Source organism: Salminus brasiliensis, chromosome 18, assembly GCF_030463535.1.
Source record: "Salminus brasiliensis chromosome 18, fSalBra1.hap2, whole genome shotgun sequence".
NCBI classification, from domain to species: domain Eukaryota; kingdom Metazoa; phylum Chordata; class Actinopteri; order Characiformes; family Bryconidae; genus Salminus; species Salminus brasiliensis.
The window spans coordinates 34,396,626-34,468,714 of record NC_132895.1 but is presented as its reverse complement, the minus strand read 5'-3'; positions in this window follow the sequence as shown (position 1 = coordinate 34,468,714).

Genomic DNA, 72,089 nt, shown 5'->3' with positions numbered 1-72,089 from the left:
CTCAGTAAACCACATATGACCCTCAGCCCTACGCATGCTGGGCAGATAACAAGGTTTGGTTCATTTGGGAAAGCCCCAAGACTCTCTTTCTGTCAGATGAAAAAGAAGAAGTCATGCCATACAGAAAGTCTCTCTTCTGAATCTCCCCTGCCTAAAGAATAAATCAAATTGATCCAACCCAGACTGATATCAAATGAGCTTCAGAGCTCTGACTATTTTAGAGCAAGGTTTAACTCTGATGGTTGGTTATTACTATGGGGACAGATAGTCATCGTCAAATTACATTCGATCTGTCAGTGAGATGGTACTTACAAGTGGGGATACTTGGGATGGTAGATGGAACACGACTTGACCAGATGTGAAGTTGCTGTGGTAGAAAACAGAGAAAAAGTTACATAAATCAAGTAGAATAAGAAGAAGGTAGGTTAATGGCATGTTTTACGAGCCATTTTCGCTCTGGTTGGTCATCGCATTTTGCTAGGTTTCTTAATAATGGATATTGCGTTTAAATTACATTCGATCTGTCAGTAAGGTCGTATTTACAAGTACTTGGGATTGTAGATGCAACGGGACTTGACAAGATGTGAAGTGTAACTGTGGTATAAAAATAAAAAAAATGTACATAAATGAAGGACAATGAGGCGGAAACTCCGCGAAATGCTTGTGAAATTTAAATAGTTAAAAGGGAGCTGGAGGAGAAGGACAAGAAATAATTAACAAAGCAACACCCAAAACCAAGCTACTAAAATAGTTACAGTTTCAGATGTGGTGTAAAACACATTGTAATATGAAAACCGTGATCATAATAACAATAACTGGCACAAAAATGGCATATTTAACACACTGTTTTTGCTGCGTTTGGTCATCGTACTTCGATAGGCTTCTTAATAATGGATATTTCGGTATTTACGAAGTTTAAATTACATTCGTTCTGTCAGTGAGGTCGAATTTACAAGTGGGGATACTTGAGATTGTAGATGGAACACGACTTGACCAGACGTTAATTGTAACAGTGGTATAAAAATAAGAAAATATAAATAAATCAAGCAGAATAAGGCGGAAAGTCAGCAATAAGGTAGTGAAGTGTAAATAGTTCAAAGGCAGCTGGAGGAGAAGGACAAGACATATTTAACAAAGCAACACCCAAAACCAAGCTACTGAAATAGTTACAGTTTTAGATGTGGTGTAAAACAGAATGTAATAGGAAAAACTTAACCATAATAATATTGGCACACAAATTGCCTCTTTAACATGCTTTTGTCACTCCGTTTGGTCATCGTACATTTGATAGGCATCGTAATAATGGATATTTTGGTATTTAGGAAGTTAAAATTACATTCGATTTGTCAGTGAGGTCGAATTTACAAGTGGGGATACTTGCGATTGTAGATGTAACAAGACTTGACTAGATGTGAAGTGTAACTGTGGTATAAAAATGAAAAATATATACATACATCAAGCAGAATGAGGCGGGATTTCAGCAAGAAGGAAGTGAAGTCTAAATAGTTGAAAGGGACCTGGAGGAGAAAGACAAGGAGTAATTAACAAAACACCACCTAATACCAAGCTACTGGAATAGTTACAGTTTCAGATGTGTTGTAAAACACATTGTAATTTGAAAAAATAATCAGAATAATAATAATTGGCACAAAAAGTGGGACTTTTACATACTTTTTCGCTCCGTTTTGTCACAGTACTTTGATAGGCTTCCTAATAATGGATAAGTGGGTATTTAGGAAGTTTAAATTACATTCGATCTGTCAGGGAGATCGAATTTACAAGTGGGGATACTTGGGATTGCAGATGGAACACGACTTGACCATATGTGAAGTGTAACGGTGGTATAAAAAATGATAAAATATAATAAATCAAGCAAAATGAGGCGGGAACTCAGCGAGAAGGCAAAGAAGTGTAAATAGTTAAAAGGGACCTGGAGAATAAAAACAAGGAATAATTAACAAAACAGAACTTAACAAAATACTGGAACAGATACAGTTTCATATTTGGTGTAAGACACATTGTAATATGCAAAAAAAATCAAAATAATAATAATTGGGGGAAAAATGGCGTCTTTTATACGCTTTTGTCGCTCCGTTTGGTCATCGTACTTTGATAGGCTTCTTAATAATGGATAAGTCGGTATTTAGAAAGTTTAAATTACATTCGATCTGTCAGGGAGGTCGAACTTACAAGTGGGGATACTTGGGATTGTAGATGGAACACAACTTGACCAGATATGAAGTGTAACTGTGGTATAAACATGAGAAAATATAATAAATCAAGCAGAATGAGGCGGGAACTCAGCGAGAACTTAATGAAGTGTAAATAGTTAAAAGGGAACTAGAGTAGAAAGACAAGGAGTAATTAACAAACCACCACCTAATACCAAGCTACTGGAATAGTTACAGTTTCAGATGTGGTGGAAAATACATTCGAATATTAATATAAAATATTTAGAATAATAATTGGGACACAAATGGAGTCTTTTATACGCTTTTGTCGCTCCGTTTGGTCATCGTACGTTGATAGGGTTCTTAATAATGGATATTTCGGTATTTACGAAGTTTAACTTACATTCGATCTGTCAGGAAGGTTATATGTACAAGTGGGGATACTTGGGAATGTAGATGTAACTCAAATTGACCAGATGTGAAGTGTAACTATGATATGAAAATGATAAAATAAATCAAGCATAATGAGGCCGGAACTCAGCGAGAAGGTAGTTAAGTGTAAATAGTTAAAAGGGACCTGGAGAAAAAAGACAAGGAGTAATATGTCATGCTGGCTAGGCGAGACAAGGGAACACTCGCAGGGACAGAGCAATGCAGAGAAACAGTCTTTAATGACAAAACCAAAATGAACAAACACAAACAAAACGAGGCAGCAAAGTACAGGGTCCAATAAACAGAAACAGAAAACAAACAGGTGACAACTGAAACGGGGATAAACCTGGAAAACCACCTGAGTCTGGAAAGCAGTCCGGGAGCAAAGCGAAAGGGGACAAATCAAACGGGGGGAGGAAGGCTAGAACGCAACAGAACCAACGAAACTAACAACCAAAAACCTCACCCCAAAACCGCGCTCGTCAGGCGCCGATGAACTTACTCGACTCAGGTGCAAGGGAACCGGACGCCAAATCACCCTGGCAACCAACCGGTGAACCAGACAGCGAACTCCTGAACGTGAAACCGCTCCGATAGAGCATATACTACTTGAACTTGTAGACCTCCCTAGAAGTCTCCAGAACCTGAAGCCAACCTTACAGCTTGGCATCACAAGAGTAATTCTTGGCGCCGAGGCATCTGCGTTTGCTCCCTTTGTACCCCAGCACACAGGTGAAACAAATCAGACGTAAACAGAAAACATGGCGCCTTACTGCGACCGCTGTCAACATAAAAGTCCTTAGTGAGAAAACCAACGGGAGGAACAGAAAGTACGTGAACACTGAAATTAACCCAACATTGACTGAAAAGTTCCGAGGAGCCTGTGGACCGCGGCCCGGAGCCGCCCCTGGGGGGGGGGGGCGCGGCGCCGCAGGGCTGACATAATAAACAAAAAACACAACCTAAAACCAAGCTACTGGAATAGTTACAGTTTCAGATGTGGTGGGAAACACATTCGAATATTAATAAAAAATAATTAGAATAATAATTGGGACACAAATTGAGTCCTTTACACGCTTTTGTCGCTCCGATTGGTCATCGTACTTTGATAGGCTTCTTAATAATGGATATTTCGGAATTTAGGAAGTTTAATTTACATTCGATCTGTCAGGAAGGTCATATTTACAAGTGGGGATACTTGGGAATGTAGATGGAAAAAGACATGACCAGATGTGAAGTGCAACTGTAGTATAAAAATGAAAAAACTATACATACATCAAGCAGAATGAGGCGGGATTTCAGCAAGAAGGTATTGAAGTGTAAATAGTTGAAAGGGACCTGGAGCAGAAAGACAAGGAGGAATTTACAAGACACAACCTTAAACCAAGCTACTGGAATATTTACAGTTTCAGATGTGGTGGAAAACACATTCGAATATTAATAAAAAATAATAATAATAATAATTGGTACAAAAATGGCGTCTTTTATATGATTTTGTCGCTCCGTTTGGTCATCGTACGTTGATAGGCTTCTTAATAATGGATATTTCGGTATTTACGAAGTTTAATTTACATTCGATCTGTCAGGAAGGTCATTTTTACAAGTGGGGATACTTGGGAATGTAGATGGAACAAGACTTGACCAGATGTGAAGTGTAACTGTGGAATAAAAATGAGATAATATAATAAATCAAGCAGAATGAAGCGAGAACTAAGCGAGAAGGTAGTGAAGTGTAAATAGTTAAAAGGGACCTGGAGAAGAGAGACAAGTAGTACTAAACAAACACAACCTAAAACCAAGCTACTGGAATAGTAACAGTTTCAGATGTGGTGGAAAACACATTCGAATATTAATAAAAAAATAATTCGAATAATAATTTGGAAAAAAACAGCGTCTTTTAATAGCATTTGTCGCTCCGTTTGGTCATCCTACTTTGATAGGCTTCTAAATAGTGGATGTTTCGGTATTTAGGAAGTTTAAATGACATTCGATCTATGAGGGAGGTCGAATTTACAAGTGGGATAACTTGCGATTGTAGATGGAACACGACCTGAACAGATGTGAAGTGTAACTGTGGTATAAAAATGATAAAATATAATAAATCAAGCAGTATGAGGCGGGAACTAAGCGAGAAGGTAGTGAAGTGAAAATAGTTAAATGGGAGCTGGAGAAGAAAAACAAGGAATATTTAACAAAACACCACACAATACCAAGCTACTGGAATAGTTACAGTTTCATATTTGGTGTAAAACACATTGTATTATGCAAAAATAATCATAATAATAATAATAATTGGGGAAAAAAATAGCGTCTTTTGTTAGCTTTTGTCGCTCCGTTTGGTCATCGTACTTTGATAGGCTTCTTAATAATGGATATTTCGGTATTTAGGAAGTTTAAATTACATTCGATCAATGAGGGAGGTCGAATTTACAAGTGGGATAACTTGCGATTGTAGATGGAACACGACCTGACCAGATGTGAAGTGTAACTGTGGTATAAAAATGATAAAATATAATAAATCAAGCAGTATGAGGCGGGAACTAAGCGAGAAGGTAGTGAAGTGAAAATAGTTAAATGGGAGATGGAGAAGAAAAACAAGGAATATTTAACAAAACACCACCTAATACCAAGCTACTGGAATAGTTACAGTTTCATATTTGGTGTAAAACGCATTGTAATATGCAAGAATAATCATAATAATACTAATAATTGGGACAAAAAGTGCGTCTTTTATACGCTTTTGGCGCTCCGTTTAGTCATCGTACATTGATAAGCTTGTTAATAATGGATATTTCGGTATTAACGAAGTTTAATTTACATTCGATCTGTCAGGAGGGTCATATTTACAAGTGGGGATACTTGGGAATGTAGATGTAACACGACTTGACCAGATGTGAAGTGTAACTGTGGTATAAAAATGATAAAATATAATAAATCAAGCAGAATGAGGAGGGAACTCAGCGAGAAGGTATTGAAATGTAAATATTTTAAAGGGACCTGGAGCAGAAAGACAAGGAGGAATTAACAAAACAGAACATAAAACCAAGCTTCTGGTATAGTTAAAGTTTCAGATGTGGTGTAAAACACATTGGAATATTAATTTTAAAAAATAATTAGAATAATAATTGGGACAAAAATGACGTCTTTCACACGTTTTTGTCGCTCCGTTTGGTCATCGTACTTTGATAGGCTTCTCAATAATGGATATTTCGGTATTTAGGAAATTTAATTTACATTCGATCTGTCAGGAGGGTCATATTTAGAAGTGGGGATACTGGGGAATGTAGATGGAACACGACTTGACCAGTTGTGAAGTGTAACTGTGGTATAAAAATGAAAAAAATATACATACATCAAGCAGAATGAGGTGGGATTTCAGCAAGAAGGTATTGAAGTGAAAATAGTTAAAAGGGAACTGGAGGAGAAAAACAAGGAATAATTAACAAAACACCACCTAATACCAAGCCACTGGCACAGAAACAGTTTCATATGTGTTGTAAAAAACATTGTAATATGAAAAAATAATAGTTATGATAATTGGCACAAAAAGTGCATCTTTTACATGCTTTTTCGCTCCGTTTGGTCATCGTACTTTGATAGGCTTCTTAATAATGAATAAGTCGGTATTTAGGAAGTTTAAAATACATTCGATCTGTCAGGGAGATCGAATTTATAAGTGGGGATACTTGGGATGGTAGATGGAACACAACTTGACCAGATGTGAAGTGTAACTGTGGTATAAACATGAGAAAATATAATAAATCAAGCAGAATGAGGCGGGAACTCAGCGAGAAGGTAATGAAGTGTAAATAGTTAAAAGGGACCTGGAGCAGAAAGACAAGGAGGAATTTACAAAACACAACCTAGAACCAAGCTACTGAAATAGTTACAGTTTCAGATGTGTTGGAAAACACATTCGAATATTAATTAAAAAATAATAAGAATAATAATTGGGACAAAAATGGCGTCTTTTATGCGATTTCGTCGCTCCGCTTGTTGATCGTACTTTGATAGGCTTCTTAATAATGGATATTTCGGTATTTAGGAAGTTTAATTTATATTCGATCTGTCAGGGAGGTCGAATTTACAAGTCGGGATACTTGGGATAGTAGATGGAACACGACATGACCAGATGTGAAGTGTAACTGTGGTATAAAAATGATCAAATATGATAAATCAAGCAGAATGAGGCGGGATTTCATCAAGTAGGTAGTGAAGTGTAAATTGTTAAAAGGGAATTGGAGAACAAATACAAGGAATAATTAACAAAACACCACCTAATACCAAGCTACTGGAATATTTACATTTTCATATGTGGTGTAAAACATTGTAAAATGAAAAAAATAATCATAATAATAATATTAATAATTGGCACAAAAAGTGCATCTTTTACATGCTTTTTCGCTCCGTTTGGTCATCGCACTTTGATAGGCTTCTTAATAATGGATTTGTCTTATTTAGGAAATTTAAATTACATTCGATCTGTCAGGGAGGTCGAATTTACAAGTGGGGATACTTGGGATAGTAGATGGAACACAACTTGACCAGTCGTGAAGTGTAACTGTGGTAGAAAAATGATAAAATATAAGAAATCAAGCAGAATGAGGCGGAAAATCAGCAAGAAGATAAATAAGTGTAAATAGTTAAAAGGGAGCTGGAGGATAAAAACAAGGAATAATTAAAAAAACACCACCTAATAACAAGCTACTGGAATAGTTACAGTTTCAGATGTGTTGGAAAACACATTGTAATGTGAAAAAAAAATTAGAATAATAATAATAATAACAATAATAATAATAATAATAACAACAATAATAATAATTGGCACAAAAAACGTGCGTCTTTTATATGCTTTTCGCTCCGTTTGGTCATCGTACTTTGATAGGCTTTTTAATAATGGATAAGTCGGTATTTAGCAAGTTTAATTTACATTCGATCTGTCACGAAGGTCATATTTACAAGTGGGGATAATTGGGAATGTAGATGGAACAAGACTTGACCAGATGTGAAGTGTAACGGTGGAATAAAAATGAAAAAAAATATATACATACATCAAGCAGAATGAGGCGGGATATCAGAAAGAAGGTATTGAAGTGTAAATAGTTGAAAGGGACCTGGAGGAGAAAGACAAGGAGCAATTAACAAAACACAACCTAAAACAAGCTACTGGAATAGTTACAGTTTCAGATGTGGTGGAAAACACATTCGAATATTAATAAAAAATAATTATAATAATAATAATTGGGACAAAAATGTCGTCTGTTCTTCGCTTTTTTCGCTCCGTTTTTTCATCGTACTTTGATAAGCTTCCTAATAATGAATTTGTCGTTATTTAGGATGTTTAAATTACATTCGATCTGTGAGGGAGGTCGAATTTACAAGTGGGGATACTTGGGAATGTACATGGAACTCAACTTGACCAGATGTGAAGTGTAACTGTGGTATAAAAATAATAAAATAAATCAAGCAGAATGAGGCGGGAACTCAGCGAGAAGGAAATGAAGTGTAAATAGGTAAAAGGGACCTGGAGAAGAAAGATACGGAGTAATTAACAAAACACAACCTAAAACCAAGCTACTGGAATAGTTACAGTTTCAGATGTGGTGGAAAACACATTCGAATATTACTAAAATATAATTAGAATAATTTGATAGGCTTCCTATAAATGGATAAGTCGGTATTTAGGAAGTTCAAATCACACTCGATCTGTCAGGGAGGTCGAATTTACAAGTGGGACAACTTGCGATTTTAGATGGAACACGACTTGACCAGATGTGAAGTGTAACTGTGGTATAAAAATGATAAAACATAATAAATCAAGCAGAATGAGGCGGGAACTCGCCGAGAAGGTAAAGAAGTGTAAATAGTTAAAAGGGACCTGGAGAATTAAAACAAGGAATAATTAACAAAACACAACCCAATAGCAAGCTACTGGAATAGTTACTGTTTCATATGTGGTGTAAAACACATTGTAATATGAAAATAATAATAATAATAATAATAATAATTGCCACAAAAAGTGCGTCTTTTACATGCTTTTGTCGCTCCGTTTGGTCATCGGACTTTAATAGGCTTCCTAATAATGGATTTGTCTTCATTTAGAAAGTTTAAATTACATTCGATCTGTCAGGGAGGTCGAACTTACAAGTGGGGATACTTGGGATTGTAGATGGAACACAACTTGACCAGATATGAAGTGTAACTGTGGTATAAACATGAGAAAATATAATAAATCAAGCAGAATGAGGCGGGAACTCACCGAGAAGGAAGTGAAGTGTAAATAGTTAAATGCGACCATGAGTAGAAAGACAAGGAGTAATTAACAAACCACCACCTAATACCAAGCTATTGGAATAGTTACAGTTTCAGATGTGGTGGAAAATACATTCGAATATTAATATAAAATATTTATAATAATAGCTGGGACAAAAATGGCGTCTTTTATTTACGCTTTTCTCGCTCCGTTTGGTCATCGTATGTTGATAGGCTTCTTAATAATGGATATTTCGGTATTTAGGAAGTTTAAATTACATTCGATCTGTCAGGAAGGTCGAATTTACAAGTGGGGATACTTGGGATTGCAGATGGAACACGACTTGACCAGATGTGAAGTGTAACGGTGGTATAAAAATGATAATATATAATAAATCAAGCAGATTGAGGCGGGAACTCAGCGAGAATTTAATGAAGTGTAAATAGTTAAAAGGGAGCTGGAGCAGAAAGACAAGGAGTAATTTACAAAAACAAACCTAAAACCAAGCTACTGGAAAAGTTACAGTTTCAGATGTGGTGGAAAACACATTCGAATATTAATTAAAAAATAATAAGAATAATAATTGGGACAAAAATGGCGTCTTTTATGCGATTTCGTCGCTCCGCTTGTTGATCGTACTTTGATAGGCTTCTTAATAATGGATATTTCGGTATTTAGGAAGTTTAATTTATATTCGATCTGTCAGGGAGGTCGAATTTACAAGTCGGGATACTTGGGATAGTAGATGGAACAAGACATGACCAGATGTGAAGTGTAACTGTGGAATAAAAATGAGAAAATATAATAAATCAAGCAGAATGAAGCGAGAACTAAGCGAGAAGGTAGTGAAGTGTAAATAGTTAAAAGGGACCTGAAGGAGAGAGACAAGTAGTACTAAACAAACACAACCTAAAACCAAGCTACTGGAATAGTAACAGTTTCAGATGTGGTGGAAAACACATTCGAATATTAATAAAAAAATAATTCGAATAATAATTTGGAAAAAAACAGCGTCTTTTATTAGCATTTGTCGCTCCGTTTGGTCATCCTACTTTGACAGGCTTCTAAATAGTGGATGTTTCGGTATTTAGGAAGTTTAAATTACATTCGATCTATGAGGGAGGTCGAATTTACAAGTGGGATAACTTGCGATTGTAGATGGAACACGACCTGACCAGATGTGAAGTGTAACTGTGGTATAAAAATGATAAAATACAATAAATCAAGCAGTATGAGGCGGGAACTAAGCGAGAAGGTAGTGAAGTGAAAATAGTTAAATGGGAGCTGGAGAAGAAAAACAAGGAATATTTAACAAAACACCACACAATACCAAGCTACTGGAATAGTTACAGTTTCATATTTGGTGTAAAACACATTGTAATATGCAAAAATAATCATAATAATAATAATAATTGGGGGAAAAAATAGCGTCTTTTGTTAGCTTTTGTCGCTCCGTTTGGTCATCGTACTTTGATAGGCTTCTTAATAATGGATATTTCGGTATTTAGGAAGTTTAAATTACATTCGATCTATGAGGGAGGTCGAATTTACAAGTGGGATAACTTGCGATTGTAGATGGAACACGACCTGACCAGATGTGAAGTGTAACTGTGGTATAAAAATGATAAAATATAATAAATCAAGCAGTATGAGGCGGGAACTAAGCGAGAAGGTAGTGAAGTGAAAATAGTTAAATGGGAGATGGAGAAGAAAAACAAGGAATATTTAACAAAACACCACCTAATACCAAGCTACTGGAATAGTTACAGTTTCATATTTGGTGTAAAACGCATTGTAATATGCAAGAATAATCATAATAATACTAATAATTGGGACAAAAAGTGCGTCTTTTATACGCTTTTGGCGCTCCGTTTAGTCATCGTACATTGATAAGCTTGTTAATAATGGATATTTCGGTATTAACGAAGTTTAATTTACATTCGATCTGTCAGGAGGGTCATATTTACAAGTGGGGATACTTGGGAATGTAGATGTAACACGACTTGACCAGATGTGAAGTGTAACTGTGGTATAAAAATGATAAAATATAATAAATCAAGCAGAATGAGGAGGGAACTCAGCGAGAAGGTATTGAAATGTAAATAGTTAAAAGGGACCTGGAGCAGAAAGACAAGGAGGAATTTACAAAACACAACCTAGAACCAAGCTACTGAAATAGTTACAGTTTCAGATGTGTTGGAAAACACATTCGAATATTAATTAAAAAATAATAAGAATAATAATTGGGACAAAAATGGCGTCTTTTATGCGATTTCGTCGCTCCGCTTGTTGATCGTACTTTGATAGGCTTCTTAATAATGGATATTTCGGTATTTAGGAAGTTTAATTTATATTCGATCTGTCAGGGAGGTCGAATTTACAAGTCGGGATACTTGGGATAGTAGATGGAACACGACATGACCAGATGTGAAGTGTAACTGTGGTATAAAAATGATCAAATATGATAAATCAAGCAGAATGAGGCGGGATTTCATCAAGTAGGTAGTGAAGTGTAAATTGTTAAAAGGGAATTGGAGAACAAATACAAGGAATAATTAACAAAACACCACCTAATACCAAGCTACTGGAATATTTACATTTTCATATGTGGTGTAAAACATTGTAAAATGAAAAAAATAATCATAATAATAATATTAATAATTGGCACAAAAAGTGCATCTTTTACATGCTTTTTCGCTCCGTTTGGTCATCGCACTTTGATAGGCTTCTTAATAATGGATTTGTCTTATTTAGGAAATTTAAATTACATTCGATCTGTCAGGGAGGTCGAATTTACAAGTGGGGATACTTGGGATAGTAGATGGAACACAACTTGACCAGTCGTGAAGTGTAACTGTGGTAGAAAAATGATAAAATATAAGAAATCAAGCAGAATGAGGCGGAAAATCAGCAAGAAGATAAATAAGTGTAAATAGTTAAAAGGGAGCTGGAGGATAAAAACAAGGAATAATTAAAAAAACACCACCTAATAACAAGCTACTGGAATAGTTACAGTTTCAGATGTGTTGGAAAACACATTGTAATGTGAAAAAAAAATTAGAATAATAATAATAATAACAATAATAATAATAATAATAACAACAATAATAATAATTGGCACAAAAAACGTGCGTCTTTTATATGCTTTTCGCTCCGTTTGGTCATCGTACTTTGATAGGCTTTTTAATAATGGATAAGTCGGTATTTAGCAAGTTTAATTTACATTCGATCTGTCACGAAGGTCATATTTACAAGTGGGGATAATTGGGAATGTAGATGGAACAAGACTTGACCAGATGTGAAGTGTAACGGTGGAATAAAAATGAAAAAAAATATATACATACATCAAGCAGAATGAGGCGGGATATCAGAAAGAAGGTATTGAAGTGTAAATAGTTGAAAGGGACCTGGAGGAGAAAGACAAGGAGCAATTAACAAAACACAACCTAAAACAAGCTACTGGAATAGTTACAGTTTCAGATGTGGTGGAAAACACATTCGAATATTAATAAAAAATAATTATAATAATAATAATTGGGACAAAAATGTCGTCTGTTCTTCGCTTTTTTCGCTCCGTTTTTTCATCGTACTTTGATAAGCTTCCTAATAATGAATTTGTCGTTATTTAGGATGTTTAAATTACATTCGATCTGTGAGGGAGGTCGAATTTACAAGTGGGGATACTTGGGAATGTACATGGAACTCAACTTGACCAGATGTGAAGTGTAACTGTGGTATAAAAATAATAAAATAAATCAAGCAGAATGAGGCGGGAACTCAGCGAGAAGGAAATGAAGTGTAAATAGGTAAAAGGGACCTGGAGAAGAAAGATACGGAGTAATTAACAAAACACAACCTAAAACCAAGCTACTGGAATAGTTACAGTTTCAGATGTGGTGGAAAACACATTCGAATATTACTAAAATATAATTAGAATAATTTGATAGGCTTCCTATAAATGGATAAGTCGGTATTTAGGAAGTTCAAATCACACTCGATCTGTCAGGGAGGTCGAATTTACAAGTGGGACAACTTGCGATTTTAGATGGAACACGACTTGACCAGATGTGAAGTGTAACTGTGGTATAAAAATGATAAAACATAATAAATCAAGCAGAATGAGGCGGGAACTCGCCGAGAAGGTAAAGAAGTGTAAATAGTTAAAAGGGACCTGGAGAATTAAAACAAGGAATAATTAACAAAACACAACCCAATAGCAAGCTACTGGAATAGTTACTGTTTCATATGTGGTGTAAAACACATTGTAATATGAAAAAAAAAAAAATAATAATAATAATAATTGCCACAAAAAGTGCGTCTTTTACATGCTTTTGTCGCTCCGTTTGGTCATCGGACTTTAATAGGCTTCCTAATAATGGATTTGTCTTCATTTAGAAAGTTTAAATTACATTCGATCTGTCAGGGAGGTCGAACTTACAAGTGGGGATACTTGGGATTGTAGATGGAACACAACTTGACCAGATATGAAGTGTAACTGTGGTATAAACATGAGAAAATATAATAAATCAAGCAGAATGAGGCGGGAACTCACCGAGAAGGAAGTGAAGTGTAAATAGTTAAATGCGACCATGAGTAGAAAGACAAGGAGTAATTAACAAACCACCACCTAATACCAAGCTATTGGAATAGTTACAGTTTCAGATGTGGTGGAAAATACATTCGAATATTAATATAAAATATTTATAATAATAGCTGGGACAAAAATGGCGTCTTTTATTTACGCTTTTCTCGCTCCGTTTGGTCATCGTATGTTGATAGGCTTCTTAATAATGGATATTTCGGTATTTAGGAAGTTTAAATTACATTCGATCTGTCAGGAAGGTCGAATTTACAAGTGGGGATACTTGGGATTGCAGATGGAACACGACTTGACCAGATGTGAAGTGTAACGGTGGTATAAAAATGATAATATATAATAAATCAAGCAGATTGAGGCGGGAACTCAGCGAGAATTTAATGAAGTGTAAATAGTTAATAGGGAGCTGGAGCAGAAAGACAAGGAGTAATTTACAAAAACAAACCTAAAACCAAGCTACTGGAAAAGTTACAGTTTCAGATGTGGTGGAAAACACATTCGAATATTAATTAAAAAATAATAAGAATAATAATTGGGACAAAAATGGCGTCTTTTATGCGATTTCGTCGCTCCGCTTGTTGATCGTACTTTGATAGGCTTCTTAATAATGGATATTTCGGTATTTAGGAAGTTTAATTTATATTCGATCTGTCAGGGAGGTCGAATTTACAAGTCGGGATACTTGGGATAGTAGATGGAACAAGACATGACCAGATGTGAAGTGTAACTGTGGAATAAAAATGAGAAAATATAATAAATCAAGCAGAATGAAGCGAGAACTAAGCGAGAAGGTAGTGAAGTGTAAATAGTTAAAAGGGACCTGAAGGAGAGAGACAAGTAGTACTAAACAAACACAACCTAAAACCAAGCTACTGGAATAGTAACAGTTTCAGATGTGGTGGAAAACACATTCGAATATTAATAAAAAAATAATTCGAATAATAATTTGGAAAAAAACAGCGTCTTTTATTAGCATTTGTCGCTCCATTTGGTCATCCTACTTTGACAGGCTTCTAAATAGTGGATGTTTCGGTATTTAGGAAGTTTAAATTACATTCGATCTATGAGGGAGGTCGAATTTACAAGTGGGATAACTTGCGATTGTAGATGGAACACGACCTGACCAGATGTGAAGTGTAACTGTGGTATAAAAATGATAAAATACAATAAATCAAGCAGTATGAGGCGGGAACTAAGCGAGAAGGTAGTGAAGTGAAAATAGTTAAATGGGAGCTGGAGAAGAAAAACAAGGAATATTTAACAAAACACCACACAATACCAAGCTACTGGAATAGTTACAGTTTCATATTTGGTGTAAAACACATTGTAATATGCAAAAATAATCATAATAATAATAATAATTGGGGGAAAAAATAGCGTCTTTTGTTAGCTTTTGTCGCTCCGTTTGGTCATCGTACTTTGATAGGCTTCTTAATAATGGATATTTCGGTATTTAGGAAGTTTAAATTACATTCGATCTATGAGGGAGGTCGAATTTACAAGTGGGATAACTTGCGATTGTAGATGGAACACGACCTGACCAGATGTGAAGTGTAACTGTGGTATAAAAATGATAAAATATAATAAATCAAGCAGTATGAGGCGGGAACTAAGCGAGAAGGTAGTGAAGTGAAAATAGTTAAATGGGAGCTGGAGAAGAAAAACAAGGAATATTTAACAAACCACCACCTAATACCAAGCTACTGGAATAGTTACAGTTTCATATTTGGTGTAAAACACATTGTAATATGCAAAAATAATCATAATAATAATAATTGGGACAAAAAGTGCGTCTTTTATACGCTTTTGGCGCTCCGTTTAGTCATCGTACATTGATAAGCTTGTTAATAATGGATATTTCGGTATTAACGAAGTTTAATTTACATTCGATCTGTCAGGAGGGTCATATTTACAAGTGGGGATACTTGGGAATGTAGATGTAACACGACTTGACCAGATGTGAAGTGTAACTGTGGTATAAAAATGATAAAATATAATAAATCAAGCAGAATGAGGAGGGAACTCAGCGAGAAGGTATTGAAATGTAAATATTTTAAAGGGACCTGGAGCAGAAAGACAAGGAGGAATTAACAAAACAGAACATAAAACCAAGCTTCTGGTATAGTTAAAGTTTCAGATGTGGTGTAAAACACATTGGAATATTAATTAAAAAAAATAATTAGAATAATAATTGGGACAAAAATGACGCCTTTCACACGTTTTTGTCGCTCCGTTTGGTCATCGTACTTTGATAGGCTTCTCAATAATGGATATTTCGGTATTTAGGAAATTTAATTTACATTCGATCTGTCAGGAGGGTCATATTTAGAAGTGGGGATACTTGGGAATGTAGATGGAACACGACTTGACCAGTTGTGAAGTGTAACTGTGGTATAAAAATGAAAAAAATATACATACATCAAGCAGAATGAGGTGGGATTTCAGCAAGAAGGTATTGAAGTGAAAATAGTTAAAAGGGAACTGGAGGAGAAAAACAAGGAATAATTAACAAAACACCACCTAATACCAAGCCACTGGCACAGAAACAGTATCATATGTGTTGTAAAAAACATTGTAATATGAAAAAATAATAGTTATAATAATTGGCACAAAAAGTGCATCTTTTACATGCTTTTTCGCTCCGTTTGGTCGTCGTACTTTGATAGGCTTCTTAATAATGAATAAGTCGGTATTTAGGAAGTTTAATTTATATTCGATCTGTCAGGGAGGTCGAATTTACAAGTCGGGATACTTGGGATCGTAGATGGAACATGACATGACCAGATGTGAAGTGTAACTGTGGTATAAAAATGATCAAATATGATAAATCAAGCAGAATGAGGCGGGATTTCATCAAGAAGGTAGTGAAGTGTAAATTGTTAAAAGGGAATTGGAGAACAAATACAAGGAATAATTAACAAAACACCACCTAATACCAAGCTAATGAAATATTTACATTTTCATATGTGGTGTAAAACACATTGTAAAATGAAAAAAATAATCATAATAATAATATTAATAATTGGCACAAAAAGTGCGTCTTTTACATGCTTTTTCGCTCCGTTTGGTCATCGCACTTTGATAGGCTTCTTAATAATGGATAAGTCGATATTTAGGAAGTTTAAAATACATTCGATCTGTCAGGGAGATCGAATTTATAAGTGGGGATACTTGGGATGGTAGATGGAACACAACTTGACCAGATGTGAAGTGTAACTGTGGTATAAACATGAGAAAAATATACATACATCAAGCAGAATGAGGCGGGATTTCAGCGAGAAGGTAATGAAGTGTAAATAGTTAAAAGGGACCTGGAGCAGAAAGACAAGGAGGAATTTACAAAACACAACCTAGAACCAAGCTAATGAAATAGTTACAAGTTCAGATGTGTTGGAAAACACATTCGAATATTAATTAAAAAATAATAAGAATAATAATTGGGACAAAAATGGCGTCTTTTATGCGATTTCGTCGCTCCGCTTGTTGATCGTACTTTGATAGGCTTCTTAATAATGGATATTTCGGTATTTAGGAAGTTTAATTTATATTCGATCTGTCAGGGAGGTCGAATTTACAAGTCGGGATACTTGGGATAGTAGATGGAACACAACTTGACCAGTCGTGAAGTGTAACTGTGGTAGAAAAATGATAAAATATAAGAAATCAAGCAGAATGAGGCGGAAAATCAGCAAGAAGATAAATAAGTCTAAATAGTTAAAAGGGAGCTGGAGGATAAAAACAAGGAATAATTAAAAAAAACACCACCTAATACCAAGCTACTGGAATAGTTACAGTTTCAGATGTGTTGGAAAACACATTGTAATGTGAAAAAAATTAGAATAATAATAATAATAATAATAATAATAACAATAATAACAACAACAACAACAACAATAATAAAAACAATAACAATAATAATAATTGGCACAAAAAACGTGCGTCTTTTATATGCTTTTCGCTCCGTTTGGTCATCGTACTTTGATAGGCTTCTTAATAATGGATAAGTCGGTATTTAGCAAGTTTAATTTACATTCGATCTGTCACGAAGGTCATATTTACAAGTTGGGATAATTGGGAATGTAGATGGAACAAGACTTGACCAGATGTGAAGTGTAACGGGGGAATAAAAATGAGAAAATATAATAAATCAAGCAGAATGAGGCGGGAACTCAGAGAGAACTTAATGAAGTGTAAATAGTTAAAAGGGACCTTGAGCAGAAAGAGAAGGAGTAATTTACAAAAGATAACCTAAAACAAGCTACTGGAATAGATACAGTTTCAGATGTGGTGGAAAACACATTTGAATATTAATAAAAAATAATTCGAATAATAATTGGGACAAAAATGGCGTCTTTTATACGCTTTTGTCGCTCCGTTTGGTGATCGTACTTTGATAGGCTTCTTAATAATGGATATTTCGGTATTTACGAAGTTTAATTTACATTCGATCTGTCAGGAGGGTCATATTTACAAGTGGGGATACTTAAGAATGTAGATGGAACACGACTTGACCAGACGTGAAATGTAACTGTGGTATAAAAATGAAAAAAAATATATACATACATCAAGCAGAATGAGGCGGGATTTCAGAAAGAAGGTATTGAAGTGTAAATAGTTGAAAGGGACCTGGAGGTGAAAGACAAGGAGTAATTAACAAAACACAACCTAAAACAAGCTACTGGAATAGTTACAGTTTCAGATGTGGTGGAAAACACATTCGAATATTAATAAGAAATAATTATAATAATAATTGGGACAAAAATGTCGTCTTTTCTTCGCTTTTTTCGCTCCGTTTTTTCATCGTACTTTGATAAGCTTCCTAATAATGAATTTGTCGTTATTTAGGATGTTTAAATTACATTCGATCTGTGAGGGAGGTCGAATTTACAAGTGGGGATACTTGGGAATGTACATGGAACTCAACTTGACCAGATGTGAAGTGTAGCTGTGGTATAAAAATAATAAAATAAATCAAGCAGAATGAGGCGGGAGCTCAGCGAGAAGGAAATGAAGTGTAAATAGGTAAAAGGTACCTGGAGAAGAAAGATACGGAGTAATAAACAAAACACAACCTAAAACCAAGCTACTGGAATAGTTACAGTTTCAGATGTGGTGGAAAACACATTCGAATATTACTAAAATATAATTAGAATAATTTGATAGGCTTCCTATAAATGGATAAGTCGGTATTTAGGAAGTTCAAATCACACTCGATCTGTCAGGGAGGTCGAATTTACAAGTGGGACAACTTGCGATTTTAGATGGAACACGACTTGACCAGATGTGAAGTGTAACTGTGGTATAAAAATGATAAAATATAATAAATCAAGCAGAATGAGGCGGGAACTCACCGAGAAGGTAAAGAAGTGTAAATAGTTAAAAGGGACCTGGAGAATTAAAACTAGGAATAATTAACAAAACACAACCCAATACCAAGCTACTGGAATAGTTACTGTTTCATATGTGGTGTAAAACACATTGTAATATGAAAATAATAATAATAATAATAATAATAGCCACAAAAAGTGCGTCTTTTACATGCTTCTGTCGCTCCGTTTGGTCATCGGACTTTAATAGGCTTCCTAATAATGGATTTGTCTTCATTTAGAAAGTTTAAATTACATTCGATCTGTCAAGGAGGTCGAACTTACAAGTGGGGATACTTGGGATTGTAGATGGAACACAACTTGACCAGATATGAAGTGCGAGAACTTAATGAAGTGTAAATAGTTAAAAGGGAGCTGGAGCAGAAAAACAAGGAGTAATTTACAACAAACAAACCTAAAACCAAGCTACTGGAATAGTTACAGTTTCAGATGTGGTGGAAAACACATTCGAATATTAATAAAAAATAATTATAATAATAATAATAATAATTGGGACAAGAATGGCGTCTTTTATATGCTTTTGTCGCTCCGTTTGGTCATCGTACTTTGATAGGCTTCTTAATAATGGATATGTCGGTATTTACGAAGTTTAATTTACATTCGATCTGTCAGGAGGGTCGTATTTACAAGTGGGGATACTTGGGAATGTAGATGGAACACGACTTGACCAGATGTGAAGTGTAACTGTGGTATAAACATGAGAAAATATAATAAAATGAGGCGGGACCTCAGCAAGAAGGTAAAGAAGTGTAAATAGTTAAAAGGGAACTAGAGTAGAAAGACAAGGAGTAATTAACAAACCACCACGCAATACCAAGCTATTGGAATAGTTACAGTTTCATATTTGGTGTAAAACACATTGTAGTATGCAAAAGTAATCATAATAATAAAAATTGGGACAAAAATGGCGTCTTTTATACGCTTTTGTCGCTCCGATTGGTCATCGTACTTTGATAGGCTTCCTAATAATGAATTTGTCGTTAATAAGGAAGTTCAAATTACATTCGATCTTTCAGGGAGATCGAATTTACAAGTGGGGATACTTGGGATTGTAGATGGAACACTACTTGAGTGTAACTGTGGTATAAAAATGATAAAATATAATAAATCAAGCAGAATGAGGCGGGAACTCAGCGAGAAGGTATTGAAGTGTAAATAGTTAAAAGGGACCTGGAGAAAAAAAGACAAGGAGTACTAAACAAAACTCAACCTAAAACCAAGCTACTGGAATAGTTACAGTTTCAGATGTGGTGGAAAACACATTCGAATATTAATAAAAAATAATTATAATAATAATTGGGACAAAAATGGCGTCTTTCACACGTTTTTGTCGCTCCGCTTGGTCATCGTACCTTGATAGGCTTCTTAATAATGGATATTTCGGTATTTAAGAAGTTTAATTTATATTCGATCTGTCAGGGAGGTCGAATTTACAAGTGGGGATACTTGGGATTGTAGATGGAACACAACTTGACCAGATGTGAAGTGTAACTGTGGTATAAAAATGATAATATATAATAAATCAAGCAGATTGAGGCGGGAACTCAGCGAGAACTTAATGAAGTGTAAATAGTTAAAAGGGAGCTGGAGCAGAAAGACAAGGAGTAATTTACAAAAAACAAACCTAAAACCAAGCTACTGGAATAGTTACAGTTTCAGATGTGGTGGAAAACACATTCGAATATTAATAAAACATAATTATAATAATAATAATAATTGGGACAAGAATGGCGTCTTTTATACGCTTTTGTCGCTCCGTTTGGTCATCGTACTTTGATAGGCTTCTTAATAATGGATATGTCGGTATTTACGAAGTTTAATTTACATTCGATCTGTCAGGAGGGTCGTATTTACAAGTGGGGATACTTGGGAATGTAGATGGAACACGACTTGACCAGATGTGAAGTGTAACTGTGGTATAAACATGAGAAAATATAATAAATCAAGCAGAATGCGGCGGGACCTCAGCGAGAAGGTAAAGAAGTGTAAATAGTTAAAAGGGAACTAGAGTAGAAAGACAAGGAGTAATTAACAAACCACCACCCAATACCAAGCTACTGGAATAGTTACAGTTTCATATTTGGTGTAAAACACATTGTAATATGCAGAAGTAATCATAATAATAAAAATTGGGACAAAAATGGCGTCTTTTATACGCTTTTGTCGCTCCGATTGGTCATCGTACTTTGATAGGCTTCCTAATAATGAATTTGTCGTTAATAAGGAAGTTCAAATTACATTCGATCTTTCAGGGAGATCGAATTTACAAGTGGGGATACTTGGGATTGTAGATGGAACACTACTTGACCAGATATGAAGTGTAACTGTGGTATAAAAATGATAAAATATAATAAATCAAGCAGAATGAGGCGGGAACTCAGCGAGAAGGTATTGAAGAGTAAATAGTTAAAAGGGACCTGGAGAAAAAAAGACAAGGAGTACTAAACAAAACTCAACCTAAAACCAAGCTACTGGAATAGTTACAGTTTCAGATGTGGTGGAAAACACATTCGAATATTAATAAAAAATTATTATAATAATAATTGGGCCAAAAATGGCGTCTTTTATACGCTTTTGTCGCTCCGTTTAGTCATCGTACATTGATAAGCTTGTAAATAATAGATATTTCGGTATTAACGAAGTTTAATTTACATTCGATCTGTCAGGAGGGTCATATTTACAAGTGGGGATACTTGGGAATGTAGATGTAACACGACTTGACCAGATGTGAAGTGTAACTGTGGTATAAAAATGAAAAAAATATACATACATCAAGCAGAATGAGGTGGGATTTCAGCAAGAAGGTATTGAAGTGAAAATAGTTAAAAGGGAACTGGAGGAGAAAAACAAGGAATTATTAACAAAACACCACCTAATACCAAGCTACTGGCACAGAAACAGTTTCATATGTGTTGTAAAAAACATTGTAATATGAAAAAATAATAGTAATAATAATTGGCACAAAAAGTGCATCTTTTACATGCTTTTTCGCTCCGTTTGGTCATCGTACTTTGATAGGCTTCTTAATAATGGATAAGTCGGTATTTAGGAAGTTTAAATTACATTCGATCTGTCAGGGAGATCGAATTTATAAGTGGGGATACTTGGCATGGTAGATGGAACACAACTTGACCAGATGTGAAGTGTAACTGTGGTATAAACATGAGAAAATATAAAAAATCAAGCAGAATGAGGCGGGACCTCAACGAGAAGGCAATGAAGTGTCAATAGTTAAAAGTGACCTGGAGAAGAGGGACAATGAGTAATTAACAAAAACAACCTAAAACCAAGCTACTGGAATAGTTAAAGTTTCAGATGTGGTGGAAAACACATTCGAATATTAATAAAAAATAATAATAATAATTGGGACACAAATGGCGTCTTTTATACGCTTTTGTCGCTCCGTTTGGTCATCGTACTTTGATAGGCTTCCTAATAATGGATAAGTCGGTATTTAGGAAGTATAAATTACATTCGATCTGTCAGGGAGGTCGAATTTACAAGTGGGATAACTTGACATCGTAGATGGATCACAACTTGTCAAGATGTGAAGTGTAAGTGTAGTATAAAAATGAAAAAAATATACATACATCAAGCAGAATGAGGCGGGATTTCAGCAAGAAGCTATTAAAGTGTAAATACTTGAAAGCGACCTGGAGTAGAAAGACAAGGAGTAATTAACAAAACACAACCTAAAACCAAGCTACTGGCATAGTTACAGTTTCAGATGTGGTGGAAAACACATTAGAATATTAATAAAAAAATAATTATAATAATAATTGGGATAAAAAATGGCGTCTTTTATACGCTTTTGTCGCTGCGATTGGTCATCGTACTTTGATAGGCTTCTTAATAATGGATATTTCGATATTAACGAATTTAATTTACATTAGATCTGTCAGTATGGTCATATTTACAAGTGGAGATACTTGGGAATGTAGATGGAACACGACTTGACCAGATGTGAAGTGTAACTGTGGTATAAAAATGATAAAATATACATACATCAAGCAGAATGACCATTACAAACTGCATTCGATCAGCGAGTGAGGTCGTATGTACTAGTGGGAAACTCGAAATCTTTGATGTAATGTATAATTGTGGTATAAAAATATAAATATATATATATATATATATACACACACATATATCATGCAGAATTAGCGGTAAACTCAGAGAAGGCATCAAAGAATAACATATTAAAGAGTTAGCTAGAGGAGGTGGTCAAGATGTAAATAAATAACACCTAAAATTGAGCTATTGCAGTTGGTTCATTTCAACCTGTGTTCAAAAACACATTTTAATAATAATAAAAATAATCATAATAACTGAAGACAATCTCACCTTTTACACGCTGTTTCCGCTCCGTTGGGTCATGGGACATGGCTAGGATGTTTAAAAAGGGGATCGAATATGTCGTTTAAATCAATTGTAAATAATATTCGATCAACCAATAAGGTCCTAGTAACAAGTGGGAAACCCTGGATTAAAGGTGAAACACGACTTTACCAGATGTAATGTGTAATTGTGATATCAAAATGAGAAAATATGCATATATGAAGCAGAATGATGCGGGAACTCAGCGAGAATGAATAAAAGAATAATCAGGAAGCTGGAGGAGAAGTGTCATGCTGGCTAGGCTAGACAATGACGGGTGAACACTCGCAGGGACGTTGCGATGCAAGATTTATTCAAACAAAACAGGGGAAAACACAAGAGTGCAGCAATAACGCATGGGGTACTAAGCAGAACAAACGTGACAACGCAACATGGGCAAACTTGAAAGCCACCCGAGGCTGGTTGGTAGCTGGCGAGATAGGGAAGATAATGCTAGACCCAAACGTCACCGGCAGGGCCATTGAAACTAAAACGAGACACCGCGCTCGTCAGGCGCAACTAAACTTACTTGACTCGAACACTAGGGAATCGGTCGCCGAATCCTCCAGGCAACCAACCTGTCAACCAAAAAGCGAACTCCTCCTGAAGGTGAATCGGCTCTTACAGAGCGTACACTAGAGAACACCATAAACAGACCTAGAATCTCTGGAACAGCGAAGCCAACATACAGCTTGGCGTAGCAAGTACAATTCTCGGCAACGAGAACGTCCGTGTTAGCTCCCTTTAGAACCCAGCTCTCAAGTGACCTAACTCAAAACATGAAATGAACGTAAATGACACACTTGAACAAACATGGCGTTGTACATAAATGGCTGTGAACATAAAAGTCCTTGAACTTGAAGCCTGTGGAGCGCGGTTCGGGACCGCCCCCGGGGCGGGCACGTCGACGCGGACCTGACAAGAAGGACAAGATGTAAATAGAAAAAAAAACAGCTAAAATCGAACTGTTGGAGTACTAACAGTTTCACCTGTGGTCGAAAACAATTTCTAATAATAATAATAATAATAAAAATAAGAATTGTTAAATTACACTCCATCAGTCAGTGATGTCGTATTTACACGGGGATAACATCTATAAATTATAGATGAATCAAGGGTTTAGCAGGTGTGTCTTTCCGTTGTTCCGCAGAGCTCCTCTCGTTAAGGTTCGAACGTAATACAAATTGTCAAGTCAAGTCAAATTTATTTGTATAGCGCTTTTTACAACTGTTGTCGTCACAGCTTTACATAATTAGTACTTAATAAAGAACAGAGACAGAGAAGAAAGAAGGAATAACATGAAGCGTCAAAGACCCCCGTGAGCAAGCCAACGGCGACAGTGGCAAGGAAAAACTCCCTCAGAGCTGGAGGAAGAAACCTTGGGAGGAACCAAGACTCACAAGGGTGACCCATCCTCCTCTGGCCAGACTGTTTTAAACATTAATGATAAAAATTACCAAAGCAGATACAACAGAAAGTTAATAGTGGTGATATTAATAGTGTCAGACAGGCACGAGTCCATCTAGGTTTCAGCACGGCCACCAAACAGGCAGCAGCGGCTGGCGGGTGAGCCATGGGTGGTGGCGGGTTGAGGGTGGACCCGCTGGCCGGACTGATAGGTGGCAGCTGGTTAAATGCAGGTAGAGGGGACCTCAGCGGGCAATCTTCCTGCAGATCGGGCTGGGTGGCCATTTACTCGGGGAAGGTAAAGAGAGAGAAGTTAGTTCTAAGAGGAATTTTATCTAGTGCAGAGAATGTTGAGAATCAGCATCTGGGTATGTCTGATGACTCCGGCAGGTCTGATTATCACAGCATAATTAAAAGTAGAGAGCCAGAAGGTAACACGGACACGGGTGTACCCTGAGAACACCAGCATCTATCTGCTCCACCGTCAACAAACCTGAGTGATCGCGTGTAAGCAGCGAGACGACAGCTCCAGCATCTCAGTGTACTACAATTCCCTGGGTCCGCGAACCCCTGGACCTGCAGCCCTTATCTAAGAAACATTAATTACCAAAAGCTAAACTAAACATATAAGTTTTCAGCTTGGATTTAAAGATTGAGACTGTGTCTGAGTCCCGAACATTATCTGGAAGGTTATTCCAGAGCTGGGGGGCTTTATAGGAAAAGGCTCTTCCCCCTGCTGAGGTTTTCTGAATTTTGGGAACGCGTAAGAGGCCAGCACCCTGAGATCTAAGTAGTCTTGATGGTTCGTAATATACTATAAGATCCTGCAGGTACTCAGGAGCGAGGCCATGTAGGGCTTTATATGTTAATAAAAGAATTTTGTATTCAATACGGAATTTACCTGGGAGCCAATGAAGTGCTGATAGAACTGGACTGATATGGTCAAATTTTCTAGTTTTAGTAAGGACCCTGGCTGCAGCATTTTGCTTATATCTTGCCATATCTTACTTCTGCGTAGTTTGAAGATAAATCATTTATCTTTACAAATTGGAAGCGTCCAGTTAGATATGATTGGAACCATGATAGGGCTGTCCCTGTGATTCCAACCATTTTCTCTAATCTTTCTAGTAATATAGAATGATCTATTGTATCAAAGGCTGCACAAAGGTCTAGTAGGACTAATAAAGATACGTAGCCTTGATCAGAGGCAAGAAGGAGATCATTCGTAATCTTCACTAGGGCTGTCTCTGTGCTGTGATTGAGTCTAAATCCAGACTGGAATTTCTCATACATGTCATTTTTACTCAGGTATAAGCAGAGTTGTTGGGCCACAGCTTTTTCTAATATCTTAGATACGAAGGTTAAGTTTGAGATGGGTCTATAATTAGATAATACGCTAGGATCAAGATTTGGTTTCTTGATTAAAGGTTTTATAACTGCTATTTTAAGGGTTTGGGGTACATGCCCAAGGCTAAGGGATGAATTTACAATTGTTAAAAGAGGTCCGATTATAATTGGGAGAATTTCATTTAGCAATTTAGAGGGAATCGGGTCGAGTGTACATGTTGTACAATTAGCTGAGGATATAATTTTTTCTAGTTCAGGCTGTGGAAGTGGGTAGAAGGCTTCCAGCCTTTGTTCTACAACCAAGTTATGTTCTAAAGCAACTACATCAGGTGACGGCCATGTTTGATTTAATAAGCAGGGTTGGATTTGTTGTCTAATATTTTCTATTTTATTATTAAAATAGTCCATAAAAACATGACTGGTTAAAGATGTTGGGATCTGGGGATAAGTATCTGCCTGGCTTTTAGTAAGTTTAGAGATCTCATTAAAAAGAATTCTGGGATTGTTTTTCTCGATCAGCGAGGCCAGATACACTGAGCGAGCTTTAATGAGTGCCTTTCTATATTGACTAAGGCTGTCCTTCCACGCAGAGTGGAACACCTCTAGTTTGGTCGTCCGCCATTTACGCTCTAGTTTCCGCACTGTTTGTTTTAAGGTACGAGTTTGATCACTGTACCACGGTGCGAGCCTTTTTTGCCTCATCATTTTATTTTTGAACAGTGCTACTTTGTCTAAGGTTGATCGAAGGGTATTCTCTAGATCGTTTGTTAATTTAACTAGCTCAGTTTGGTCTGACGGAGTGTAAGCTAAGGTCGAAAGGGGTGGGAGATTTTTAGTAAACTGTACAGCTGTCATTGGTGTTATTGTGCGCTTTAGGCAGTGTTGGGGAGAAGAATTTACATTTTGCCTTAGATGTAGCTCAAAGGAGATTAGATAATGGTCTGAAATTACTGAGCTTTGAGGTAGAATATTTAGCTGATCAATGCTAACACCCAGGGTCAGGACTAAATCTAGGGTATGATTACAGTAATGTGTGGGTCCAGTTATGTTTTGTATAATGCCAACAGAATCTAAAGTTGATACAAACGCCTTTGTTAATGGATCGTCTGCTTTTTCAAAGTGAATATTAAAATCTCCTACTATTAACTTTGTTGCTGCACACTGCCAAGTCTGCAGAAAAATTACTGAATTCTTTTAAAAATTCAGAGTAGGGCCCTGGAGGCCTATAAATATTAATCAGTGAGAAAACATTTTTATTTGTGGCCGGATTTGATATATTAATGTAGATAAGCTCAAAAGAAGTGAAGGTGTTAGTGTTTTTGAATAATCTCTAGTGTATTGATAGAATATACATACTCCACCTCCTCTGCCTGATAATCTAGGGCTATGTACATATTTATAGCCTGCGGGGGTGGCTTCATTTAGAGCTATATATTGATCAGGTCTAATCCAGGCTTCGGTTAGGCAGAAAACATCTAGTTTCTGATCACATATCATTTCATTTACGATCACTGCTTTTGAGGATAGTGATCTAATGTTAAGTAGACCGAGCTTTAGGTCTGAGGTGCTGCTGTTATCGTTGAAATGAGAGATTTTAACACTGATTAAATGATTAAAACGAGCTGATCTAGATGTTCTCTGTTTGGCTTTAATTCGGGGCACAGACACAGTCTCAATACGGTGAAACCTGGGTGACGCCTCAAAGCAGCTCGCAGACGGTCGGTTTAGCCTGTCTGTCTGCGGCCTGGTCTCGGCTCTGGATTGTCAGCAGTCCTTTACACTCCTCTGCCGACTAACTAGCAGACTATGCGCTATGCTGCACGAAAGTAAGGCAGCACCCTCCCGCGTGGGGTGGACACCATCCCTACCTAAAAAACCAGGCTTGCCCTCAAACTTTAACCAATTATCTATGAAGCCCACATGATTTTCGGAACACCACTTGGACATCCAGCGGTTCAGCGCTGTGAGTCGGCTGTAGGACTCAGCACCGCGCCTCATTGGGATGGGACCAGAGCAAATTACGGCATCGGACATCGTCTGGGCCAGTTTAACCACCTCTTTAATATTATCCTTAGTTATTTCTGACTGCCGCAGACGAATATCATTGGCCCCTACATGAATCACTATCCTCGAATATCTCCTGTTTGCTAGCCGCTTAAGGTTGCCGCTAATGTCCGGCGCTCTGGCTCCCGGTAAACAGCTAACGGTCACTGCTGGAGCCCCTAAAGGACTAGTTATCTTCACGTGTCGAACAATAGAGTCTCCTATTACCAGAGTTCTCTAAACAGGCTCCTCAGCGGGTGTTTCGCTGAGCGGGGCAAACCTGTTTGACACGCGAATCGGGGGGAGAGCGTGGTGTTCCGGTGGGCTAGCTTCGGCCTTTGCGCTAGCATTAGCCTTAGCTAACCCTAACTCAGCAGCATCTGTCCTACCTCACCTGCTGCTTCTGACGTCTCCAACACCACACGCCATTGATTGTAAGCAGCGCCCCCTGGTAGAAGAGGACTAGGATAAGATTGGACTCTCTGGAGCAGAAAAACATGAACTTACTGGCACCATGCCCAATGTCCGGCATGAGTCACCTGGATATAGCCCCCCACCATTGAGCTGTGGAGCAGTGTAACTGTCTTCTCTAGAACTTTTGGCATGAGGTGGAGTGGTGCTCATCCAACATACTGACTTCACTAATGTTCGTCATTGAAGGTGTTGGATAGTTATTTGGCATCCTACAGCACGCCAATCTTTATGTGTTCTGTTCATAATGCTGCTTTTCAAGCAAAATTCTCCTCTTCCTCCAGTTACTGCAAGACCCTCAAACTGAGCATATTACACTACAGTACATCTGCTGTTCCACTGGATGTTCTAAGACAAAGTGTAAACAAAGATGGTCACCCCACTTTTTAATTGAAAAGAAGGTTAGCTGAGCAGACCCCAGTAAGTTTGACAATAAGTGACAGTAAGTGAACAGCATTGTCTCAGTTGTCAGTAATAAAGGGGGAATTGTGTCTAGAACTGCTGAAATGTTCTAGATAGATTCTAAAAAAAAAATTTCCCAGCCCAAAGATTGTGAGGAAATTTTGAGAGCTTCATTCTTTTCAGCAGCTTTCATGAGCTTTTTATATTAGTATATTTAATGAGCAAACAACCAATTGCAATTAATATGAGTCTTTAAAAGGCATGTGATGTGACCGGTGTTCTCCATCGCGGTGGATACAAGAAAAAGTGCAAAATCTGAGATTGTTCCACCATGATTGAGAAGACTGGAGCCGTAGACTAAGTCTCAGCATTGGAATGAAAAAAGGTGCTTAAAACTGAGGTTTTTTTCCTTCCACCTATAGCGTCTCTGGCTCTAGAAGCATTTTATTCTCCATTTGGCCTGGGGCACTCTCCGATCCACCGAGGACCAAGGAGCCCTTACCCAAAGTGGGCTAAGAACAAGATTGCATTGATTGGGCCAACCCAACTGCTCCGCTTTTCTGAGTAGAAGACAAAGGCAGGCCAACCCCAATCTTGAGTGGGACTTTAACACACTGACACTAAGTGGAGGTTAAGACAAACTGGGCCAACTCAAATGTATATTGTTCATAAGACTCCGAACGGTTACTATTTTAAATCAGGGTTTCACACTGATGGTTACTTTTGCTCTTTTTAACCTGATTGGGTGAGGTGGAAATATGATGGAATTTTTTTAAACATGGATATCTTCTATAAAACAAGAGCTATGGTGTTTATTAAGGAGCACTTAAGAGCTAATAAGCTTACTTGAGAGAAAAATAAGAACATGAACCTCTTCAAACTAGATTATGTTAAGGATATAAGCGTAAGACTAGTTTTCACAGTGATGGTTACTAAGATAAACAATCTGATGTCTGGAAGAACAGAAAAAAAACAAACAAACAAAAAAACTAACAAAAAAAAACATAATAATTATAATATAAAACATAAAACATAATAATGATCTCCAATGGAGATTGGAGTGTGAAGTGTGGCAATCCTGACTGCTTCCTCCCCATTTTATTTAGTCCTGTATGTGGAAAAAAGTTTACTAAAGTGGCCAGTAGGGGGAAGCACAAGGCTGTGTTTTTAAAAAAAAGTGGCCTATGAGGGAAAGCATTAGGAAGGGGTTGAGAAAGGGGTGTGTAAAAACTTTTCAACATATAGTGCAAATTTATCTTCAGCATGATTTCAGCAGTGTACGCTTTAATGTTTCCTGACTGCAAGCAATGTCCTTATTTATGATTCATTAATTAAAAGTTTTAACCAAACCATGAAAACTAAAGCTCTTCTACCTGCAGTGTTTCTCCACTCTGGATTCCAAACTCATTCAACACTAACACCTTCCAAACCTCATGCTAACCAGCAATCATGGAAATCCTGCTTTAGTCTTTAGACTTTAAACTCAGCGTTGTGTCTTGCAGCGAAAGGTGTTTAATTAGTGATGAACTTTTCCAACATGACACGCCTATTAATAGTGAGCCAATTCTTAGTTAATAGTTAATTCTTTTCTGCAGATTGTGTTTCTTCCTATTCGCTGATGCTGGAACATCAACATAACTCAGAGAATGACTTCAGCTCATTCATCTGCTGACTGACAGTAAGTGAACAGCAGCATTTCAGTAATCAAGTTGGTATTGTGTCTAGAACTAAAGAAAAGTCCTAGATAAATATATCCCAGCACAAAATCCATAAGGAGAGTGTCTGATGATCGACATCTTCATTCTTTCAAGCAGCTTTGATGATTCTAATACTGCAATTTTTTTTTTCTGGTAACCTGGTTGTCAGCTGGACATGGGCTCTGAGATCTTCATCTGCTCCAAACAGTCCAGTCTAGAAGATCAGCCCGAAGGATCATTTATCTGAGTTTCTGTCAGCCCACAGTGCTTTTGTGATTACTTCCCACAATGCAAAGCATTCACTACTTTATCCACATTCTCCCACCTTTTTGGAATATATTTTCCTGTTTAATGAGCAAGCAGCCAATCGGACATAGCAATTATGATGAGTCTTTGAAAGGTGCGTGATGTAAATGGTGTTCTCAATAGAGAAGACTGGAGCAGCAAACCAAGTCTTAGCATCAGAACAGAAAACCTGCTTAAAAAATTTGGAAAAAAGAGATTTTTTTTCTTTTATCTAAAGATCTGATAGAGCGGGGTTTGTGTTTGTCGCCCTTTCAGCCAGAGACCATGTAGTGCCCCTGACTCTAGAAGCATCTCATTCTTTCTCTCTGACCCACACAGGACCAGGAAAACCCTGCCCAAAATGGACAGAGAATGAGCTTGGAGTTTTTTTTTCTGGATCAGCCTAACTGCACCTCCCCTATGTGTGGGAGAAGAAAGAAAGCCTGAAAGATTGGGTGTGGTGGAAATATGCTAATTATCTGTCTTACCATCAACGTAAAGTCAGGTTAAGATTGAGGGGAAGGCGGTCAGCTCTGTTTGTCACTAAAGGGACAGATAGGCATCCTGTTCTACTCTGATAATTATCTCATTGTTTCATGTGTTTTAATCACAGCTAGCAATAACTAAAATGTGGGTCAGTTCTGTGTGTAAAGCCCAACCCACATCACACACCCAGAAACACATTCACAGGTTTGCTGCTTTCTGAAGTTATAAGTAGCTCAGTGCTTATCTTTCAGTTCATGGTAGATGCTTCTAATTCCTAGAAAATTATCATCAGTGTTAAGAATAGCAATCCTTATTTGATAGAAAAACAAGAACATACATTTAACTAGTCTAGACTTGATTACGTTAAGACTGTACATTGTGAGACTAGTTTTCACAATGACGGTAACTGAGATACACTGAGTCTGAGATATGGAATATCAGGAAAAAAAAACAACCCAGAATTTTTGGAATTGTACACTGCCGGACCCACACTAAAGATAAATTTGCACTATATGTTTTAAAGTTTGTGGACACCACTTCTCAATAGCTATTCCAATTAAGTAGCTTTGGGATAAGTTGTCTAACTGGAGACCCTATACATCTAATGCTAGCATTGTGGAATGGCATCAAAGGGTATAAAGCCCCCCAGCATTGAGCTGTGGAACAGTGGAATTGTGTTCTCTGGAATGATGGTTCTCCATCTAATACTTTTCGGAAGAGTTGGGGATTTGAGGATGATGAAGTGGGGTGGTAATCCAACATCCTGCACCAGAATCTAGCAAAAAGCCATCTTCCTTGGACAGTATAAACAGTTACTCCAACAAAGGCAGGATATGCTCTTTTTCAATATCCTTGATTGTAGAATAAATAATGAATGTGCAGGTGTCCAAATAATTTTTGTCCATATAGTGTAGCTCATTAGCATTATTGAAAGTATGTAACCATGTGGGAATATGGATCTACTGCACCAGAAGTTTATTCATGTCCATTATTCTTATGCTATACTTTATTATTTTTATTATAAATATGTGTGTGTGTGTGTGTGTGTGTGTGTGTGTGACATAAAACTGCTCATATGAGCAAACAACCAATCAAATTGCTCATATGATTCTCAGACGACTAATATTGTTACCTCAGACTAAGACAGGCTATCCTTAGCTGATATATTTGATCATGCTCTCCCATTCCTTATTCTAGAAGATCAGATTTTTCTGAGCAATTCATTTTCCGTTTGGCCTGGTGCCCTCAGTAAACCACATATGACCCTCAGCCCTACGCATGCTGGGCAGATAACAAGGTTTGGTTCATTTGGGAAAGCCCCAAGACTCTTTTTCTGTCAGATGAAAAAGAAGAAGTCATGCCGTACAGAAAGTCTCTCTTCTGAATCTCCCCTGCCTAAAGAATAAATCAAATTGATCCAACCCAGACTGAGATCATATGAGCTTCAGAGCTCTGACTATTTTAGAGCATGGTTTAACTCTGATGGTTGGTTGTTACTATGGGGACAGATAGTCATCGTCGAATTACATTCGATCTGTCAGTGAGATGGTACTTACAAGTGGGGATACTTGGGATGGTAGATGGAACACGACTTGACCAGATGTGAAGTTGCTGTGGTAGAAAACAGAGAAAAAGTTACATAAATCAAGCAGAATAAGAAGAAGGTAGGTTAATGGCATGTTTTACGAGCCATTTTCGCTCTGGTTGGTCATCGCATTTTGCTAGGCTTCTTAATAATGGATATTGCGTTTTTAGGAAGTTTAAATTACATTCGATCTGTCAGTAAGGTCGTATTTACAAGTACTTGGGATTGTAGATGCAACGGGACTTGACAAGATGTGAAGTGTAACTGTGGTATAAAAATAAAAAAAAAATGTACATAAATGAAGGACAATGAGGCGGAAACTCCGCGAAATGCTTGTGAAATTTAAATAGTTAAAAGGGAGCTGGAGGAGAAGGACAAGAAATAATTAACAAAGCAACACCCAAAACCAAGCTACTAAAATAGTTACAGTTTCAGATGTGGTGTAAAACACATTGTAATATGAAAACCGTAATCATAATAACAATAACTGGCACAAAAATGGCATATTTAACACGCTGTTTTTGCTGCATTTGGTCATCGTACTTCGATAGGCTTCTTAATAATGGATATTTCGGTATTTACGAAGTTTAAATTATATTCGTTCTGTCAGTGAGGTCGAATTTACAAGTGGGGATACTTGAGATTGTAGATGGAACACGACTTGACCAGACGTTAATTGTAACGGTGGTATAAAAATAAGAAAATACAAATAAATTAAGCAGAATAAGGCGGAAAGTCAACAATAAGGTAGTGAAGTGTAAATAGTTAAAAGGGAGCTGGAGGAGAAGGACAATGAATAATTAACTATTCCATTAGCTTGGTTTTATATGGTGTTTTGTTACAGTTTCAGATGTGGTGGAAAACACATTCATATATTATTAAAAAATAATTAGAATAATAACTGGGACAAAAATGGCGTCTTTTATACGCTTTTGTTGCTTCTTTTGGTCATCGTACTTTGATAGGCTTCTTAATAATGGATGTGTCGTTATTTAAGAAGTTTAAATTACATTCGATCTGTCAGGGAGGTCGAATTTACAAGTGGGGATACTTGGGATTGCAGATGGAACACGATTTAACCAGAAGTGATGTCTAACTGTGGTTTTAAAATGAGAAAATATTATGAATCAAGCAGAATGAGGCGGGAACTCAGCGAGAAGTTGGTTCAGTGAAAAAGTTCAAAGGCAGCTGGAGGAGAAGGACAAGACATATTTAACAAAGCAACACCCAAAACCAAGCTACTGAAACAGTTACAGTTTTAGATGTGGTGTAAAACAGAATGTAATAGGAAAAACTTAACCATAATAATATTGGCACACAAATTGCCTCTTTAACATGCTTTTGTCGCTCCGTTTGGTCATCGTACATTTGATAGGCATCGTAATAATGGATATTTTGGTATTTAGGAAGTTTAAATTACATTCGATTTGTCAGTGAGGTCGAATTTACAAGTGGGAATACTTGCGATTGTAGATGTAACAAGACTTGACTAGATGTGAAGTGTAACTGTGGTATAAAAATGAAAAATATATACATACATCAAGCAGAATGAGGCGGGATTTCAGCAAGAAGGAAGTGAAGTCTAAATAGTTGAAAGGTACCTGGAGGAGAAAGACAAGGAGTAATTAACAAAACACCACCTAATACCAAGCTACTGGAATAGTTACAGTTTCAGATGTGTTGTAAAACACATTGTAATTTGAAAAAATAATCAGAATAATAATAATTGGCACAAAAAGGTGGACTTTTACATACTTTTTCGCTCCGTTTTGTCACAGTACTTTGATAGGCTTCCTAATAATGGTTAAGTGGGTATTTAGGAAGTTTAAATTACATTCGATCTGTCAGGGAGATCGAATTTACAAGTGGGGATACTTGGGATTGCAGATGGAACACGACTTGACCATATGTGAAGTGTAACGGTGGTATAAAAATGATAAAATATAATAAATCAAGCAAAATGAGGCGGGAGGCAAAGAAGTGTAAATAGTTAAAAGGGACCTGGAGAATAAAAACAAGGAATAATTAACAAAACAGAACCTAATAAAATACTGGAACAGATACAGTTTCATATTTGGTGTAAGACACATTGTAATATGCAAAAAAAATCAAAATAATAATAATTGGGGGAAAAATGGCGTCTTTTATACGCTTTTGTTGCTCCGTTTGGTCATCGTACTTTGATAGGCTTCTTAATAATGGATTTGTCTTCATTTAGAAAGTTTAAATTACATTCGATCTGTCAGGGAGGTCGAACTTACAAGTGGGGATACTTGGGATTGTAGATGGAACACAACTTGACCAGATGTGAAGTGTAACTGTGGTATAAACATGAGAAAATATAATAAATCAAGCAGAATGAGGCGGGAACTCAGCGAGAAGGTAAAGAAGTGTAAATAGTTAAAAGGGAACTAGAGTAGAAAGACAAGGAGTAATTAACAAACCACCACCTAATACCAAGCTACTGGAATAGTTACAGTTTCAGATGTGGTGGAAAATACATTCGAATATTAATATAAAATATTTAGAATAATAATTGGGACACAAATGGAGTCTTTTATACGCTTTTGTCGCTCCGTTTGGTCATCGTACGTTGATAGGGTTCTTAATAATGGATATTTCGGTATTTACGAAGTTTAACTTACATTCGATCTGTCAGGAAGGTTATATGTACAAGTGGGGATACTTGGGAATGTAGATGTAACTCAAATTGACCAGATGTGAAGTGTAACTATGGTATAAAAATGATAAAATAAATCAAGCAGAATGAGGCGGGAGCTCAGCGAGAAGGTAGTGAAGTGAAAATAGTTAAATGGGAGCTGGAGAAGAAAAACAAGGAATATTTAACAAAACACCACCTAATACCAAGCTACTGGAATAGTTACAGTTTCATATTTGGTGTAAAACACATTGTAATATGCAAAAATAATCATAATAATAATAATTGGGACAAAAAGTGCGTCTTTTATACGCTTTTGGCGCTCCGTTTAGTCATCGTACATTGATAAGCTTGTTAATAATGGATATTTCGGTATTAACGAAGTTTAATTTACATTCGATCTGTCAGGAGGGTCATATTTACAAGTGGGGATACTTGGGAATGTAGATGTAACACGACTTGACCAGATGTGAAGTGTAACTGTGGTATAAAAATGATAAAATATAATAAATCAAGCAGAATGAGGAGGGAACTCAGCGAGAAGGTATTGAAATGTAAATATTTTAAAGGGACCTGGAGCAGAAAGACAAGGAGGAATTAACAAAACAGAACATAAAACCAAGCTTCTGGTATAGTTACAGTTTCAGATGTGGTGTAAAACACATTGGAATATTAATAAAAAAAAATAATTAGAATAATAATTGGGACAAAAATGACGTCTTTCACACGTTTTTGTCGCTCCGTTTGGTCATCGTACTTTGATAGGCTTCTCAATAATGGATATTTCGGTATTTAGGAAATTTAATTTACATTTGATCTGTCAGGAGGGTCATATTTAGAGGTGGGGATACTTGGGAATGTAGATGGAACAAAACTTGACCAGTTGTGAAGTGTAACTGTGGTATAAAAATGAAAAAAATATACATACATCAAGCAGAATGAGGTGGGATTTCAGCAAGAAGGTATTGAAGTGAAAATAGTTAAAAGGGAACTGGAGGAGAAAAACAAGGAATAATTAACAAAACACCATCTAATACCAAGCCACTGGCACAGAAACAGTTTCATATGTGTTGTAAAAAACATTGTAGTATGAAAAAATAATAGTTATAATAATTGGCACAAAAAGTGCATCTTTTACATGCTTTTTCGCTCCGTTTGGTCGTCGTACTTTGATAGGCTTCTTAATAATGAATAAGTCGGTATTTAGGAAGTTTAAAATACATTCGATCTGTCAGGGAGATCGAATTTATATGTGGGGATACTTGGGATGGTAGACGGAACACAACTTGACCAGATGTGAAGTGTAACTGTGGTATAAACATGAGAAAATATAATAAATCAAGCAGAATGAGGCGGGAACTCAGCGAGAAGGTAATGAAGTGTAAATAGTTAAAAGGGACCTGGAGCAGAAAGACAAGGAGGAATTTACAAAACACAACCTAGAACCAAGCTACTGGAATAGTTACAGTTTCAGATGTGTTGGAAAACACATTGTAATGTGAAAAAAAAATTAGAATAATAATAATAATAACAATAATAATAACAACAACAATAATAATAATTGGCACAAAAAACGTGCGTCTTTTATATGCTTTTCGCTCCGTTTGGTCATCGTACTTTGATAGGCTTCTTAATAATGGATAAGTCGGTATTTAGCAAGTTTAATTTACATTCGATCTGTCACGAAGGTCATATTTACAAGTGGGGATAATTGGGAATGTAGATGGAACAAGACTTGACCAGATGTGAAGTGTAACGGTGGAATAAAAATGAGAAAATATAATAAATCAAGCAGAATGAGGCGGGAACTCAGAGAGAAGGTAATGAAGTCTAAATAGTTAAAAGGGACCTGGAGCAGAAAGACAAGGAGTCATTTACAAAAGATAACCTAAAACAAGCTACTGGAATAGATACAGTTTCAGATGTGGTGGAAAACACATTCGAATATTAATAAAAAATAATTCGAATAATAATTGGGACAAAAATGGCGTCTTTTATACGCTTTTGTCGCTCCGTTTGGTGATCGTACTTTGATAGGCTTCTTAATAATGGATATTTCGGTATTTACGAAGTTTAATTTACATTCGATCTGTCAGGAGGGTCATATTTACAAGTGGGGATACTTAAGAATGTAGATGGAACACGACTTGACCAGACGTGAAAGGTAACTGTGGTATAAAAATGAAAAAAAATATATACATACATCAAGCAGAATGAGGCGGGATTTCAGAAAGAAGGTATTGAAGTGTAAATAGTTGAAAGGGACATGGAGGAGAAAGACAAGGAGTAATTAACAAAACACAACCTAAAACAAGCTACTGGAATAGTTACAGTTTCAGATGTGGTGGAAAACACATTCGAATATTAATAAAAAATAATTATAATAATAATTGGGACAAAAATGTCGTCTTTTCTTCGCTTTTTTCGCTCCGTTTTTTCATCGTACTTTGATAAGCTTCCTTATAATGGATAAGTCTATATTTAGGAAGTTCAAATTACACTCGATCTGTCAGGGAGGTCGAATTTACAAGTGGGACAACTTGCGATTTTAGATGGAACACGACTTGACCAGATGTGAAGTGTAACTGTGGTATAAAAATGATAAAATAAATCAAGCAGAATGAGGCGGGAACTCACCGAGAAGGAAGTGAAGTGTAAATAGTTAAATGCGACCATGAGTAGAAAGACAAGGAGTAATTAACAAACCACCACCTAATACCAAGCTACTGGAATAGTTACAGTTTCAGATGTGGTGGAAAACACATTCGAATATTAATAAAAAATATTTATAATAATAGCTGGGACAAAAATGGCGTCCTTTATTTACGCTTTTCTCGCTCCGTTTGGTCATCGTATGTTGATAGGCTTCTTAATAATGGATATGTCGGTATTTAGGAAGTTTAAATTACATTCGATCTGTCAGGAAGGTCGAATTTACAAGTGGGGATACTTGGGATTGCAGATGGAACACGACTTGACCAGATGTGAAGTGTAACGGTGGTATAAAAATGATAATATATAATAAATCAAGCAGATTGAGGCGGGAACTCAGCGAGAACTTAATGAAGTGTAAATAGTTAAAAGGGAGCTGGAGCAGAAAGACAAGGAGTAATTTACAAAAAACAAACCTAAAACCAAGCTACTGGAATAGTTACAGTTTCAGATGTGGTGGAAAACACATTCGAATATTAATAAAAAATAATAATAATAATAATAATAATAATAATAATTGGGACAAGAATGGCGTCTTTTATACGCTTTTGTCGCTCCGTTTGGTCATCGTACTTTGATAGGCTTCTTAATAATGGATATGTCGGTATTTACGAAGTTTAATTTACATTCGATCTGTCAGGAGGGTCGTATTTACAAGTGGGGATACTTGGGAATGTAGATGGAACACGACTTGACCAGATGTGAAGTGTAACTGTGGTATAAACATGATAAAATATAATAAATCAAGCAGAATGAGGCGGGACCTCAGCGAGAAGGTAAAGAAGTGTAAATAGTTAAAAGGGAACTAGAGTAGAAAGACAAGGAGTAATTAACAAACCACCACCCAATACCAAGCTACTGGAATAGTTACAGTTTCATATTTGGTGTAAAACACATTGTAATATGCAAAAGTAATCATAATAATAAAAATTGGGACAAAAATGGCGTCTTTTATATGCTTTTGTCGCTCCGTTTAGTCATCGTACATTGATAAGCTTGTAAATAATAGATATTTCGGTATTAACGAAGTTTAATTTACATTTGATCTGTCAGGAGGGTCATATTTACAAGTGGGGATACTTGGGAATGTAGATGTAACACGACTTGACCAGATGTGAAGTGTAACTGTGGTATAAAAATGAAAAAAATATACATACATCAAGCAGAATGAGGTGGGATTTCAGCAAGAAGGTATTGAAGTGAAAATAGTTAAAAGGGAACTGGAGGAGAAAAACAAGGAATAATTAACAAAACACCACCTAATACCAAGCTACTGGCACAGAAACAGTTTCATATATGTTGTATAAAACATTGTAATATGAAAAAATAATAGTAATAATAATTGGCACAAAAAGTGCATCTTTTACATGCTTTTTCGCTCCGTTTGGTCATTGTACTTTGATAGGCTTCTTAATAATGGATTAGTCGGTATTTAGGAAGTTTAAATTACATTCGATCTGTCAGGGAGATCGAATTTATAAGTGGGGATACTTGGGATGGTAGATGGAACACAACTTGACCAGATGTGAAGTGTAACTGTGGTATAAACATGAGAAAATATAAAAAATCAAGCAGAATGAGGCGGGACCTCAACGAGAAGGCAATGAAGTGTCAATAGTTAAAAGTGACCTGGAGAAGAAGGACAATGAGTAATTAACAAAAACAACCTAAAACCAAGCTACTGGAATAGTTAAAGTTTCAGATGTGGTGGAAAACACATTCGAATATTAATAAAAAATAATAATAATAATTGGGACACAAATGTCGTCTTTTATACGCTTTTGTTGCTCCGATTGGTCATCGTACTTTGATAGGCTTCCTAATAATGGATAAGTCGGTATTTAGGAAGTTTAAATTACATTCGATCTGTCAGGGAGGTCGAATTTACAAGTGGGATAACTTGACATCGTAGATGGATCACGACTTGTCCAGATGTGAAGTGTAAGTGTAGTATAAAAATGAAAAAAATATACATACATCAAGCAGAATGAGGCGGGATTTCAGCAAGAAGCTATTAAAGTGTAAATACTTGAAAGCGACCTGGAGTAGAAAGACAAGGAGTAATTAAAAAAACACAACCTAAAACCAAGCTCCTGGTATAGTTACAGTTTCAGATGTGGTGGAAAACACATTCGAATATTAATAAAAAATAATTATAATAATAATAATAATAATAATTGGGACAAGAATAGCGTCTTTTATACGCTTTTGTCGCTCCGTTTGGTCATCGTACTTTGATAGGCTTCTTAATAATGGATATGTCGGTATTTACGAAGTTTAATTTACATTCGATCTGTCAGGAGGGTCGTATTTACAAGTGGGGATACTTGGGAATGTAGATGGAACACGACTTGACCAGATGTGAAGTGTAACTGTGGTATAAACATGAGAAAATATAATAAATCAAGCAGATTGAGGCGGGAACTCAGCGAGAACTTAATGAAGTGTAAATAGTTAAAAGGGAACTAGAGTAGAAAGACAAGGAGTAATTAACAAACCACCACCCAATACCAAGCTACTGGAATAGTTACAGTTTCATATTTGGTGTAAAACACATTGTAATATGCAAAAGTAATCATAATAATAAAAATTGGGACAAAAATGGCGTCTTTTATACGCTTTTGTAGCTCCGATTGGTCATCGTACTTTGATAGGCTTCCTAATAATGAATTTGTCGTTAATAAGGAAGTTCAAATTACATTCGATCTTTCAGGGAGATCGAATTTACAAGTGGGGATACTTGGGATTGTAGATGGAACACTACTTGTGTGTAACTGTGGTATAAAAATGATAAAATATAATAAATCAAGCAGAATGAGGCAGGAACTCAGCGAGAAGGTATTGAAGTGTAAATAGTTAAAAGGGACCTGGAGAAAAAAAGACAAGGAGTACTAAACAAAACTCAACCTAAAACCAAGCTACTGGAATAGTTACAGTTTCAGATGTGGTGGAAAACACATTCGAATATTAATAAAAAATAATAATAATAATTGGGACACAAATGGCGTCTTTTATACGCTTTTGTCGCTCCGATTGGTCATCGTACTTTGATAGGCTTCCTAATAATGGATAAGTCGGTATTTAGGAAGTTTAAATTACATTCGATCTGTCAGGGAGGTCGAATTTACAAGTGGGATAACTTGACATCGTAGATGGATCACGACTTGTCCAGATGTGAAGTGTAAGTGTAGTATAAAAATGAAAAAAATATACATACATCAAGCAGAATGAGGCGGGATTTCAGCAAGAAGCTATTAAAGTGTAAATACTTGAAAGCGACCTGGAGTAGAAAGACAAGGAGTAATTAAAAAAACACAACCTAAAACCAAGCTCCTGGTATAGTTACAGTTTCAGATGTGGTGGAAAACACATTCGAATATTAATAAAAAATAATTATAATAATAATAATAATAATTGGGACAAGAATAGCGTCTTTTATACGCTTTTGTCGCTCCGTTTGGTCATCGTACTTTGACAGGCTTCTTAATAATGGATATTTCGGTATTTAGGAAGTTTAATTTATATTCGATCTGTCAGGGAGGTCGAATTTACAAGTGGGGATACTTGGGATTGTAGATGGAACACAACTTGACCAGATGTGAAGTGTAACTGTGGTATAAAAATGATAATATATAATAAATCAAGCAGATTGAGGCGGGAACTCAACGAGAACTTAATGAAGTGTAAATAGTTAAAAGGGAGCTGGAGCAGAAAGACAAGGAGTAATTTACAAAAAACAAACCTAAAACCAAGCTACTGGAATAGTTACAGTTTCAGATGTGGTGGAAAACACATTCGAATATTAATAAAAAATAATTATAATAATAATAATAATAATTGGGACAAGAATGGCGTCTTTTATACGCTTTTGTCGCTCCGTTTGGTCATCGATAGGCTTCTTAATAATGGATATGTCGGTATTTACGAAGTTTAATTTACATTCGATCTGTCAGGAGGGTCGTATTTACAAGTGGGGATACCTGGGAATGTAGATGGAACACGACTTGACCAGATGTGAAGTGTAACTGTGGTATAAACATGAGAAAATATAATAAATCAAGCAGAATGAGGCGGGACCTCAGCGAGAAGGTAAAGAAGTGTAAATAGTTAAAAGGGAACTAGAGTAGAAAGACAAGGAGTAATTAACAAACCACCACCCAATACCAAGCTACTGGAATAGTTACAGTTTCATATTTGGTGTAAAACACATTGTAATATGCAAAAGTAATCATAATAATAAAAATTGGGACAAAAATGGCGTCTTTTATACGCTTTTGTCGCTCCGATTGGTCATCGTACTTTGATAGGCTTCCTAATAATGAATTTGTCGTTAATAAGGAAGTTCAAATTACATTCGATCTTTCAGGGAGATCGAATTTACAAGTGGGGATACTTGGGATTGTAGATGGAACACTACTTGAGTGTAACTGTGGTATAAAAATGATAAAATATAATAAATCAAGCAGAATGAGGCGGGAACTCAGCGAGAAGGTATTGAAGTGTAAATAGTTAAAAGGGACCTGGAGAAAAAAAGACAAGGAGTACTAAACAAAACTCAACCTAAAACCAAGCTACTGGAATAGTTACAGTTTCAGATGTGGTGGAAAACACATTACAATATTAATAAAAAATAATTATAATAATAATTGGGACAAAAATGGCGTATTTCACACGTTTTTGTAGCTCCGCTTGGTCATCGTACTTTGATAGGCTTCTTAATAATGGATATTTCGGTATTTAGGAAGTTTAATTTATATTCGATCTGTCAGGGAGGTCGAATTTACAAGTGGGGATACTTGGGATTGTAGATGGAACACAACTTGACCAGATGTGAAGTGTAACTGTGGTATAAAAATGATAATATATAATAAATCAAGCAGATTGAGGCGGGAACTCAGCGAGAACTTAATGAAGTGTAAATAGTTAAAAGGGAGCTGGAACAGAAAGACAAGGAGTAATTTACAAAAAACAAACCTAAAACCAAGCTACTGGAATAGTTACAGTTTCAGATGTGGTGGAAAACACATTCGAATATTAATAAAAAATAATTATAATAATAATAATAATAATTGGGACAAGAATGGCGTCTTTTATACGCTTTTGTCGCTCCGTTTGGTCATCGTACTTTGATAGGCTTCTTAATAATGGATATGTCGGTATTTAGCAAGTTTAATTTACATTCGATCTGTCAGGAGGGTCGTATTTACAAGTGGGGATACTTGGGAATGTAGATGGAACACGACTTGACCAGATGTGAAGTGTAACTGTGGTATAAACATGAGAAAATATAATAAATCAAGCAGAATGAGGCGGGACCTCAGCGAGAAGGTAAAGAAGTGTAAATAGTTAAAAGGGAACTAGAGTAGAAAGACAAGGAGTAATTAACAAACCACCACCCAATACCAAGCTACTGGAATAGTTACAGTTTCATATTTGGTGTAAAACACATTGTAATATGCAAAAGTAATCATAATAATAAAAATTGGGACAAAAATGGCGTCTTTTATACGCTTTTGTCGCTCCGATTGGTCATCGTACTTTGATAGGCTTCCTAATAATGAATTTGTCGTTAATAAGGAAGTTCAAATTACATTCGATCTTTCAGGGAGATCGAATTTACAAGTGGGGATACTTGGGATTGTAGATGGAACACTACTTGAGTGTAACTGTGGTATAAAAATGATAAAATATAATAAATCAAGCAGAATGAGGCGGGAACTCAGCGAGAAGGTATTGAAGTGTAAATAGTTAAAAGGGACCTGGAGAAAAAAAGACAAGGAGTACTAAACAAAACTCAACCTAAAACCAAGCTACTGGAATAGTTACAGTTTCAGATGTGGTGGAAAACACATTACAATATTAATATAAAAAAAATATAATAATAATTGGGACAAAAATGGCGTATTTCACACGTTTTTGTAGCTCCGCTTGGTCATCGTACTTTGATAGGCTTCTTAATAATGGATATTTCGGTATTTAGGAAGTTTAATTTATATTCGATCTGTCAGGGAGGTCGAATTTACAAGTGGGGATACTTGGGATTGTAGATGGAACACAACTTGACCAGATGTGAAGTGTAACTGTGGTATAAAAATGATAATATATAATAAATCAAGCAGATTGAGGCGGGAACTCAGCGAGAACTTAATGAAATGTAAATAGTTAAAAGGGAGCTGGAGCAGAAAGACAAGGAGTAATTTACAAAAAACAAACCTAAAACCAAGCTACTGGAATAGTTACAGTTTCAGATGTGGTGGAAAACACATTCGAATATTAATAAAAAATAATTATAATAATAATAATAATAATTGGGACAAGAATGGCGTCTTTTATACGCTTTTGTCGCTCCGTTTGGTCATCGTACTTTTATAGGCTTCTTAATAATGGATATGTCGGTATTTACGAAGTTTAATTTACATTCGATCTGTCAGGAGGGTCGTGTTTACAAGTGGGGATACTTGGGAATGTAGATGGAACACGACTTGACCAGATGTGAAGTGTAACTGTGGTATAAACATGAGAAAATATAATAAATCAAGCAGAATGAGGCGGGAACTCAGAGAGAAGGTATTGAAGTGTAAATAGTTAAAAGGGAACTGGAGAAAAAAAGACAAGGAGTACTAAACAAAACTCAACCTAAAACCAAGCTACAGGAATAGTTACAGTTTCAGATGTGGTGGAAAACACATTCGAATATTAATAAAAAATAATTATAATAATAATTGGGACAAAAATGGCGTCTTTCACACGTTTTTGTCGCTCCGCTTTGTCATCGTACTTTGATAGGCTTCTTAATAATGGATATTTCGGTATTTAGGAAGTTTAATTTATATTCGATCTGTCAGGGAGGTCGAATTTACAAGTGGGGATACTTGGGATTGTAGATGGAACACAACTTGACCAGATGTGAAGTGTAACTGTGGTATAAAAATGATAATATATAATAAATCAAGCAGATTGAGGCGGGAACTCAGCGAGAACTTAATGAAGTGTAAATAGTTAAAAGGGAGCTGGAGCAGAAAGACAAGGAGTAATTAACAAAAACAACCTAAAACCACGCTACTGGAATAGTTAAAGTTTCAGATGTGGTGGAAAACACATTCGAATATTAATAAAAAATAATAATAATAATTGGGACACAAATGGCGTCTTTTATACGCTTTTTTCGCTCCGTTTGGTCATCGTACTTTGATAGGCTTCTTAATAATGGATATTTCGGTATTTAGGAAGTTTAATTTCCATTCGATCTGTCAGAAAGGTCATATTTACAGGTGGGGATACTTGGGAATGTAGATGGAACAAGACTTGATCAGATGTGAAGTGTAACTGTGGTATAAAAATGATAAAATACAATAAATCAATCAGAATGAGGCGGGAACTCAGCAAGAAGGTAGTGAAGTGTAAATAGTTGAAAGGGACCTGAAGGAGAGAGACAAGGAGTATTTAACAAAACACAACCTAAAACCAAGCTACAGGAATAGTTACAGTTTCAGATGTGGTGGAAAACACATTCGAATATTAATAAAAAATAATTATAATAATAATAATAATAATAATTGGGACAAGAATGGCGTCTTTTATACGCTTTTGTCGCTCCGTTTGGTCATCGTACTTTGATAGGCTTCCTAATAATGAATTTGTCGTTAATAAGGAAGTTCAAATTACATTCGATCTTTCAGGGAGATCGAATTTACAAGTAGGGATACTTGGGATTGTAGATGGAACACTACTTGACCAGATATGAAGTGTAACTGTGGTATAAAAATGATAAAATATAATAAATCAAGCAGAATGAGGCGGGAACTCAGCGAGAAGGTATTGAAGTGTAAATAGTTAAAAGGGACCTGGAGCAGAAAGACAAGGAGGAATTAACAAAACAGAACATAAAACCAAGCTTCTGGTATAGTTAAAGTTTCAGATGTGGTGTAAAACACATTGGAATATTAATTTAAAAAAATAATTAGAATAATAATTGGGACAAAAATGACGTCTTTCACACGTTTTTGTCGCTCCGTTTGGTCATCGTACTTTGATAGGCTTCTCAATAATGGATATTTCGGTATTTAGGAAATTTAATTTACATTCGATCTGTCAGGAGGGTCATATTTAGAAGTGGGGATACTTGGGAATGTAGATGGAACACGACTTGACCAGTTGTGAAGTGTAACTGTGGTATAAAAATGAAAAAAATATACATACATCAAGCAGAATGAGGTGGGATTTCAGCAAGAAGGTATTGAAGTGAAAATAGTTAAAAGGGAACTGGAGGAGAAAAACAAGGAATAATTAACAAAACACCACCTAATACCAAGCCACTGGCACAGAAACAGTTTCATATGTGTTGTAAAAAACATTGCAATATGAAAAAAATAATAGTTATAATAATTGGCAAAAAAAGTGCATCTTTTACATGCTTTTTCGCTCCGTTTGGTCATCGTACTTTGAAAGGCTTCTTAATAATGAATAAGTCGGTATTTAGGAAGTTTAATTTATATTCGATCTGTCAGGGAGGTCGACTTTACAAGTCGGGATACTTGGGATAGTAGATGGAACACGACATGACCAGATGTGAAGTGTAACTGTGGTATAAAAATGATCAAATATGATAAATCAAGCAGAATGAGGCGGGATTTCAGCAAGAAGGTAGTAAAGTGTAAATTGTTAAAAGGGAATTGGAGAACAAATACAAGGAATAATTAACAAAACACCACCTAATACCAAGCTACTGGAATATTTACATTTTCATATGTGGTGTAAAACACATTGTAAAATGAAAAAATAATCATAATAATAATTTTAATAATTGGCACAAAAAGTGCGTCTTTTACATGCTTTTTCGCTCCGTTTGGTCATTGCACTTTGATAGGCTTCTTAATAATGGATTTGTCTTATTTAGGAAATTTAAATTACATTCGATCTGTCAGGGAGGTCGAATTTACAAGTGGGGATACTTGGGATAGTAGATGGAACACAACTTGACCAGTCGTGAAGTGTAACTGTGGTAGAAAAATGATAAAATATAAGAAATCAAGCAGAATGAGGCGGAAAATCAGCAATAAGATAAATAAGTGTAAATAGTTAAAAGGGAGCTGGAGGATAAAAACAGGGAATAATTAAAAAAAACACCACCTAATAACAAGCTACTGGAATAGTTACAGTTTCAGATGTGTTGGAAAACACATTGTAATGTGAAAAAAAAATTAGAATAATAATAATAATAACAATAATAATAATAATAATTGGCACAAAAAACGTGCGTCTTTTATATGCTTTTCGCTCCGTTTGGTCATCGTACTTTGATAGGCTTCTTAATAATGGATAAGTCGGTATTTAGCAAGTTTAATTTACATTCGATCTGTCACGAAGGTCATAGTTACAAGTGGGGATAATTGGGAATGTAGATGGAACAAGACTTGACCAGATGTGAAGTGTAACGGTGGAATAAAAATGAGAAAATATAATAAATCAAGCAGAATGAGGCGGGAACTCAGAGAGAAGGTAATGAAGTCTAAATAGTTAAAAGGGACCTGGAGCAGAAAGACAAGGAGTAATTTACAAAAGATAACCTAAAACAAGCTACTGGAATAGATACAGTTTCAGATGTGGTGGAAAACACATTCGAATATTAATAAAAAATAATTCGAATAATAATTAAGACAAAAATGGCGTCTTTTATACGCTTTTGTCGCTCCGTTTGGTGATCGTACTTTGATAGGCTTCTTAATAATTGATTTTTCGGTATTTACGAAGTTTAATTTACATTCGATCTGTCAGGAGGGTCGTATTTACAAGTGAGGATACTTAAGAATGTAGATGGAACACTACTTGACCAGACGTGAAATGTAACTGTGGTATAAAAATGAAAAAAAATATATACATACATCAAGCAGAATGAGGCGGGATTTCAGAAAGAAGGTATTGAAGTGTAAATAGTTGAAAGGGACCTGGAGGAGAAAAACAAGGAATATTTAACAAAACACCACACAATACCAAGCTACTGGAATAGTTACAGTTTCATATTTGGTGTAAAACACATTGTAATATGCAAAAATAATCATAATAATAATAACAATTGGGGAAAAAAATAGCGTCTTTTGTTAGCTTTTGTCTCTCCGTTTGGTCATCGTACTTTGATAGGCTTCTTAATAATGGTTATTTCGGTATTTAGGAAGTTTAAATTACATTCGATCTATGAGGGAGGTCGAATTTACAAGTGGGATAACTTGAGATTGTAGATGGAACACGAACTGACCAGATGTGAAGTGTAACTGTGGTATAAAAATGATAAAATATAATAAATCAAGCAGAATGAGGAGGGAACTCAGCGAGAACTTAATGAAGTGTAAATAGTTGAAAGGGACCTTTTGTCTCTCCGTTTGGTCATCGTACTTTGATAGGCTTCTTAATAATGGATATTTCGGTATTTAGGAAGTTTAAATTACATTCGATCTATGAGGGAGGTCGAATTTACAAGTGGGATAACTTGCGATTGTAGATGGAACACGAACTGACCAGATGTGAAGTGTAACTGTGGTATAAAAATGATAAAATATAATAAATCAAGCAGAATGAGGAGGGAACTCAGCGAGAACTTAATGAAGTGTAAATAGTTGAAAGGGACCTGGAGGAGAAAAACAAGGAATATTTAACAAAACACCACCCAATACCAAGCTAATGGAATAGTTACAGTTTAATATTTGGTGTAAAACACATTGTAATATGCAAAAGTAATCATAATAATAAAAATTGGGACAAAAATGGCGTCTTTTATACGCTTTTGTCGCTCCGATTGGTCAACGTACTTTGATAAGCTTCCTAATAATGAATTTGTCGTTAATAAGGAAGTTCAAATTACATTCGATCTTTCAGGGAGATCGAATTTACAAGTGGGGATACTTGGGATTGTAGATGGAACACTACTTGACCAGATATGAAGTGTAACTGTGGTATAAAAATGATAAAATATAATAAATCAAGCAGAATGAGGCGGGAACTCAGCAAGAAGGTTTTGAAGTGTAAATAGTTAAATGGGACCTGGAGAAAAAAAGACAAGGAGTACTAAACAAAACTCAACCTAAAACTAAGCTACTGGAATAGTTACAGTTTCAGATGTGGTGGAAAACACATTCGAATATTAATAAAAAATATTTATAATAATAGCTGGGACAAAACTGGCGTCTTTTATATACGCTTTTCTCGCTCCGTTTGGTCATCGTATGTTGATATGCTTCTTAATAATGGATATTTCGGTATTTAGGAAGTTTAATTTACAATCGATCTGTCAGGAAGGTCATATTTACAAGTGGGAATACTTGGGAATGTAGATGTAACACGACTTGACCAGATGTGAAGTGTAACTGTGGTATAAAAATGATAAAATATAATAAATCAAGCAGAATGAGGCGGGAACTCAGCGAGAAGGTATTGAAATGTAAATATTTTAAAGGGACCTGTAGCAGAAAGACAAGGAGGAATTTACAAAACAGAACATAAAACCAAGCTACAGGAATAGTTACAGTTTCAGATGTGGTGTAAAACACATTGGAAAATTAATAAAAAAAAAATAATTAGAATAATAATTGGGACAAAAATGGCGTCTTTCACACGTTTTTGTCGCTCCGCTTGGTCATCTTACTTTGATAGGCTTCTTAATAATGGATGTTTCGGTATTTAGGAAATTTAATTTACATTCGATCTGTCAGGAGGGTCATATTTAGAAGTGGGGATACTTGGGAATGTAGATGGAACACGACTTGACCAGATGTGAAGTGTAACTGTGGAATAAAAATGAGAAAATATATACTAAATCAAGCAGAATGAAGCGAGAACTAAGCGAGAAGGTAGTGAAGTGTAAATAGTTAAAAGGGACCTGGAGGAGAGAGACAAGTAGTACTAAACAAACACAACCTAAAACCAAGCTACTGGAATAGTAACAGTTTCAGATATGGTGGAAAACACATTCGAATATTAATAAAAAAATAATTCGAATAATAATTTGGAAAAAACAGCGTCTTTTATTAGCATTTGTCGCTCCGCTTGGTCATCGTACTTTGATAGGCTTCTAAATAGTGGATGTTTCGGTATTTAGGAAGTTTAAATTACATTCGATCTATCAGGGAGGTCGAATTTACATGTGGGATAACTTGCGATTGTAGATGGAACACGACCTGACCAGATGTGAAGTGTAACTGTGGTATAAAAATGATAAAATATAATAAATCAAGCAGTATGAGGCGGGAACTAAGCAAGAAGGTAGTGAAGTGAAAATAGTTAAATGGGAGCTGGAGAAGAAAAACAAGGAATATTTAACAAAACACCACCTAATACCAAGCTACTGGAATAGTTACAGTTTCATATTTGGTATAAAACACATTGTAATATACAAAAATAATCATAATAATAATAATTGGGACAAAAAGTGCGTCTTTTACATGCTTTTTCGCTCCGTTTGGTCATCATACTTTGATAGGCTTCTTAATAATGGATAAGTCGGTATTTAGGAAGTGTAAATTACATTCGATCTGTCAGGGAGATCGAATTTACAAGTGGGGATACTTGGGATAGTAGATGGAACACAACTTGACCAGATGTGAAGTGTAACTTTGGTATAAAAATGATAAAATATGATAAATCAAGCAGAATGAGGCGGGATTTCAGCAAGAAGGTAGTGAAGTGTAAATAGTTGAAAGGGACCTGGAGGAGAGAGACAAGGAGTATTTAACAAAACACAACCTAAAACCAAGCTACAGGAATAGTTACAGTTTCAGATGTGGTGGAAAACACATTCGAATATTAATAAAAAATAATTATAATAATAATTGGGCCAACAATGGCGTCTTTTATACGCTTTTGTCGCTCTGTTTAGTCATCGTACATTGATAAGCTTGTAAATAATAGATATTTCGGTATTAACGAAGTTTAATTTACATTCGATCTGTCAGTAGGGTCATATTTACAAGTGGGGATACTTGGGAATGTAGATGTAACACGACTTGACCAGATGTGAAGTGTAACTGTGGTATAAAAATGATAAAATATAATAAATCAAGCAGAATGAGGCGGGAACTCAGCGAGAAGGTATTGAAATGTAAATATTTTAAAGGGACCTGTAGCAGAAAGACAAGGAGGAATTTACAAAACAGAACATAAAACCAAGCTACAGGAATAGTTACAGTTTCAGATGTGGTGTAAAACATATTGGAAAATTAATAAAAAAAAATAATTAGAATAATAATTGGGACAAAAATGGCGTCTTTTATACGCTTTTATCGCTCCGTTTGGTCATCGTACTTTGATAGGCTTCCTAATAATGGATTTGTCTTCATTTAGAAATTTTAAATTACATTCGATCTGTCAGGGAGGTAGAATTTACAAGTGGGGATACTTGGGATTGTAGATGGAGCACAACTTGACCAGATGTGAAGTGTAACTGTGGCATAAAAATGATAATATATAATAAATCAAGCAGATTGAGGCGGGAACTCAGCGAGAACTTAATGAAGTGTAAATAGTTAAAAGGGAGCTGGAGCAGAAAGACAAGGAGTAATTTACAAAAAACAAACGTAAAACCAAGCTACTGGAATAGTTACAGTTTCAGATGTGGTGTAAAAAACATTCGAATATTAATAAAAAAAAATAATAATAATAATAATTGGGACAAGAATGGCGTCTTTTATACGCTTTTGTCGCTCCGTTTGGTCATCGTACTTTGATAGGCTTCTTAATAATGGATATTTCGGTATTTACGAAGTTTAATTTACATTCGATCTGTCAGGAGGGTCGTATTTACAAGTGGGGATACTTGGGAATGTAGATGGAACAAGACTTGACCAGATGTGAAGTGTAACTGTGGAATAAAAATGAAAAAAATATACATACATCAAGCAGAATGAGGTGGGATTTCAGCAAGAAGGTATTGAAGTGAAAATAGTTAAAAGGGAACTGGAGGAGAAAAACAAGGAATATTTAACAAAACACCACCTAATACCAAGCTACTGGCACAGAAACAGTTTCATATGTGTTGTAAAAAACATTGTAATATGAAAAAAATAATAGTTATAATAATTGGCACAAAAAGTGCATCTTTTACATGCTTTTTCGCTCCGTTTGGTCGTCGTACTTTGATAGGCTTCTTAATAATGAATAAGTCGGTATTTAGGAAGTTTAAAATACATTCGATCTGTCAGGGAGATCGAATTTATAAGTGGGGATACTTGGGATGGTAGATGGAACACAACTTGACCAGATGTGAAGTGTAACTGTGGTATAAACATGAGAAAATATAATAAATCAAGCAGAATGAGGCGGGAACTCAGCGAGAAGGTAATGAAGTGTAAATAGTTAAAAGGGACCTGGAGCATAAAGACAAGGAGGAATTTACAAAACACAACCTAGAACCAAGCTACTGAAATAGTTACAGTTTCAGATGTGTTGGAAAACACATTCGAATATTAATTAAAAAATAATAAGAATAATAATTGGGACAAAAATGGCGTCTTTTATGCGATTTCGTCGCTCAGCTTGTTGATCGTACTTTGATAGGCTTCTTAATAATGGATATTTCGGTATTTAGGAAGTTTAATTTATATTCGATCTGTCAGGGAGGTCGAATTTACAAGTGGGGATACTTGGGACAGTAGATGGAACGCGACATGACCAGATATGAAGTGTAACTGTGGTATAAAAATGATAAAATATAAATAAATCAAGCAGAATGAGGCGGAAACTCAGTGAGAAGGTATTGAAGTGTAAATAGTTAAAAGGGAACTGGAGGAAAAAGAGAAGGAGTAATTAACAAAACACAAACTAAAGCCAAGCTACTGGAATAGTTAGAGTTTCAGATGTGGTGGAAAACACATTCGAATATTAATATAAAACTAATTAGAATAATAATTGGGACACAAATGGCGTCTTTTACACGCTTTTGTCGCTCCGTTTGGTCATCGTACTTTGATAGACTTCTTAATAATGGATATTTTGGTATTTAGGAAGTTTAATTTACATTCGATCTGTCACAAAGGTCATATTTACAAGTGGGGATACTTGGGAATGTAGATAGAACACGACTTTACCAGATGTGAAGTGTAACTGTGGTATAAAAATGAGAACATATGCATATATGAAGCAGAATGATGCGGGAACTCAGCGAGAAGGTAGAAATGAATAAAATAATAATCAGGAAGCTGGAAGAGAAGGACAAGTTGTTAAAAAAAAACAAACAGCCAAAACCGAACTGTTGGAGTACTTACAGTTTCACCTGTGGTCGAAAACACTTTCTAGTAATAATAATAATAATAATCATAATATTAACTGAAAACAATCACACCTTTCATACACTTTTCCATTCCATCGGGTCATGGCACGTTGCTTGGCAGTTCAAAGAAGGGAAATATACCTTTGTAAGAATTGTTAAATTACACTCCATCAGTCAGTGATGTCGTATTTACACGGGGATAACTCGGAATTCTAGATAAAACATGGGTTTAGCAGGTGTGTCTTTGCATCTCTTCTCGTTACGGTTCGTCGTTTTAAACATTGTAAACTGCTTTCGATCAGCGAGTGATATCGTATGTACTAGTGGGAAACTCGATATTCAAGATGTGATGTGTAATTGTGGTATAAAAATGAATATATACACATACATCATGCAGAATTAGCGGTAAACTCATAGCAGGCATCAAAGAATAACACATTAAAGAGGAAGCTGGAGGAGGAGGAGGTCAAGATGTAAATAAATAGCACTTAAAACTTAGCTATTGCAGTTGGTATCATTTCAACCTATGGTCGAAAACACATTTTAATAACAATAAAAATAATCATAATAATAATTGAAAACAATCTCACCTTTTACACGCTGTTTCGGCTCCGTTGGGTCATGGGACGTGGCTAGGATGTTTAAAAAGGGGAAATATGTATAAGGTCCTAGTCACAAGTGGGAAACCCTGGATTAAAGATTTAACACGACTCTACCAGATGTAATGCGTAATTGTGGTATAAAAAAGAGAAAATGTGCATATATGAAGCAGAATGATGCGGGAACTCAGCGAGAAGGTAGAAATGAATAAAATAATAATCAGGAATAATCAGGAAGCTGGAGGAGAAGGACAAGTTGAAAATAGAAAAAACAGCCAAAACCGAACAGTTGGAGTACTTACAGTTTCACCTGTGGTCGAAAACACTTTCTAATAATAATAATAATAATAATAATAATCATAATATTAACTAGCAACAAGCACACCTTTCATACACTTTTCCGCTCCATCGGGTCATGGCACGTTGCTTGGCAGTTCAAAGAAGGGAAATATACCTTTGTAAGAATTGTTAAATTACACTGATCAGTCAGCGATGTCGTATTTACACGGGGATAACTCGGAATTATAGATGAAACAAGGGTTTAGCAGGTGTGTCTTTGAGTCGTTACGTGAAACTCTTCTCGTTAAGGTTCGAACGTTATAAAAACTGAATCATTTCGTTTTAAACCATTGTAAACTGCATTCGATCTGTCAGTCATGTCGTATGTACTAGTGGGAAACTCGAAATTCTAGATGTGATGTGTGATTGTGGTATAAAAATGAATATATATATATACACACACACATCATGCAGAATTAGCGGTAAACTCAGAGAAGGAATCAAAGAATAACACATTAAAGAGAGAGCTGGAGGAGAAGGTCAAGATGTAAATAAATAACACCTAAAACTTAGCTATTGCAGTTGGTTCATTTCAAACTGTCGAAAACACACTTTAAAAATAATAAAAATAATCATAATAATAACTGAAAACAATCTCACCTTTTACACGCTGTTTCCGCTCCGTTGGGTCATGGGACGTGGCTAGGATGTTTAAAAAGGGGAAATATGTCGTTTAAAACAATTGTAAATAATATTCGATCAACCAATAAGGTCCTAGTTACAAGTGGGAAACCCTGGATTAAAGATGAAACACGACTTTACCAGATGTAATGTGTAATTGTGGTATAAAAATGAGAAAATATGTATATATGAAGCAGAATGATGCGGGAACTCAGTGAGAAGGTAGAAATGAATAAAAGACTAATCAGGAAGCTGGAGGAGAAGTGTCATGCTGGCTAGGCTAGACAATGACGGGTGAACACTCGCAGGGACGTTGCGATGCAAGAGTTTATTCAAACAAAACAGGGGAAAACACAAGAGTGCAGCAATAACGCATGGGGTACTGACTAAACAGAACAAACGTGACAACGCAACATGAGCAAACTTGAAAGCCACTCGAGGCTGGTTAGTAGCCAGGGAAGCCAGGCGAGATAGGGAAGATAATGCTAGACCGAAACGTCACCGGCAGGGCCAGTGAAACTAAAACGGGACACCGCGCTCGTCAGGCGCAACTAAACTTACTTGACTCGAACACTAGGGAATCGGTCGCCGAATCCTCCAGGCAACCAACCCGTCAACCAAGAAGCGAACTCCTGCTGAAGGTGAATCGGCTCTTACAGAGCGTACTCTAGAGAACACCATAAACAGACCTAGAATCTCTGGAACAGCGAAGCCAACATACAGCTTGGCGTAACAAGTACAATTCTCGGCAACGAGAATGTCCGTGTTAGCTCCCTTTAGAACCCAGCTCTCAAATGACCTAACTCAAAACATGCAATGAACGTAAATGACACACTTGAACAAACATGGCGTTGTACATAAATGGCTGTGAACATAAAAGTCCTTGAACTTGAAGCCTGTGGAGCGCGGGTCGGGCACGGCGACGCGGACCTGACAAGAAGGACAAGACGTAAAAAGAAAAAACAGCCAAAATCGAACTCGTTAAGTTTCGAACGTTATAATAACTGGATAATTTCGTTTGAAACCATTGTAAACTGCATTCGATCAGCGAGTGAGGTCGTATGTACTAGTGGGAAACTCGAAATTCTAGATGTGATGTGTAATTGTGGTATAAAAATGAATATATACACATACATCGTGCAGAATTAGCGGTAAAAAAAAATAGAGAAGGCATCAAAGAATAACACAATAAAGAGGCAGCTGGAGGAGGAGGTCAAGATGTAAATAAATAACACCTAAAACTTTGCTATTGCAGTTGGTTCATTTCAACCTGTGGTCGAAAACACATTTTATTCATAATAATAACTGAAAACAATCTCACCTTTTACACGCCGATTCCGCTGCGTTGGGTCATGGGACGTGGCTAGAATGTTTTAAAAAAGGAAATATGTCGTTTAAAACAATTGTAAATAATATTCGATCAACCAATAAGGTCCTGGTTACAAGTGGGAAACCCTGGATTAAAGATGAAACATGACTTTACCAGATGTAATGTGTAATTGTGGTATAAAAATGAGAAAATATGCATATATGAAGCAGAATGATGCGGGAACTCAGCGAGAAGGCAGAAATGAATCAAAGAATAATCAGGAAGCTGGAGGAGGAGGACAAGTTGTAAATAGAAAAAACAGCCAAAACCGAACTGTTGGAGTATTTACAGTTTCACCTGTGGTCGAAAACACTTTCTCTATATTTTTTTGTCGTATTTACAGGGGATAACTCGGAATTTTAGATGAATCAAGGGTTTAGCAGGTGTGTCTTTGCGTCGTTTTCGCAGAGCTCCTCTCGTTACGGTTCGAACGTAATAAAAACTGGATCATTTCGTTTTAAACCATTGTAAACTGATTTCGATCAGCGAGTGAGGTCGTATGTACTAGTGGGAAAATCGCAAATCTAGATGTGATGTGTAATTGTAGTATAAAAATGAATATATACATACATACATACATACATCATGCAGAATTAGCGGTAAACTCAGAGAAGGCATAAAAGAATAACACATTAAAGAGGCAGCTGGAGGAGAAGGTCAAGTTTTAAATAAATAACACCTTTTCTTAAGACTAATCAGGAAGCTGGAGGAGAAGGACACGAAATAGAAATGAATAATAATCAGGAAGCTGGAGGAGGACAAGGACAAGTTGTAAATAGAAAAAAACAGCCAAAACCAAACTGTTGGAGTACTTACAGTTTCACCTGTGGTCGAAAACACTTTCTAATAATAATAAAAATAATCATAATAGTAACTGGCAACAATCACACCTTTCATACACTTTTCCGCTCCATCGGGTCATGGCACGTTGCTTGGCAGTTCAAAGAAGGGAAATATACCTTTGTAAGAATTGTTAAATTACACTCCATCAGTCAGTGATGTCGTATTTACACGGGGATAACTCGGAATTCTAGATGAATCAAGGGTTTAGCAGGTGTGTCTTTGCGTCCTTTCGTGAAACTCCTCTCGTTAAGATTCGAACGTAATAACTGGATTATTTCGTTTGAAACCATTGTAAACTGCATTCGATCAGCGAGTGAGGTCGTATGTACTAGTGGGAAACTCGATATTCTAGATGTGATGTGTGATTGTGGTATTAAAATGAATATATATACACACACATCAGGCAGAATTAGCGGTAAACTCAGAGAAGGAATCAAAGAATAACACATTAAAGAGGGAGCTGGAGGAGAAGGTCAAGACGTAAATAACACCTAAAAGTTAGCTATTGCAGTTGGTTCATTTTAACCTATATGTCGAAAACACATTTTAATAAAAAATAATCATAATAACTGACACAACAAACTCACTTTTTACACGCTTTTTCCGCTTTCGTCATGACCCGGTGCGCTCTAGTCTAGTCTGGTGATGCACTGTAGCTCTGCTGCTGATGCACTGCTGCGGTGATGCCATGGTCAGGGCGGTACATTTAAAATCCTCACACAATATGATCGACGTCTTCATACAGACATGTCATTTCTCTCCATATGCATTACCGGCAAGTAAGTACTCTTGATAAATTATCCCTAAACAAAAATCCATCAACCCTAAATTGAAAGCTTAAACCTTTATCTCTCCCGACAGATAACCCAGAAGAAAGCTCAGCCATTCCTACCGAAAGCCCCGCAGGAGGCAAGATCACAGAAGTAGACATGTTTTAATTTTCCAGTAACAAAGTTCAATGAAAGTAGCAATCTTGGTGAAGGGACACTGTGTCCTTCGCCAGATTGCAGTTGAAGACAATAGCCTTTTCGGGAATGGGCACGTTTTGCAAAGGTATCATAAAATGTAGGGTTTGATACCAAGCCTCAGAATTCTTTAAAAAAAAATACATAAATCTCAGAAGACCTGTTAAATCAATAATGTCTCAATCACTAATTTCTAACTGGAGAAGGCTATGTCAATCATTTGAGTTCGGATGGATTTGGTAAATGGGAATTCTTTTTATTAGGACTTATTATAATGTAAATTTCTTTGAACAGATAATTTTGTGTTTTTAATGCTTAAGCTAAAGGTGAATTTTCAAAAAACTCACATACGTTGATTTTTTTTGTTTCCACAATAGTCATTAGTTAAGTGCCTCCATGTCACTGTTGGTCTCTGTTAATTGGCTAACCAGTTCTAGAGCTAGATATGTAGCTATGTATTTTCTTTGCTTCTCTTGTAGAGGTGTAAAACTCGAAATTCTATATATTTGGTGTTATCAATTAAAAGTAGTTTCAGTTCATACAGTTACTGTAGTGTTCTCGTGCAGTGTGTGGAAACTAACAAGCTAAGACTAAACAACAAGCTAAACCAAATCCAATGAAGACGTAGTAAGGTTGACCATTTACTGTCACACTTCCTCATTAGCATGCAGGTGAAAACTGTAAATAAACAATGCAAAACTTGTTCAGCATCCGAGTTCTTAATTATACATCGTGCTTAGTTGTAAACATTTGCTGTTCTGAACAGTAGGTAGAAGTTACCATGGCTGCTAATATATATTAGACGATACACAACTGAAAAAGTTTATTCTCTTTTCTGAACTTAACAAAAATCGTTTTAATATCACAACTGCTAATATATGAACTGTAATATGTTTTAATGCTAATGAATGTAAGATATTTGATCTTTGGTAGTTCCAGATACTAGGAGACCAGGAGTTCCAGAACATTCACTCATGTCTGCCTTGTTTTGTTTGGCCGCAGAACCCCTGGAGCCGCTTAAGTGCAAACCGGACGTGACGTTACCAAACATTAGGCACCTAAATTAATTTTACAAAAAAGCTTATTGAACTTAATATCTATTAACTTTTCTTTTTTACTTAAGACAAGAATAAGAAACAACCAATCTTTAAATACTAGAAATAAAAAAGAAAAGAAAAGATGCCTTACACATTCACGTTCACTAAAAGGGAGTTTAAAATATAGACTGAAAAGAAACTCTGATAGGATTTTGTGCAACATTATTTTATGGGACCGTATTGGCTCAAGTAACAGTTTTTTGGGCATGGAATTGCGGGTCAGAACTAATGTGGCAGCAGAGACGTGCAACCCGCAAAACAATCTCATCCTACACAAGGTATAATTGTGTGTTATACAATGCATGTCTTGAACAAGATTTTTCTGTTCTAGTTTTCACTGTGTCTGACAAAGAGAGAGAGAGAGAGAGAGAGAGAGAGAGAGAGAGAGATGGGGAGAGAGAGAGAGAGAGAGAGAGAGAGAGAGAGAGAGAGAGAGAGAGAGAGAGAGAGAAATAAAACTTCAGGACCTCAGTAGGACTAGTGGCCATTATTCTGTTGGACCAGTGTAGCTATAACCTGTTCTGCATTCAAATAAATGGGGTAATGCGTTTTGCTACATTATGTTGTACTCTCAAGTTGTTATACTAGACAAATTTACACAGAATATTAACTTCAGTTAAATCAACACAAGTATTAATTAAAAGTATTAAAAGTAAAGGCAACAAAGTACATTTCCTAACATGTTACATAAAGCTATTTGTGGGCAAACTGACTGAAATTCTAAGTCTACACAAATTAAAACCAGTAATTCCATACTACATATAGTGTTGAGTTTACTTACATTTGTGAGTTGTCTCAGTGTTTTCTAAGCTTGACTGAGTTGAAATGAAATATCCTAAGTCATAAGTGAAAGATCATTCCATGTTAAAAAAACATTTAGGTCACAGAACAGCCTGATTGAAAAATATTAATCAGATCAACATCATTTCTTTCATTAATTTATCCTAAATACTACTGTATAAAAGAGAGAGAGGGGGGGAGGGGGGAGAGAGAGGGGGAGAGAGAGAGGGGGGGGAGGGGGGGAGAGAGAGGGAGAGGGGGGAGGGGGAGAACGAGACAGAGAGAGAGACAGACAGACAGAGAGGGGGGAGAGAGAGAGAGAGAGAGAGACAGAGAGACAGAGAGGGGGAGAGAGAGAGAGAGAGAGAGAGAGAGAGAGAGAGAGAGAGAGAGACAGAGAGACAGAGAGGGAGAGACAGACAAACAGAGAGAGAGAGAGAGCCACACCCCTTTTCTTCTTCTGATGTTAAACTTCTTGGGCATTTCTGGTGGTGCTGTCACCTACTGGTGGGTAAGGGTACCTACACTGTAAAATGGTAAAGCCATTGGGTACACTCACAGCTGTCACAGCCTACTGGACTACTGGCTACTGCATTTGTGTTACACCAGCGCTCCTGTGTGGGTGCTCTGCTAAACTGCGGCTTAGGATCACCAGCCACTCCTTCCACATACTTACCACGCTGTTTCCGCTCCGATAGGTCATTATACGTGGCTAGGATGTTTAAAAAAGGGTAAATAAGACGTTTAATACAATTGTGAATAATATTCGATAAACCAATAAGGTCGTAGTTACAAGTGGGAAACCCTGGATTAAAGATGAAACACGACTTTACCAGATGTAATGTGTAATTGTGGTATAAAAATGAGAAAATACGCATATATGAAGCAGAATGATGCGGGAACTCAGCGAGAATGAATAAAAGAATAATCTGGAAGCAGGAGAAGAACAAGTTGTAAATAGAAAAAAAAAAACAGCCAAAACCTTACTGTTGGAGTACTTACAGTTTCACCTGTGGTCGAAAACACTTTCTAATAATAATAATAATAATAATAATCATAATATTAACCGGCAACAATCACACCTTTCATACACTTTTCCGCTCCATCGGGTCATGGCACGTTGCTTGGGAGCTCAAAGAAGGGAAATATACCTTTGTAAGAATTGTTAAATTACACTCCATCAGTCAGTGATGTCGTATTTACACGGGGATAACTCGGAATTATAGATGAATCAAGGGTTTAGCAGGTGTGTCTTTGCGTCGTTACGTGAAACTCCTCTCGTTAAGGTTCGAACGTAATAAAAACTGAATCATTTCAGAATCAGAATCAGAATCAGAATCTCTTTATTTCACCAAGTATGTTACCCATACAAGGAATTTGTCTTGGTGAGAGCAACACGCATGACAAGTAACAAAGAAACACAGAACACAGTCTTAAACTAAAGGAAAATGACACTAAACAATAAATAGGGTAGGGGATAAATTAAAAAAAGTAGAAAGTACTAAAGGTAATAAAGGTAATAAAGAGCTGAAAAATATATTTACAGAAAAGAAAAGGACATCTGTACAGGTGTGCAAATAGTCATAGTGCAAAATAGGCAGAGTGCAAATAACTGTTCAGTCCGGTTTGGTACAGTTCAGTTGTAAGTTTAGAGGTTTACAGTGGGAGGTGACCACTGTGATTGAGGAGCGCTACAGCTCTGGGGAAGAAGCTGTTAGCATGACGTGTTGTGCTGGTTTTGATGGACCGCAGTCTTCTACCCGAGGGGAGTGTCTGGAAGAGGAGGTGTCCAGGATGTGAGGGGTCAGATGTAATCTTGCCAGCCCGCTTCCTCATCCTGCTGGAGTAGATCTGCTGAAGTGATGGCAGGTTACATCCTATGATCCTCTCTGCTGTCCTGATGATGCGCTGGAGTTTGGTTCTTTCTTGTGAGGTGGAGGAACCAAACCAGATAGTTATGGAGGCTGTGATAATGGACTCGATGATCGCTGTGTAGAACTGGATCATCAGGGTCTGTGGCAGGTTGAATTTCTTGAGCTGTCTCAAGAAGTACATTCTTTGTTGAGCTTTCTTGATGATGGAGATGGTGTTTTTCTCCCATTTCAAGTCTCTGGAAATGGTGGTGCCCAGGAACTTGAGTGACTCCACCATTGATACTGCAGTGTTGTTGATGTGGAGGGGGGGAAGGGTGGGTGGATTGCGTCGGAAGTCCACCACCATCTCTACAGTCTTTTCTGTGTTTAGCAGCAGCATTTCGTTTTAAACCATTGTAAACTGCTTTCGATCAGCGAGTGAGGTCGTATCGACTAGTGGGAAACTCGATATTCTAGATGTGATGTGTAATTGTGATATAAAAATGAATATATACACATACATCATGCAGAATTAGCGGTAAACTCAGAGAAGGCATCAAAGAATAACACATTAAAGAGGGAGCTGGAGGAGAAGGTCAAGACGGAAATAAATATAACCTAAAACTTAGCTATTGCAGTTGGTTCATTTCAACCTGTGGTCGAAAACACATTTTAATAATAATAAAAATATTCATAATAACAACTGAAAACAATCTCACCTTTTACAAGCTGTTTCAGCTCCGTTGGGTCATGGGACGTGGCTAGGATGTTTAAAAAGGGGAAATATGTCGTTTAAAACAATTGTAAATAATATTCGATCAACCAATAAGGTCCTAGTTACAAGTGGGAAACCCTGGATTAAAGATGAAACAAGACTTTACCAGATGTAATGTGTAATTGTGGTATAAAAATGAGAAAATATGCATATATGAAGCAGAATGATGCGGGAACTCAACGAGAATGAATAAAAGAATAATCAGGAAGCTGGAGGAGAAGTGTCATGCTGGCTAGGCTAGACAATGACGGGTGAACACTCGCAGGGACGTTGCGATGCAAGAGTTTATTCAAACAAAACAGGGGAAAACACAAGAGTGCAGCAATAACGCATGGGGTACTGACTAAACAGAACAAACGTGACAACGCAACATGGGCAAACTTGAAAGCCACCCGAGGCTGGTTAGTAGCCAGGGAAGCCAGGCGAGATAGGGAAGATAATGCTAGACCCAAACGTCACCGGCAGGGCCAGTGAAACTAAAACGGGACACCGCGCTCGTCGGGCGCAACTAAACTTACTTGACTCGAACACTAGGGAATCGGTCGCCGAATCCTCCAGGCAACCAACCTGTCAACCAAGAAGCGAACTCCTGCTGAAGGTGAATCGGCTCTTACAGAGCGTACACTAGAGAACACCATAAACAGACCTAGAATCTCTGGAACAGCGAAGCCAACATACAGCTTGGAGTAACAAGTACAATTCTCGGCAACGAGAATGTCCGTGTTAGCTCCCTTTAGAACCCAGCTCTCAAGTGACCTAACTCAAAACATGCAATGAACGTAAATGACACACTTGAACAAACATGGCGTTGTACATAAATGGCTGTGAACATAAAAGTCCTTGAACTTGAAGCCTGTGGAGCGCGGGTCGGGCACGGCGACGCGGACCTGACAAGAAGGACAAGACGTAAAAAGAAAAAACAGCCAAAATCGAACTCGTTAAGTTTCGAACGTTATAAAAACTGGATAATTTCGTTTGAAACCATTGTAAACTGCATTCGATCAGCGAGTGAGGTCGTATGTACTAGTGGGAAACTCGATATTCTAGATGTGATGTGTAATTGTGGTATAAAAATGAATATATACACATACATCGTGCAGAATTAGCGGTAAACTCAGGGAAGGCATCAAAGAATAACACATTAAAGAGGGAGCTGGAGGAGAAGGTCAAGATGAAAATAAATATAACCTAAAATTGAGCTATTGCAGTTGGTTCATGTCAACATGTGGTCGAAAACATATTTTAATAATAAAAAAAATAATCATAATAATAACTGAAAACAATCTCACCTTTTACAAGCTGTTTTAGCTCCGTTGGGTCATGGGACGTGGCTAGGATGTTTAAAAAAAAAGGAAATATGTCGTTTAAAACAATTGTAAATAATATTCGATCAACCAATAAGGTCCTAGTTACAAGTGGGAAACCCTGGATTAAAGATGAAACATGACTTTACCAGATGTAATGTGTAATTGTGGTATAAAAATGAGAAAATATGCATATATGAAGCAGAATGATGCGGGAACTCAGCGAGAAGGTAGAAAGCTCTGGTAGGGACGTTCTTCGACACAGTGGTGGCATCTGCCATCTTGTATGGAGTGGTCTGCTGGGGCAGTAGCATCTCGACGGCAGATAAGCAGAGACTGGACAAACTCATAAAGAGGGCCGGCTCTGCTGTTACACTGAGAATTTCCCCACTGCGGGACTAATAAAGGACTATCTTATCTTATCTTACTGTATCTCACCTGTGATTTAGTTGAGATACAGTTGTCTTCACAAAAACTGATGTATGACGTCACAGTCTGTGGATTCGAAGCAGCCCTGCAGCTTCTCAATGTCTCCACTGGTCCACCTCTTCACTGTTGTGATGACCGGCTTGTTGCTTTTGAGTTTCTGCCGGTAGGTTGGAATGAGGTGAACGAGGCTGTGATCGGAGAGCCCGACAGCTGCGCGCGTGACCGCGCGATAGGCATTCTTGATACAGGTGTAGCACTTGTCCAGTGTGTTGCCTTCTCGTGTTGGACACGCTTTGTGTTGTCTGTATTTGGGCATCTCCTTCGTGAGATTCACACTGTTAAAATCCCCCAGAATGATGAGGAGTGAGTCCGGGAACTCCCGCTCCACCTTCGTGATCTGTTCCGCCAGCTGTTTCAGCGCGTCGCTCGTGCACGGGCTTGGCGCAATGTAGGTGCCGGCTAGGATGAACGAGCTGAACTCTCTGGGCGAGTAGAACGGTCTACAGGTTATGAACAGATATTGCAGATGAGGGGAGCAGGATTTTAACAGTACCGTAGTGTCTCTACACCAGCGCTCGTTGATGTAGAAGCAGATTCCTCCTCCTCTGCTCTTGCCGCGTCTCTGTCCGCTCTGTGCAGCTGGAAGCCGGGGAGGTGCAGCGCGCTGTCCGGGGTCAGCTCGGTCAGCCAGGTCTCCGTGAAGCAGAGCGCAAAAGCAGCGGAGAAGTCCTTGTTGGTTTGGTTGAGCAGAAGTAGTTCCTCAGTTTTGTTGCTGAGAGATCGGAGGTTGGAGAGGAATAATGACGGTAGAGGTGTGCGAGCCCCGCGCCGCCTCAGACGCACGAGCGCGCCGGCTCGTCTGCCCCGGCGCCGGCTTCTCCACAGTCTCCTGGCGAGGCCGAGCGCGGTCAGCGCGGCTGTGGTGAGGATCTCCGCACAAACTGAAGGTACTTGAACAAATTATACACATACATCATGCAGAATTAGCGGTAAACTCATATAGCAGGCATCAAAGAAAAACACATTAAAGAGGGAGCTGGAGGAGAAGGTTAAGATGTAAATAAATAACACCTAAAACTTAGCTATTGCAGTTGGTTCATTTCAACCTGTGGTCAAAAACACATTTTAATAATAATAAAAATATTCATAATAAGAACTGAAAACAATCTCACCTTTTACACGCTGTTTCGCTCCGTTGGGTCATGGGACGTGGCTAGGATGTTTAAAAAGGGGAAATATGTCGTTTAAAACAATTGTAAATAATATTCGATCAACCAATAAGGTCCTAGTCACAAGTGGGAAACCCTGGATTAAAGATTTAACACGACTCTACCAGATGTAATGCGTAATTGTGGTATAAAAAAGAGAAAATGTGCATATATGAAGCAGAATGATGCGGGAACTCAGCGAGAAGGTAGAAATGAATAAAAGAATAATCAGGAATAATCAGGAAGCTGGAGAAGGACAAGTTGTAAATAGAAAAAAACAGCCAAAACCGAACTGTTGGAGTACTTATAGTTTCACCTGTGGTCGAAAACACTTTCTAATAATAATAATAATAATCATAATATTAACTGGCAACAATCACACCTTTCATACACTTTTCCGCTCCGTCGGGTCATGGCACGTTGCTTGGCAGTTCAAAGAAGGGAAATATACCTTTGTAAGAATTGTTAAATTACACTCCATCAGTCAGTGATGTCGTATTTACACGGGGATAACTCAAGGGTGATAGATGAATCAAGGGTTTAGCAGGTGTGTCTTTGAGTCGTTACGTGAAACTCCTCTCGTTAAGGTTCGAACGTTATAAAAACTGAATCATTTCGTTTTAAACCATTGTAAACTGCATTCGGTCTGTCAGTCATGTCGTATGTACTAGTGGGAAACTCGAAATTCTAGATGTGATGTGTGATTGTGGTATAAAAATGAATATATGTATATACACACATCATGCAGAATTAGCGGTAAACTCATAGAGAAGGAATCAAAGAATAACACATTAAAGAGGGAGCTGGAGGAGGAGGTCAAGATGTAAATAAATAACACCTAAAATTGAGCTATTGCAGTTGGTTAATTTCAAACTGTCGAAAACACATTTTAAAAATAATAAAAATAATCATAATAATAACTGAAAACAATCTCACCTTTCACACGCTGTTTCCGCTGCGTTGGGTCAATGGAAAATATGTCGTTTAAAACCATTGTAAATAATATTCGATCAACCAATAAGGTCGTAGTTACAAGTGGGAAACTCTTTACCAGATGAAATGTGTAATTCAAGTCAAGTGTGTTTTATTGTCATTTCAACTACATACAGAGTACACAGTGAAACGAAACAACGTTCCTCCAGGACCATGGTGCAACATAGACACAGTGCATACATAACACAAAGGCAACACAAGTGCGCACAGACAACACAACACAGTACAGACAGAGAATAATAAATAATTGGTGGTAGTGTGCAGATTTTGCAATGTGTAATAAATATTGAGTCCAGTGAGGTAGTAAAGTTATTTGTGCAAATGCTTTGTGCAAAAATGCTTCCCATTTTATCTGGGGTAAATGGTTGGAGAGAGTGAGAGAGAGAGAGAGAGAGAGAGAGAGAGAGAGAGTGAGAGAGTGTGTGTGTGTGTGTGTGCATGTAACAGAAAAGACATTAGTTCAGAAGTTGAGTTGAGAAGTCTATTGCAGAGTCTGGTCGTGTTGGACCGGATGCTGCGGTTCCTTCTTCCTGATGGCAGGGGGGAGAACAGTCTGTGTGAAGGGTGGGTGGAGTCATCCACAATGCTGGTTGCTTTGCGGATGCAGCGGGCAGTGTAAATGTCCATGACGGAGAGGAGAGAGACTCCGATGATCCTCTCAGCTGTCCTCACAATGCGTTGGAGGGTCTTGCGGTCAGAGGCTCAGGATGCTCTCTATAGTCCGTTTATAGAAGAGGGTGAGGATGGGTGGAGGGAGACAGGCCTTTCTCAGCTTCCGGAGGAAGTAGAGACGCTGCTGGGCTTTCTTGGCTGTAGAGCTGGTGTTCAGGGACCAGGTGAGATTCTCCGCTAAGTGGACACCAAGGAACTTGGTGCTCTTTACCATCTCCACAGAGGAGCCGTTGATGCTGAGTGTCTTGTTTTCCTGAAGTCAACAACCATTTCCTTGGTCTTGTCTACATTACAGGGAAGGTTGTTGACTGTACACCAGTCTGTCAGCTGCTGCACCTCCTCTCTGTATGCTGACTCGTCGCCTTTGCTGATGAGACCCAGCACAGTTGTATCACTGTGTATACAGTTGTATCAGTTGTATACTTTTTAAATTGATCCCCTATCCTATTTATTGTTTAGTGTAATTTTTCTTTAGTCTAATACTGTAAATAATCTGTGTTCTGTGTTTTTGTTACTTGTCATACGTGTTGCTCTCACCAAGACAAATTCCTTGTATGTGTAATATAGAGATTCTGATTCATCAGCAAACTTTATGATGCTGTTAGAACTGTTTCGCAACACAGTCATGAGTCAGCAGGGTAAACAGCAGAGGACTCAGAACACTGCCTTGGGGTGCCCCAGTGTTCATTGTGATGGTGCTGGAGATGCCGTCCCCGAACCGGACTAAACGGGGCCTCCCCGTCAGGAAGTCCAGGATCCAATTGCAGAGGGGGGTGTTGAGGCCCAGCAAGCTTAACTTCCTGGTGAGATTCTGTGGGATGATGGTGTTGAATGCTGAACTGAAGTCTATGAACAGCATTCTAACATAGGTGTCCTCCTTCTCCAGGTCGGTAAGGGAGAGATGAAGGGTGGTGGTGATGGCATCTTCAGTGGAGCGCTTGGGACGATATGCAAATTGCAGGGGGTCCAATGAAGAGGGCAGTTGGGTCTTGATGTTCATGACTAGCCTCTCGAAGTACTTCATGATGATGGGCATGTGAGCAACGGGACGGTAGTCATTGAGGCAGGACACCGTGGACTTCATCGTCACGGGGACGATGGTGGTGGTTTTGAGGCACGTTGGGACAGTGGAGCTGCACAGGGAGACGTTGAAGATGTGGGTGAGAACATCTGTCAACTCTCTGAGCACTCTGCCGGGGATGTTGTCTGGTCCTGCAGCTTTCCGTGGGTTGACTCTGCACAGACATGTTGTTTTGTGCCTCAAACCGTGCATAAAAGTCGTTCAGGGCATCAGGGAGGAAGGCATCACGGTCACAGGACGGCGGCATTGTCCTGTAGTTTGTGATTGCCTGGATGCCCTGCCACATGCGCCACGTGTCACCCGTGTCCTTGAAGTGGCTGTGGATTCTCTGGGCGTGTGTGTGCTTTGCCTCTCGGATGGCTCGTGACAAATTGGCTCTTGCTTTCCTCAGGGCCGCCTTGTCACCCACTCTGAAGGCCGAGTCGCGGGTCCTCAGTAGCGCACGCACCTTAGAAGTCATCCACGGCTTCTGGTTTGGGCGTGTGGTGATGGTCTTGGAGACAGTGACATCAATACACTTGCTGATGTAGCCAGTGACTGATGCTGTGTACTCCTCCAAGTTAACAGAGTCGCCTTCAGTCGCAGCCTCCCTGAACCAGTCCCATGCAGTGCACTCAAAACAGTCCGCAGAACGGTCAGCAGAGATGGCTCCTGCCGGCCAGGTTTTCACCTGCTTCTGAACTGGTCTGGAGCGTCTGATGAGAGGTGTGTATGCTGGAGTCAGCCACACAGACATGTGGTCCGAGAACGCGAGGTGGGGGCGGGGCTCCGTCCGGTACACGCTGGGGATGTTTGCAACGAGAGCAGCGAACGCGCTGGACCTTGTTTACACAAAGTCCACATGTTGATGGAACTGACTGGAGATTAGCGTGGTTGAAATCTGCGGCGACAATGAACAGTCCGTCTGGATGTTTGGTCTGCAGATCGCTGATGGCCCTGTGGAGTTTCCATAGTGCCTCCTTAGCATTAGCACTAGCGCTAGGTGGTATTTACACGGCGGCTATCAGCACGGCGGAGAACTCCCGTACTAAATAAAAGGTCTGCACTTGACTATGATGAACTCCACCAGCGGAGAGCAGTGCTTAGCGACAGTCACAGCGTTGATGTAAACACACACGCCTCCACCGCGGGTCTTCCCGGACTGAACGAGGCTAGCCCGTCTAGCTGAAGGGCGCTGTCTGGAATGTTGTCGCTAAGCCACGATTCCACAAAGACTAAAGCACAGCAGTCTCTGAACTCACGCTGGGAAGTTCGCTGGAGTGTTGTATAAAAATGAGAAAATATGCATATATGAAGCAGAATGATGCGGGAACTCTGCTAGAAGGTAGAAATGAATGAAAGAATAATCAGGAAGCTGGAGGAGAAGAACAAGTTGTAAATAGAAAGAAAAAACACCTAAAAATGAGCTATTGGCGTTGGTTTCTTTTTAAAATGTGATCGAAAACACATTTTAAAAATAATCAAAATAATCATAATAATAACTGAAAACAATCTCACCTTTTACACGCTGTTTCCGCCCCGTTGGGTCATGGTCATGGATGGTCAGTTATCGTTCTCAAGTCATGTTGCAAACGTAACTCGATCATGCAGATTTCTCCTGTACAACATCCGGGGAATTTGACCCTTCCTCTCTAGAGACTGGCTGGTCTCCCTTTACGCACCATCAGGCCTCTGCAACTTATCCAGAATGCCACTGCACGGGTCGTCTTCAACGTTCCTAAATTCAGCCATGTCACTCCACTGCTGCGTTCTCTTCACTGGCTTCCTGTAGCTGCCCGCATCAGATTTAAATGCATGTTTTGGATCTGATGATGGCTCCTGACAATGAGGATATAAAAAAAATACAAACTCTCAATTCTATATGTTTGGTGTTGATTCATAAATTAAAAGTAGTTTCAGTTCACACAGTTACTGTAGTGTTCTCGTGCAGTGTGTGGAAATTGACTAAACAACAAGCTAAACCATCCAATGAAGACATAGTAAGGTTGACCATTTACTGTCACTCTTCCTCATTAGCATGCAGGTGAAAACTGTAAATAAACAATTATACATTGTGCTTAGTTGTAAACATTTGCTGTTCTGAACAGTAGGTAGAAGTTACCATGGCTGCTAATATACATTAGCTGATACACAACTGAAAACAAAAGTTTCTCTTTTTTATTACCTAACTTAACAAAAATAGTTTTAATATCACAACTGCTAATATATGAACTGTAATATGTTTTAACGCTAGATGAACCTACGATATTGCCTCTTTGACGCTTCCAGATACTAGGAGATAAGTTCCAGAACATTCACATGTCTGCCTCGTTTTGTTTGGCCGCAAAACCCCCGGAAACCGCGGAAGTCCAAACAGAAAGTGACCTCACCGCACATGAGGCACCTAAATTAATTTGACAAAGAAAGGCTTAAACTTATCCATTAACTTTTTAACTTTAATCTAATAAGCAACAACAAATCTTTAAATACTAGAAAGAAAAAAAAATGAAAAGATTAACTAAATGCCTTAAGGGCATTACAGTTACTAAAAGGGTGTTTAAAAAACAGAAATAAAACTTTGAAAGGTATTTATTTAAAATATAGGATTTTGTGCAACATTATTTTATGGGTCCGTATAGGGTCATGTAACTGGCATGGGATTGTGTCAGAACTAATGTGGCGGCATAAACGTGCAACCCTTAAAACAATCTCATCCTACACACGGTATAATTGTGTGTTATACAATGCATGTCTTGAACAAGGTTTTTATGTTCTAGTTTTCACGGTGTCTGATGAAGAGAGAGAGAGAGAGAGAGAGAGAGAGAGAGAGAGAGGGAGAGAGAGAGAGAGACCAGAGTCTGAAGGGTCTAACAGTTGTTTGCTGGTTATTTCAGAAAGAAAAACACATACAAAATCATTTAAAAAAGCTTTACATTTTAAGACAAAGTGTTCATCAAAATTATGCCCAAATGTTAAAGTTCAGTCTCACGTGATGGATATTTTCTGAAACATCCAGTGGTTTTCGGCCTCATCCAATGAGGGAATATTCACCACTCCTTGAAGATTGGAGACTTATGACGTAGCATCCAGGTACATTTGTTCACAGTTACAAGTAAAGGAAATGTTCGCTTGACTCTCGTTTAGGTCGTGAACCCCGTTGCAAGCTTGACTTGAAAAAAAACTGTGTGGAAAACGTTGATCAGACGTCTGGCTGAAATTCTAAACTGTCTTAAGATGATTTGAGCTAGCGAGAAAGATTCTTTACTTGTACGGTTTTTATCACCTGTGTAGCCACACCCCTTTTCTTCTTCTGATGTTAAACTTTTTGGGCATTTCTGGTGGTGCTGTCACCTACTGGTGGGTAAGGGTACCTACATTGTAAAATGGTAAAGCCATTGGATACACTCACAGCTGTCACAGCCTACTGGACTACTGGCTACTGCTCTGAGCAGTCCTGCCTCTTGCATTTGTGTTACACCAGCGCCCCTGTGTGGGTGCTCTGTTTAACTGCGGCATAGGATCACCAACCATTCCTTCCACAAACTTACCACGCTGTAATCCGCTCCGTTAGGTCATTGTACGTGGCTAGGATGTTTAAAAAGGGGAATTAAGACGTTT